The 55,128-nt window shown below is 30.6% G+C and overlaps 2 protein-coding genes and 2 long non-coding RNA genes across 5 annotated transcripts; 2 read left to right on the top strand and 2 right to left on the bottom strand.

Annotated features, from left to right (window-relative positions):
- Positions 1–10,581: 10,581 nt before the first annotated feature.
- On the bottom strand, positions 10,582–19,277 carry Ufl1 (UFM1 specific ligase 1). Its single transcript, XM_075290490.1, has 7 exons — positions 19,063–19,277; positions 18,784–18,982; positions 17,450–18,720; positions 17,226–17,379; positions 11,331–11,496; positions 10,896–11,243; positions 10,582–10,834 (listed from the first exon to the last, which is right to left on the bottom strand). Exons 1-7 carry the CDS (start codon positions 19,137–19,139, stop codon positions 10,695–10,697), a joined length of 2,355 nt encoding a protein of 784 aa, XP_075146605.1. The 5' UTR covers positions 19,140–19,277; the 3' UTR covers positions 10,582–10,694.
- Positions 19,278–19,624: 347 nt separating this feature from the next.
- Positions 19,625–20,512, top strand: LOC142238691 (uncharacterized). The gene is made up of 2 exons (XR_012722790.1): positions 19,625–19,807; positions 19,865–20,512. It is a non-coding gene; the product is annotated as an uncharacterized LOC142238691 (long non-coding RNA).
- A 2,342-nt stretch (positions 20,513–22,854) lies between these two features.
- Kpc1 (Kip1 ubiquitination-promoting complex subunit 1) lies at positions 22,855–49,937 on the top strand. 2 transcript variants are annotated; one of them, XM_075290489.1, is made up of 16 exons: positions 22,855–23,213; positions 23,322–23,568; positions 23,835–23,980; positions 34,621–35,103; positions 35,166–35,429; positions 35,616–35,898; positions 35,961–36,276; positions 41,338–41,383; positions 41,453–41,606; positions 41,669–41,857; positions 41,924–42,037; positions 42,100–42,389; positions 42,454–42,814; positions 42,870–43,235; positions 48,594–48,840; positions 48,910–49,937. In XM_075290489.1, the coding sequence occupies exons 1-16, from the start codon at positions 23,065–23,067 to the stop codon at positions 49,227–49,229; spliced, it is 3,975 nt and encodes a 1,324-aa protein (XP_075146604.1). In that variant the 5' UTR covers positions 22,855–23,064; the 3' UTR covers positions 49,230–49,937. The 2 variants fall into 2 exon arrangements, with proteins under 2 accessions (XP_075146604.1, XP_075146603.1); XM_075290488.1 differs by having other exon boundaries at positions 23,301–23,568.
- On the bottom strand, positions 45,820–46,774 carry LOC142221006 (uncharacterized). The gene is made up of 2 exons (XR_012717936.1): positions 46,191–46,774; positions 45,820–46,025 (listed from the first exon to the last, which is right to left on the bottom strand). It is a non-coding gene; the product is annotated as an uncharacterized LOC142221006 (long non-coding RNA).
- Positions 49,938–55,128: the final 5,191 nt, after the last annotated feature.

Below are 55,128 nucleotides of genomic sequence, written 5' to 3'. Positions count from 1 at the left end.
TCCTCCGCATCATGACAGCTCATACAATAGTCATTATACTTCGCGCCAATAGTTTTTGCAAAATCGCCTATCAGGCAGCGACCCGTTATAGCAGATATCAGGAGTGATATCTGACGTCTCGAGAACATTAGCATATCTAGTGTGCGGTTTAAGTTGAAATGGGGCCATATTTGCTTGGTGTCGTTACAACCCTTGCAATTCTCCCATCGAACATTTGCCATCATAACAGCCTTCTCACGCAGCATGAGCTTGCAGGTAGCTAGGGGCATACCAACAAATTCTAGTTCCCCTGGAATATGTAAGGTAGTCCCTAGCCTTGCCAACTCATCCGCTTCGCAGTTCCCCGGTATGTTCCTATGGCCAGGCACCCATATTAGGTGAATATTGTACTGCTCAGCCATCTCATTGAGAGATTTGCGGCAGTCGATGGCCGTTTTCGAGTTGAGGAACACAGAGTCCAAGGATTTTATTGCAGGTTGACTGTCTGAGTATATATTAATGCCCACATTTTTTGGAACATTACTTCTCAGCCAATTCGCCACCTCTCTTATTGCTAATATTTCAGCCTGAAAAACACTACAGTGATTAGGTAATCTTTTCGCTATTCGAAGTTCCAGATCATTAGAATATACTCCGAACCCCACTTGTCCATCCAATTTGGAGCCATCAGTGTAGAAATCTATATATTCTTTATTCCCCGGGGTCTGTGTGCACCACGCCTCACTTTTGGGGATTAGAGTCTCAAACTTTTTGTCGAAAAGTGGACTCGCCAAAGTGTAATCCACTACGTTAGGCACATCTGGCATTGTTTTGAGGACAGAACTGTGACCGTAACCTTTTTCCGACCACAGCGATAGTTCGCGCAACCGCATAGCCGTTGTTGCAGCTGACTGTTTGGCCAAAATGTCTAAAGGCAATAGATGCAGCACGACATTAAGGGAATTTGTTCCTGTCTTGCTGAATGCGCCTGAAAAACACAAACACGCCATACGCTGAACTTTATCTAAACAAGTCGGTTTCTGAAGTGTCGGCCACCAGACTACAACACCATATAGCATTATAGGTCTAACCACTGCCGTGTATAGCCAATGCACAATTTTTGGTTTCAGTCCCCACTTTTTTCCTATTGCCTTTTTGCACGAGTACAAAGCTACAGTTGCCTTTCTCGCCCTTTCTTCAATATTAAGCTTAAAGTTCAGCTTCCTGTCCAAAATAACGCCAAGGTATTTTGCACACTCACCAAAGGGAATTTCAATACCCCCTAAGGAAATAGGCCTAACCGTGGGAGTTTTGCGATCGTTGCAGTACATGACTAATTCTGTCTTTGCAGGATTTACCCCAAGACCATTGTCTTTCGCCCATTTCTCAGTCATCCGGAGGGCCCTCTGAATAATATCTCTGATTGTGGATGGGAATTTTCCCCTGACTGCCAGAGCCACATCATCTGCGTATGCCACCACTTTTATCCTTTCTTTTTCTAGAGTAACCAGAAGGCTATTTATAGCAACATTCCAAAGAAGAGGTGATAGAACTCCTCCTTGGGGAGTGCCTCTGTTCACATACCTTTGTATGTTTGCTTGACCTAGTGTGGCTGAAATACGTCTCTTCATTAGCAGTTCGTCTAACAGCCTGAGTATACATGGATCAACATTCAGAGTTGTCAGTCCATTTAATATCGAGCTCGGATGGACATTATTGAACGCCCCTTCGATGTCTAGAAACGCCACGATTGTGTATTCTTTGACAGATAGTGAGCTTTCAATAAAGCTGACTAGTTCATGTAGTGCGGTCTCAGTAGACCTGCCCTTCGAGTATGCATGCTGTCCTTTCGAGAACAACCTTGAATCGATGCTAGTTCTAAGATAAATATCTATCATCCTCTCCAGAGTCTTAAGTAGGAATGAGGATAAGCTGATTGGTCGGAAATCCTTCGCCCTCGAGTGAGAGGCTTTTCCCGCTTTAGGTATGAAAACGACTTTTGTTTCCCTCCACTTTCCTGGGATATATGATAAGTTAATACATCCTTTATATATCACTGACAACCAGGGGATAATTTTGTCAGTTACAGCTTGTAACTCCGCCGGAGTAATTCCATCAGGTCCGGGGGATTTGAATGGTCCAAAGCTATTTAGCGCCCATCTTATTCTAGTTTCCGATACAATTTCCTTGACAGGAAACGACCGCTGAGCAACTGTGGCACCGCCAGTACATGGTTCAACCGTCTGATTTCCAGGAAAATGTGTGTCCAATAGTACCTCCAGCGTCTCCTCACTGGACGTTGTCCAATTTCCCTCCGATGTTTTAATGAAACCTGGAGCGGAGTTGGTGGATGCTAGAACCTTCCGTAGTCTGGAAGCCTCGGACGTATTCTCAATACTGCTGCAGTAGTCATTCCAAGAGTTATGCTGAGCCTTTCTCAGTTCTCGCTTGTATCCTCTTAGATTCCTCTTGTAAGCGTCCCAGTCCTCAGGGGCTCTGGTGGACTTTGCCTTGTTAAAGAGCTTCCTGCAGGATTTCCTCATATTACTTAATTCCGTAGACCACCATGGTGGTCGATGTTTCCCCCTTGGCTTTCCTCTAGGGCATGCAGCTTTCAGTGAGATGTTGAAGGCCTTAGTAATCCGCTCCACTGCGTGCTCGATATCTTGCACATTTCTTATATTTGTCTCTGTTATTTCCGGTATCATCATATTGAACGATTCCCTATACCTTTTCCAGTCAGCTTTCCTAACATTTGGCGAAAATATGGTCTTGGTGATATGAACATCAAATTTGAAACTGATGTAGCGATGATCTGAGAAGCTGTGTTCACTTAAAACATGCCACTCAGATATCATTTCATTCAGTTCTTGCGAGGCCAAGGTGATGTCCAAAACCTCTTGCCTGTTTTTAGTGACAAAGGTTGGGGCATCTCCCTTGTTGCAAACTACCAGATTAGTACGCAAAATAAACTCTATTAGCGACTCTCCCCTTGCATTAGTATCACTACTTCCCCATATACTATGATGCGCATTCGCATCGCATCCCATAATGAGTTTCGTCTTTGTTTTCAGTGACTCCTCAACTAAGGTCTTAACGGCACATGGAGGCATCTCCCTGTCATGTCCCATATAGACCGAAGATACCCAATATTTGCATTTGGCTATTTCTAAATTGGCAACGACAGTGTCTGCATTGCACATTGAAGGAAGCAGAAACAAGTTAAGCTCGTTTTTAGCAATTATACAGGCTCGAATTACATCATTACCAGTATACTGCAATAGTTTGTACCCCGGAGTACTTAATTCACATATTTTGTTTCTATAAACATATGGTTCTTGAATAAGAACTATGTCTATGTCCCCTTTCATCAGGAGAACTTTTAAGGCAGCACATGCAGCCTTACAATGATGAAGATTTATCTGGAGGATCCGTAGGACCATCGAGATTTTCAACAACCGTCACATCAGCCGCTTCGATCGAGTCATCAAGAATGTCCTCTTCAGAGATATCGGTGACTCTCGCAATAACCATAGGTTCGACTTTGGTGAGTTCTGAGGCAATAGAAGCCTCCTCACGCATACGGTATCTATCCATGTCTTCAACTTTGGTATCTCCCTCGACTTCGCAAGAGGATCCGCTTACTTCTGATTCAGACAGAGGCTTGTCCATTTCTGAATCCTTTAGCTGATCGTTTTTATACACCTTCATTTGGATATAATGAAAGCCATAACATACACGGCCCTGGGACTTTGCCAGATGTGGCAAAGACTGAGTGTTCAATATAAACACTGCATGCCGTCTTGGTCCATCCACTTCATCCAAACGGCCAACCTTCCAATCAGCTGTTGGAAGATCTGGATTGCATCGTTTCAGTCTATTTAAAATAGATTCAGGGTCAGAAGGGTTTGCAGGTATCCAGGCATGTGCTCTAGGTCTAGCCGGTATGTCTTTCTTCTCGACTAACTCTAGAGCAGCTCCTTCCCAAACTTCACCAATTAGTATCAGAGCAGCTTTAAAACATTCTATAGACCTCTGGTCCTCAAATGCGACTAGCTTAAATCGTCCTTGATACCAACCAGCCTCTTGGTGTCGAGGATCTGGGCCGGGAAACTTTTCCAGTACCTGTGAGTAGACGACAGATAGAGCATTCTCAATTTCCCCCCATTTTTGCTTTGGAACCATACCGTCCAATGCTCCTTTATTAATGATAGCCATCACAAGGCTATCTTTAGCAACTGAGGCAAACGATCTTTGATCCCTTTTGGAGGATGGCAGCTCATCCGGCGATCGTTCCCTTTTTCCAGTCTCAAGAATTCCTTGAGCCCATTTTAAGGAATCGCTTTGTTTAGCCGACAGCGTGCTTGGGTCGACTGATCCTAACTTCTTTAGGATAAACAAAGCATTTCTGCGTTCCTTGAATCTCTTTCGTGAGGGATTACCTCCTTTTGATGTCGTTACCTTAGAAAAAGTTCGACTTGTCAGTGTGTCGCCACCTGTCGACCCGTCTACAGGTCGACTAATTGGGCCTAACTCTTGGTCATTGCCCAGATTTATAACTCCAGTCGATACCCGTCCACTGGGCCCTGAAGTTAGCAACCCAGTGGATGACTTGGAATTTCGCTGCATGGTGGCTTGATATCCCACCACACTTGAAATTCGTAGTAGGTACCTATTACTATGAGTTTATCCGCTATTGAAAAAAACACGTCCGTTCCGTTCGACGGTTGAATAGGGGGAAAAAAAAAATAAAAAAAAAATATGGTATAAAACAGCCCCTTTTCCATAATTTGACGCATCACAATGAATGAACAATCTTCTTGAAATCTTCGGCATGACGTAAAACTGGCGCTGTAGTCGATTTTTCGATTTCTTAAGGGTATCCTTGATGAAACGCCTATACTACCCAACGGTTCCCAATAATCTTCTACCCTCGTGTTCTTTGGCGGCCGAATATTCTTTATGGCCTGAAACTTTTCCAGATAAGTTATCAAATATCCTTCTCTATTATGAATTACAATTACAGCAAAATTGGGTTTAGTTTTAACCTATAGTCAGTCCGGCACTTTTCAAAAAGTCAGCTACAGTTCTTAAAGTTCGGATACGTTCATCCAAAGTACTGACTATAACTAAAAGATCATCCAGGTAAATAAAATTCTTTTCTTTCAAAGTATGTGGAACAACTTTGTACATAAGATGACAGAGACGCTGAGTCTTGTGCCAAGAGCATGACAATCACGATTACCAAAAATAATCTACCAAATTAAAAAAAAAAAATAAACTGTATTTTTGTTTCCCTAAAAAATTTTGGCAAAATTTTATTTCTATACAATTATTATTTTCTCCAATTAATAAGTTATTGATAAAAACGAGCTCGAGGTCTGTTTTTATTAATTATTTATTAATTGGAAAAAATAAAATTTTATTTCTATAGAAAATTTTGTCAAAAATTTGTTTCTATAGAAAGTTTGTCAAAAATTTGTTTCGATAGAAAATTTTGTCAAAATTTTATTTCTATAGAAAATTTTATCAAAATTTTATTACTATAGAATTTTTGTCAAAATTTTATTTCTATAATTTTTTTTCAAAATTTTATTTCTATAGAAAATTTTGTGAACATTTTATTTCTATAGAAAATTTTCTCAAAATTTTTTTTCTATACAAAATTTTCTCAAAATTTTATTTCTATACAAAATTTTTTCAAAATTTTATTTCTATAGAAAATTTTCTCAAAATTTTATTTTTATAGAAAATTTTCTCAAAATTTTATTTCTATAGAAAATTTTCTCAAATTTTATTTCTATAGAAAATTTTCTCAAATTTTTATATCTATAGAAAATTTCCTGAAAATTTTGTCAAAATTTTACTTCTATATAAAATGTTCGAAAAATTTTATTTCTATAGCACATTTTTCCAAAATTTTATTTCTATAGAACATTTTTTCAAATTTTTTTTTCTATAGACCATTTTTTCAAATTTTTATTTCTATAGAACATTTCTTCAAATTTAATTTCTATAGAAATTTTGCCAAAATTTAATTTCTATAGAAAATTTTCTCAAATTTTAATTTCTATAGAAAATTTTCTCAAATTTTAATTTCTATAGAAAATTTTCTCAAAATTTTATTTCTATAGAAAATTTTCTCAAAATTTTATTTCTATAGAAAATTTTCTCAAAATTTTATTTCTATAGAAAATTTTCTCAAAATTTTATTTCTATTGAAAATTTTGTCACAATTTTATTTCTATATAGTTTTGTCAAAATTGTATATACATAGAAAATTTTGTCAAAATGTTATTCTATAGAAAATTTGGTTAAAATTTTATTTCTATATAAACTTTTGCCAAAATTTTATTTCTATAGAAAATTTTGCCAAATTTTTATTTCTATAGAAAATTTTACCAAAATTTTATTTCGATAGAAAATTTTCCCAAATTTTTATTTCTATAGAAAATTTTCTCAAATTTTATTTCTATAGAAAATTTTCTCAAATTTTTATATCTATAGAAAATTTCCTGAAAATTTTGTCAAAATTTTACTTCTATATAAAATGTTCGAAAAATTTTATTTCTATAGCACATTTTTTCAAAATTTTATTTCTATAACATTTTTTCAAATTTTTTTTTTCTATAGACCATTTATTCAAATTTTTATTTCTATAGAACATTTCTTCAAATTTAATTTCTATAGAAATTTTGCCAAAATTTAATTTCTATAGAAAATTTTCTCAAATTTTAATTTCTATAGAAAATTTTCTCAAATTTTAATTTCTATAGAAAATTTTCTCAAAATTTTATTTCTATAGAAAATTTTCTCAAAATTTTATTTCTATAGAAAATTTTCTCAAAATTGTATTTCTATAGAACATTTTCTCAAATTTTTATTTCTATAGAAATCTATGCAGGTATCCAGGCATGTGCTCTAGGTCTAGCCGGTATGTCTTTCTTCTCGACTAACTCTAGAGCAGCTCCTTCCCAAACTTCACCAATTAGTATCAGAGCAGCTTTAAAACATTCTATAGACCTCTGGTCCTCAAATGCGACTAGCTTAAATCGTCCTTGATACCAACCAGCCTCTTGGTGTCGAGGATCTGGGCCGGGAAACTTTTCCAGTACCTGTGAGTAGACGACAGATAGAGCATTCTCAATTTCCCCCCATTTTTGCTTTGGAACCATACCGTCCAATGCTCCTTTATTAATGATAGCCATCACAAGGCTATCTTTAGCAACTGAGGCAAACGATCTTTGATCCCTTTTGGAGGATGGCAGCTCATCCGGCGATCGTTCCCTTTTTCCAGTCTCAAGAATTCCTTGAGCCCATTTTAAGGAATCGCTTTGTTTAGCCGACAGCGTGCTTGGGTCGACTGATCCTAACTTCTTTAGGATAAACAAAGCATTTCTGCGTTCCTTGAATCTCTTTCGTGAGGGATTACCTCCTTTTGATGTCGTTACCTTAGAAAAAGTTCGACTTGTCAGTGTGTCGCCACCTGTCGACCCGTCTACAGGTCGACTAATTGGGCCTAACTCTTGGTCATTGCCCAGATTTATAACTCCAGTCGATACCCGTCCACTGGGCCCTGAAGTTAGCAACCCAGTGGATGACTTGGAATTTCGCTGCATGGTGGCTTGATATCCCACCACACTTGAAATTCGTAGTAGGTACCTATTACTATGAGTTTATCCGCTATTGAAAAAAACACGTCCGTTCCGTTCGACGGTTGAATAGGGGAAAAAAAAAAAAAAAAAAAAAAAAATATGGTATAAAACAGCCCCTTTTCCATAATTTGACGCATCACAATGAATGAACAATCTTCTTGAAATCTTCGGCATGACGTAAAACTGGCGCTGTAGTCGATTTTTCGATTTCTTAAGGGTATCCTTGATGAAACGCCTATACTACCCAACGGTTCCCAATAATCTTCTACCCTCGTGTTCTTTGGCGGCCGAATATTCTTTATGGCCTGAAACTTTTCCAGATAAGTTATCAAATATCCTTCTCTATTATGAATTACAATTACAGCAAAATTGGGTTTAGTTTTAACCTATAGTCAGTCCGGCACTTTTCAAAAAGTCAGCTACAGTTCTTAAAGTTCGGATACGTTCATCCAAAGTACTGACTATAACTAAAAGATCATCCAGGTAAATAAAATTCTTTTCTTTCAAAGTATGTGGAACAACTTTGTACATAAGATGACAGAGACGCTGAGTCTTGTGCCAAGAGCATGACAATCACGATTACCAAAAATAATCTACCAAATTAAAAAAAAAAAATAAACTGTATTTTTGTTTCCCTAAAAAATTTTGGCAAAATTTTATTTCTATACAATTATTATTTTCTCCAATTAATAAGTTATTGATAAAAACGAGCTCGAGGTCTGTTTTTATTAATTATTTATTAATTGGAAAAAATAAAATTTTATTTCTATAGAAAATTTTGTCAAAAATTTGTTTCTATAGAAAGTTTGTCAAAAATTTGTTTCGATAGAAAATTTTGTCAAAATTTTATTTCTATAGAAAATTTTATCAAAATTTTATTACTATAGAATTTTTGTCAAAATTTTATTTCTATAATTTTTTTTCAAAATTTTATTTCTATAGAAAATTTTGTGAACATTTTATTTCTATAGAAAATTTTCTCAAAATTTTTTTTCTATACAAAATTTTCTCAAAATTTTATTTCTATACAAAATTTTTTCAAAATTTTATTTCTATAGAAAATTTTCTCAAAATTTTATTTTTATAGAAAATTTTCTCAAAATTTTATTTCTATAGAAAATTTTCTCAAATTTTATTTCTATAGAAAATTTTCTCAAATTTTTATATCTATAGAAAATTTCCTGAAAATTTTGTCAAAATTTTACTTCTATATAAAATGTTCGAAAAATTTTATTTCTATAGCACATTTTTCCAAAATTTTATTTCTATAGAACATTTTTTCAAATTTTTTTTTCTATAGACCATTTTTTCAAATTTTTATTTCTATAGAACATTTCTTCAAATTTAATTTCTATAGAAATTTTGCCAAAATTTAATTTCTATAGAAAATTTTCTCAAATTTTAATTTCTATAGAAAATTTTCTCAAATTTTAATTTCTATAGAAAATTTTCTCAAAATTTTATTTCTATAGAAAATTTTCTCAAAATTTTATTTCTATAGAAAATTTTCTCAAAATTTTATTTCTATAGAAAATTTTCTCAAAATTTTATTTCTATTGAAAATTTTGTCACAATTTTATTTCTATATAGTTTTGTCAAAATTGTATATTCATAGAAAATTTTGTCAAAATGTTATTCTATAGAAAATTTGGTTAAAATTTTATTTCTATATAAACTTTTGCCAAAATTTTATTTCTATAGAAAATTTTGCCAAATTTTTATTTCTATAGAAAATTTTACCAAAATTTTATTTCGATAGAAAATTTTCCCAAATTTTTATTTCTATAGAAAATTTTCTCAAATTTTGTTTCTATAGAAAATTTTCTCAAATTTTATTTCTATAGAAAATTTTCTCAAATTTTTATATCTATAGAAAATTTCCTGAAAATTTTGTCAAAATTTTACTTCTATATAAAATGTTCGAAAAATTTTATTTCTATAGCACATTTTTTCAAAATTTTATTTCTATAACATTTTTTCAAATTTTTTTTTTCTATAGACCATTTATTCAAATTTTTATTTCTATAGAACATTTCTTCAAATTTAATTTCTATAGAAATTTTGCCAAAATTTAATTTCTATAGAAAATTTTCTCAAATTTTAATTTCTATAGAAAATTTTCTCAAATTTTAATTTCTATAGAAAATTTTCTCAAAATTTTATTTCTATAGAAAATTTTCTCAAAATTTTATTTCTATAGAAAATTTTCTCAAAATTGTATTTCTATAGAACATTTTCTCAAATTTTTATTTCTATAGAAATTTTGTCAAAATTTAATTTCTATAGAAAATTTTCTCAAATTTTAATTTCTATAGAAAATTTTCTCAAATTTTAATTTCTATAGAAAATTTTCTCAACATTTTATTTCTATAGAAGATTTTCTCAAAGTTGTATTTCTATAGACATTTTTTATATTATTTCTATAGAAAAGAACTACCTCCGAGTTGGGGAGTAATATTTTGCAAAATCTACCAAAGCACCCAAGCCATAGACTAAAAATAGGTAAGATGCTACGTTTTACCCACACCAATAAGGAAACTTTATAAAAAACAAACCAGCAGCGCCTCTAGTGGAGAATAGTAGCGAAACTCAGCCAACACAAAACAGTTGTTAATATAATACGTAATGTAAACACTACCTGTCACGATAATCGGCTGCGTTGAAGCCTAAATCAACATTAACTCAAGTGTTATCAAGTCAAGTTTTCAAAACTGATACAACAAGAGAAAATAACAGACATTTTCGCATAGGATGACAGCTTTCCAGTTTTCAATAAAATGTTGGCTGTTTTAGCAGATATTTCTTGCTACTAACAAATTTATTTGAGTGTATAAAAATAACGAACGTTTAACAGGCTGCTCCGAAAGTCTACTTCTAGAGAAGGAATTCTTATCCAAAGTGACTAACAAATTTTTAACATAAGTTTTTTTTTACTGACGTGTGTACATTCTGTGTTATTTACTTCCCAAATATTGCAACTTTATTTAGTAAAAAATTATCATAAGTTTTCAACTTACAGACGTTAACAATTACAATAATATTATGTAGTTATAGAAAAAATTATTCTGATTTTGATACACCTGGTTTCTCAAAACTTGCTGCCAATTGCTTGATTTTTGGTTCTAATTCAACCAAATCTGTAGTGGCTGATGTATATTCCTCAGAATCATTTGATAATCGCAAAACACTTATAACCAGATCTGTAAAAGAAAACCAAAATATCCTAATATTATTCCGAGGGATGGAGAAAAAATAACTTACCATGATATTTCGTCAATAGATGATTTTGCTCATCACTCATTGAGGGATTAATGAATGATAGAATTTGTGATACAAATTTGCCACTAGCATGTAATATACAACCAGTTATGGTGGTAAACAAGATCAATGTGCTTAAATGCAATATTAAAGCAGGCTCAGAGCATTGTTGCAATTGCTCTAATAATTTTTCACGATGCTGTATAATCAATTGGCGATCCTTTTTCTTGTCGACTTTTTTAACAATCATACTGCATATTTTGAGGACAGTTTCAGTGGCTAAAACAAATTCATCGATTGTTTTGTTTATCGCCTTATTGAGTTCCAATAGAACGGGCTTATAATCACCACCTGGAGCAAAGAATTTAGATTTTTTTAATTATCCAAAATAGATATAGATGAACTGGTTACAGCGATTATAATTGATCACTAACTTACCGCATTCTTGAGCTAATTTATTGCGTTGGTCCACATTCAAATTGGGATTCTTTACTTCAATTTGGCATTCATTTGCCACATAGAGTATCAATTCATTGCTTATATCATTGCCCAAAGATTTGACAAGATATTTCATTAAATCTTGTTGGACATTGGCGGGGAAAAGCTGAAATGGAAAAAGTTCACGATTTGAAAAAATATATTTTTTGGGTTTACTGGCTTTAAGCCAAAATTTCTAGAAATGCGCACAGAAATAAAAATAAACATAGTTAATGTGAAGCTATTTCTTTAGTAAAGTCAACATCGATAAACGTAGAAATCAAAATTTCACATTTGTAATATTAATCATTAGAGATAATTTTTGTCCGAAGTTAAGTTCCAGTTCTTTCGAACACACACCGAATAAAAACCATCCAAATGGGGCAGTCCATCCTGGTACAGTAGGCATCAAAACACTGCAAAAACACCATGTCTTTTTGCAGTGTTTTGATGCGAAAAATGTTTCATATAAGAAAGACGTGTAATAGGTGCCTATTACGATAAGGAGCCAGTATTTTTAGTGTGGTGTTCGGGATAGAATTTTCCATTTGTAATCATTTTCGGTTTGGCAAAACCCAATGAAAATTGAGTCAAGTAGTTTTTTCTATTCGTTGGAACCTTTCCTATTCGTGTACAGATGGCGCTGATGGTATTCATAAGAGAGGTGTGCACGTGAGTAATATTTTACTCACACTCACGACGGGAAAATCTTACGCATGATAATGTTTGGTAGGACTCACGCTCACGCACAGTCACGAAAAGAAAACTTGTACTCATGCACGAAATGTCGTGACTTACGTAAAATATCGTGACTCACGAAAAATGTCGTGACCCACGAATAATTTTATGACTAATTTACCTCATAGACGTGTTTGAAAACATGAGCATGATTGAAATCGAGGGCCTTATTAAACTCTTAACATCCCAGGTGTCACTAGAATTGTAAATGAATTCATTTCGTACGCGTTTTATGTCCGTGGGCGGGATTTTTTCGTGTTTCGATTTTTCCGAAATTCGTTACTCACGCACACTCACGAAGAAATTATTTTCGTGACTCACGCTCACGCACGACTTTTGGTTTGTTAATCACGCTTATGCACACTTACGCCGTTGCCATCAGCGACTCACGCGTGAGTCACGAAATCTTTCGTGATTCACGATAATTTCGTGTCACGTGCACACTTCTAATTCATATAAGAATGTGTATTTAAATACCTAGCGGTTCTCGATTCCTAATATTTTTATGTTCAATTAAAATTTTAATTGGACAAATTTTGGTGATATTTTATTCTGTGCACTTATAGATTTTGGCGTCTAATCCGGCGATTGGGACATTTTGCCAGTTTCAAAAATTCATTTTTTCACATTTTAGGGAGTCTGCTTATACGACAATAAATCAATCAATGTATTCCTTAATTATATCTATTTTATTTAGTTGCATTAGAAAATCCTAACTTATCAGAAGTTAGTCTGATAGATACCTATTACGATGACAATATTATCGTAATAGGTATATATTTCAATGTTTCTATTTTTGATATAGTTGCCTTAGGAAAAACCAGATTTATGGGAAATAAGTCCACAGGCAGATCCTTATAGGCTAAACTCTTGATTGCCCAATTTATTTTGTCATGTCATCATATTAAAACTTGGTAATATGTACCTATTATAATCACAGAGGCATTATTCTCAGTGTTGTTTTCTGCTTAAAGTTTTTCATTTCGATTTATGTTCATTTTGGCCAACTTCAACGAAATTTTTGTGTATAGTGTACTGTTGTTTGTATTCGTCGAACACTTACTTTAATCACGTCACTTTCCTACGAACGAAGTGTCTCTCAAACCCCTTTCCCGAAGAATTATTTCTTTTTGATATAGTTGCCCCAGAATTTTCCTGACTTACCAGGAGTTAGTCTGAAGTTCGACTCTTGGAGGCCAAATTGTATTGTCGTTCCACCAAATTAAAACTTGGTAATATGTGCGTATTACGATCACAGAGCCAGTATTTGTTTTCTGGTTAGAATTTCCGATTCGATTCATTTTCTGTTTGGCCAATCTCAGCGGAATTTCAGTCGAGTAGTTTTTTATTCGTTGAACCCTTTCCTATTCGTGTAAAGATGGCGCTGATTGCATTCAAAATTTTATATCTATAGAAAATTTAGTCAAAATTTTATTTCTACAGAAAATGTTGTCAAAATTTTATCTATAGAAAATTTTGTCAAAAATTTTTTTCTATAGAAAATTTTGTCAAAATTTTATTTCTATATAAAATTTTGTCAAAATTTTGTTTCCATAGAAAATTTTGTCAAAATTTTATTTCTATAGAAAATTTTGTCAAAATTTTATTTCTATAAAAAATTTTGTCAAGATTTTATGTCAATAGAATATTTTTTCAAAATTTTATATCTACCTCGTAATAGAATAAATACCTGTTATATTATCGTAATAGGTATATATTTCAATGTTTCTATTTTTGATTTAGTTGCCTTAGGAAAAAACCAGACCTATGGGATATAAGTCCACAGGCAGATCCTTATAGCCTAAACTCTTCATTGCCCAATTTATTTTGTCATGTCATCATTAATATGTACCTATTACGATCACAGAGCCAGTATTTTCAGTGTTGTTTTCTTTCTGTGACTTATCAGGAGTTAGTCTGAAGTTCGATTCTTGGAGGCCAAATTGTTTTGTCGTTCCACCAAATTAAAACTTGGTAATATGTACCTATTACGATCACAGAGCCAATATTTGTTTTCTGGTTAGAATTTACAATTTCGAATCATTTTCTGTTTGGCCAATCTCAGCGGAATTTCAGTCGAGTAGTTTTTTATTCGTTGAACCCTTTCCTATTCGTGTAAAGATAGCGCTGATGGCATTCATATAAGAATATATATTTAAAAATGGTTTCCAAAAAAAAATATGCTAATTCGAGGGGTGTCGAGCTTAGGTTGCTATCCGAGGTATTTCAAGGTATTTCTTATATTTGAATCCAAATGACCTGCCAAACTATCTGTGAAACTGCTTGAAATTCTTAGAAATATCACCAGTTTCCAGAGGACAGCTGAAAACCTACGTATAATAAATATCCCTTGGATTGTAAATGTATCCAATTTTAAATGTTTTAACGAGATTAGCTTGCGCCATAAAGTGGAAATTAACACTTCTATAAAAAGGATAACTTACTCCCCATGGAACTTTGATACTATGACCTAACAATAAAATTAAAATATTGAATTTAAAGAAAATTTTGTAAAAATTTTATTTCTATGGAAAAGTTTATTACAATTTTATTTCTATAGAAAATTTTGTCAAAATTTTATTTCTATAGACAATTTTGTGAAAGTTTTATTTCTATACACAATTTTATTTTTATATAAAATTTTATCAAAATTTTAGTTCTATAGGAAATTTTGTCAAAATTTTATTTCTATAGAAAACTAGCGTAACCCGGCCCGCTTCGCTGCGCCTTCCGAAGCGTATTTGGAAGAACATTTTGCGTTAACTTAGTCAACTATATCCTTCGTGCTGAAAACAAATTCGAAAAGATTTGAATTCTTTTAAACAAATCGGACTACTTGATTTTTCGTTTATAGGTACAAATACGGCGGGAGAGGGTGTACCCTTTCCTCCAAATTTTTTTAATAATGTTCTGTATTCAAGTAGTTGGACAATCTTCTATATTTCTTGTGAATTTTAAGTGTGGTTTGTCAAGGAAAGGTATCCTTTTCCTCAACAAATCTGAAAATTAAGCACTATATTATCCAATAAATCGGAAAAAGCAAACGTAGTAAAAAATTTTACCACATTAACATTTGCTAAAATGTTGGAAAATGATGTACCCTCTACGTTGGCTACCAATTTCATGTAAATTTAAGTTCTTTACTAAAAAGAAGTCTGGCAGAAGCCTGTGCAAAAATCATAAAATTATGTACCGAGTTCCCATTTATGGACAACCCTCTACTTTCAATTTAAGAAAAAAAAAAACGGACAAAAGGGCACCCTCTCCCCACCTTCGCACCACTCCGACCTGATATCGGACTATCACGTACCCTATATTAATTTCGCAACTACTCAATGGTCCCTATTAATTCTATCAAAGTAAATCGACAAAGTTTATTTCAATTTTCCCTTCCCCAACCAGATATCGAAAAATCATATACCAATTTAAAAATCATGTATACATTTAATCACCTCCTCCCACGTTCCCTGTAAATTTCAAGTAGATCGGCGATGTTTAAATTTTGCTCTATTGTTTTAAAGGGACGTCACTTTCCCCGATACAATATCGACAAACACCGTAGTGAATGGCACCCCTAACCTTCCCAGAAAATTCTTAAAACTTTCCTTCAAGTGTGGGGCAAGGAAGGTTGCCTCTTCGTTCATAACGTTCCCCCACTGCTTTTGTAAATTTCAAGAAAACTTAATTTTTTTTTGCAGTTTTAGAGGAGGACCTCCTCCCCGACCAAATATCGAAAAGAGATGTAGCGTATCTTTTGTAAACGTCCCAGAAAATGTCAAACAAATTATAAGCCTAAAGGGGCGGCCTCTCTTCCGTCCTCACAAAATCAGGTATCAACTATTAATATCGTAACCTCTCCCCAGTCCTCAAGTAACTCGGTAAAGTTTAATTGTTTCTCTGTATGTACTAAAGAGAAGCGGATGTCTCCCTATGCCCTTTTATTTTTATTAAAAAATCAGGAACCTGGTATAAATTTCATAACCCGTTTTTTCCGTAAAGTCGGGGGAGTTTAGTTTTGTTTGTACTTTCAAAAAAAAAAAAAAAAAAATCGGCAAAGGGGAGGTACTCCTCCCCGAACAAATACCGAAAAATAATGTAGCGGATTTTTGTCTAGATTCCAACCCCAACATTCAATGAAAATTTCAAGCAAATCGCATAATTTTGTTCCAAGTTTCAAAAAGTAGGGCAAGGGGGAGGTCCCCCTCCCAATCCACATATGAAATCATTAGGTACCCCATATTAATTCCATAACCTCACCACATGTTTTCTGTAAATCTCAGATAATTTAGAGAATTTTAGTTTTTTCACAGTACTTTAAAAAATTCGAACAAAGGGGAAGCCCCCCTCCGCCACCAAATATCGAAATAAAAAGTAGCGGATCTTTGTCTAGATGCCAACCCCAATGTTCAATGAAAATTTCAAGCAAATCGGTCAACTTTGGTCTAATTTTCAAAAAGTCGGACAAAGGGGAGGTTCCTCACCGCGACCATATGTCAAAAAATGAGGTACCCTATTTTCAGCACATGAGTGCCCCCCACGATCTCTGAAAGTTTCAAGTAAATCGGTTCAGCCGTTTTCGCGCCAACCCGGAACATACAAATAAACAAACAAACAAACAAATAAACAAACATAATTTGAATTTTATATATATATATATATAGATGTTGTCAAAATATTATTTCAATAGAATATTTTCTCAAAATTTTATATCTATAGAACATTTCGTCAAAATTTTATTTCAATAGAAAATTTTGTTAAAATTTTATTTCTATAGACAATTTTTTGAAAATTTTATTTCTATACACAATTTTATTTCTATAGAAAATTTTGTCAAAATTTTATTTCTATAGAAAATTTTGTCCAAATTTTATTTCTATAGAAAATTTTGTCAACATTTTATTTCTATAGAAAATGTTGTCAAAATTTTATTTCATCAAGAATTGCACCAATCTACCGTTGTGGTAACTTTTATGAAAATGTAAAAAATTGCCATTAAAGTGATTATTACTCTTGGACTGTTCTAAAATGTCAATTCATATATCTATGCTATTTGGAAAAAATGGATGTTGTCCTAACTAAACAATAAGCTGCAATTCTAAATTATAATTTCATAAATACCTTAAGTCCTTTTTCATATAATCTCAAATCAACCAAGAGAGTATTGATTTTCTCTTGCACTGCAGCATGTGATTGCCCACTAACGGCAGCACTTTTCTGCAAAGTTAATTCATACAATTCTTGGGCCTTGGTCAAAGCAAGTTGATTTAGTTGCCTGCAATAATAGAAAGTCATATTAGTTTCCGGTTTCTCCCCAACTATGAGCATTTCATTTTACAACTCACTCATGATACATAGCAGCAATATCTTCATTTAGTTCATCTATACCCAATGCTGAAGTTTCCTTATTCAAAGCTTTAACTATGTCTGCTATGGTTATTAGCTCATATTGTTTCTTTGCTCCGCTAGTATTTGCACTTGATCCCATATCATCATCGTCACTATCAAAGTCATTTTTACCACCCTTTTTGCCACCGCGAGGATGTTTTTTGGTTGATTTGGTCTTTGTTTCACGCCCTTGAGCACCACCGCCAGCTTTTCCCGAAGCAGCCTTCTTACGACGTTCATCTCGTTTGTCCATCTTGTCATCGTCATCATCATCGCCTCTTCTTTGACCAGATTTAGCAGATATTTGCTTAGTAGCAATATGTTGCTGATAACTTCCACTGTCTACCGAGATCTTTGCTTTGGTACAAGCCAATTCTCGACAAGGCTGGGTAAGTTCTTCCAAATATTTAGGAGTAAATACCACTGATGATCCAGAATTAGCACCAATTAAAACAAAATTAGACAAAACCGAACTATGCTGCGCCATTATGGCTTCAAATAGTTCTTCCCTATCCGAGGAGGACATATTCGACGGTAGAAGTGAGGACAAATCTATAAATTGTTTAGCAGCGGACAAAGCGGGTAGCACCGTTAGTTCAACTAATTTTGAACTTACAGCACAACGCTTTAGGAATAGCAGTTCCTCATCGGGAAATTGTTTTGTGATATACTGTTTGGCATTTGTAATGCCCAACTTATTGACAGCGTCATATTCCAAGAAGCCATTTTGACGATAGAAATTATTAACCCAATCCGATTGCATTTTTGCATAAATATGAGGAATGTATTGGGCATTGGCCAATTTCGAAGTCACTTGACCAGCTGGATTTATTTCGTCCACCAGAGTATGGAATATCTTTTGTTGGATATTGGTTTGCTGCAGTATAACCGAAACATTTGTAGGCCTAGTGAGGGCAGCCAAAGCACCACGTATTTTTGCCTTACATCTTTGCAAGTAGGCCTGGGTAAAGAATACCCTGGGATTTGAGGGATCTTGACGACCTTTAATGATTTTGCCCAAATGTTTTTCCAAAACATCTTTTTGCAAGAAATCCGAAGGAAGATCAAATTGTTCAGTCAAATCATTGACAGAAATTTCACCTTTTTGTATTAATTTTTCATTGATTTCTTGGGCTATGTAGGTAATGTAGTCTTCATCGATTAGTTGGCCCAAAATAAAATGTATACTAGGATTTTCCAAGGCAATCTTTTTGCCCACTTCCTCAATCTAAAAACCAAGAAACAAAATGTTAATATTAAGCCACTTAAAAGCCCACTAACTACAACATACCCTGGTTAAATCGACATTCAATGTCTTGCTAACTTCCACCAAATTAACTCTGCCACCATGGACATACAACTCATCTTGGACTTCCCTTTCCAAGTGGTCTGGAGTTATGTACTCTTTTCCATCATTTGTAAATACCACTTCCAGTAACTTTTTCTCCAGTAAAAGTGTCACAATTTCCACACAATTGTGTTCCGATAGTCTAAAAATGGAATTCAATATCCAGATACATAGTAAGGATGTATAAATTATCCAGTATGGAATTTCTTTGATCGTACTCACTTTTGTAGGGTTGATGTTAGCTGAGCTTTTTGGAAGTCAGCAGCCAAACGTTTAACTTCATCCCAATCTGATGTCATTGTAATATTTGGGATAGCTTAATATTGTATTTTAAGGAAAAACTGGAAGTCCTATCTAATGGATGAAAATCAAAAATATCCCACTTGCACTACACAGTACAATAATAACAACAACATTAACTACGAAACTGTAACGTCAACAGGCAAAATTTCAAGTGCGATGTCGAAAAATCGATAACGATAAACAGAAGAAAATATATGGGTACTTCCATGATGATGTAATATTTTTACCAGCTGTTTCATATTAGATCTGTAGGGGTACTTTGGCAGTAAAAATTATGCAGTAAAAAAAGAGAGTAAAAAAATAAAAGTTGAATTTTATCACCACTAGACACTACAACAAACGTGAACTCCACGCCAACTTTTTAATTTGCTCCGCAAAAATTACGTCACCATGGACGTTTTTCTTCGCCTTTCTTTGTATATTTATACCCTGCCAGCATTTCAAAGTTCCATTTCAACCTCATCGTTACCACAGACTCGTAAATGTCACTTCAACCATCATGAAAAGGTACATCAAAAAGTACATGCAAGTAATTTGCCATCCCTACTGCTAAAAAAGCCATTTTTTGTGAAACGCCAAGCGCAACCAGCTTGTTATATTTTAATTAAATAAAAACGAAAATAAAGTTCTGAAAACATAGATTATACGCTTAAAATTGTGAAAGGTATATTGGTGAACAATTTGGTGATTTTCCAAATGGAATAAAGTGTTTGTTTTTCAGATATTTTACAGACACGCTACCTCCATGGAATAAAAACACTGGTTGATAGACGCAGCAACATGTAACTCGCTACTTGTAACTCAACATCATCATTAATGCCAAAAATTATGTTAAATGTAAAGGCCGGTACTCTGTTCGGTTTTCGCGTTGAAACTCCATACAAAACCAAAAAATGCGAAAAATTTGCGAATTTTTTTCCATTTGTGATACTTTGTTTTTTCGTGTTGAAAAACTGACGTTCATAGCACGGCGCCATTTGCAATGTGAATTAAGAAATAATTTATTTATTAAAAACTATTTGTGCGGGTTTATAAATCAAACACGGACCATATTTTTGTTCCGAAACTATACAAAGGATCAAAGGAATAGCAGATCAATTGCCCAAGGAAAAATAACATGTTATTTTGTAAAAACAAGCAACACCACCAACTTAATCCAATATCGCTCCATATAAAATAGCGCTCCAAGCTACCTAAAAAAACGCCGCTTTCTATGTGCGAAATAATGGTTTCCATAAAATTTTTTCGCAAGAATGAACATAGTACCGGCCTTAATGTGATAGTGGTATAAATGTTATATTTTTAAGAATTTGTAAATGTTTAATCAAATTAATAAATATCTAAACAAACGTGTTTTACTCGACCACAATGATTCTTTTACAACTATCTTAAAATGCACTTTTTCTGATTGTTTGGAGGGTCCCTTATTGGCGTCGTTCTAAATTGATCTATAAAGGCACCTAATAATTGCACTCATGCGAAACATTTTTGTAATAACTTGGCGTGGTACAACTTCTCAATAGTGACGGCGCTTTTCCGACGAGTTTTTGATGTCGTATATGATTGTTTTCGACGTAGTGGGGATTCTCAAAAGAGTCCCCAAATTCAAAAAATGTTGGCAGGGTATAATCAGTGGAAAATATGATGACTTATGGAAGAGAACTTGGGTTTCTTCTGCAGGATGCGAGCAAACAAAAATGATATTGGACGAAAACTAACTCTGGAATGCTAATGGCGATGAACAGAGAGGAGGTGAGGCCGTAATAGGTATCAGGAAGAAGACCTAGGAAAACCAGAGGGTCATTAGACGAATATGATGGGATTAACCTGTACGGAGTGGAAGAGCCACGAAGAAAAAGGAGTTTGAAGAACCGTACTTGATCAATATGGTCTAATCCCTTTCCACTGATTGCTGTCATCCTCCATAACCTAACCTAACTGCAGTCTCTTTCGGAAACAGCAACCAATACAGTTAAGTTCACACTTCATAGATGGAAATCGGATATTTTCACCATAATTTTTCTGTACAATGTTATTTTAAAGGAAGAAAACTATTAAGTTAATGTTTTCAATTATTTCATCCATATTATGTAAGTTTCTGCATAGGAAATTCATATCTGTATTACGTTTTTCCACTGGAACTCTTAGTAACGTTCAAAAATGTCGTACCGAAAGCCATACCATACCATTAAATCGTGAAAAAATTATATTTTCACGATTTAACAAAAACTTAGAACCAGGGCATGCAAAATACCATTTGCCGATATAATGAAGTCATGGCATCTGGATCTGATGCAATGGTTAGCATGCCCGCCTTGCATACACAGGTTCGTGGGTTCAAACCCAGTTTCGACCAAACACCAAAAAGTTTTTCACCGGCGGATTATCCCACCTCAGTAATGCTGGTGACATTTCTGAGTGTTTCAAAGCTTATCTAAGTGGTTTCACTGCAATGTGGAACGCCGTTCGGACTCAGCTATAAAATGGAGGTTCCTTGTCTAAGGGAGAAGTTCACCACTATGGTATCACAATGGAATGAATAGTCTAAGTGAGCCTGAAATATCGGGCTGCCACTATAACTCAACCTAACCTATGGCTTCTCGATTTTCCTCCAGGCTTACAAAAAAATTACACACAACATGCTGAGGCCCCTGAGAAAGATACTAAAAGTTTCTCAATGCGTGATGTTATCTCCGCCATCCTCAAGATCTTCAGAATAGTTATGTTACATTTGTGACAACCATAATTCTCGGGAAAATTTTTGAACGGTCTTTAAACCCACTACTCAGACACCGTTTTTGTAACAAATTTCGAGGAAGTCAAAAATCCGTAAATTAAAGGAAATTCTGGTAACAATTGGAATGTATAGCATCCTTGCTGACTACTCATGAGTGGAGCAGCCATTCGGGATCGATTTTTAAAAATCTCGGGAATCGGGATTTAAAAATATTGAATCCCGGGATTTCAGTATTTTTCGGGATTCTTTTTTGGCGCTCTTTAAATATTTTTAGTAATGACAATCTACAGGCATCAAAAACTTGTAATTCATGAAGCAAATTTGGTTTAATTTAATTAAAGAACACAAGAGTAAATAAAAAAGCAATTTCAAATTGCTACTTAACAAAAAATATGAACACAAAAATAAAGTGAAAAGCTATTTCTTATTGCTTTCGTAATTAACAAACGATTTTAAGGATTTTGTTTTATACTTCATCATTTTATGTAGCTTCTTAAATACCAAGGCATCCAAAGTTTCACCAGATATATGCTACCTTATTTTATTGAAGATGAAAAACATCGCTCACAGTCTACACTGGTCTAAGGGTCGTTTATATGGAATCAAGACACCAATTTATGAATAAAAAAATCTTTAAAAACCATAACAAATTTGGATTATTTATTAGGGATTCCGAAAATCCTGTGATTCAAGATAAAAATACCGGGATTCGGGATAAATCCCGTCCCGAAAATTCCGGGATAACCCCCGAATGACAGCCCCTCTGATGAGGCAGCATGTTCATATGTGCTGTCATAATTAAAAAATATTAGCCGTTTTCAAATTTATTTAATCAAATTTATTCTAACCACTTTAATGTAGTTTGTGTTTACGTTACGTTTTTCGAACTAATTATGCGCAATCGATAACGATAATATCACAAGTATAAAAAATTATCGATAATATGAGAGACTTCTCTTGACATTTCATTTTTCTCTGGCTATTACAACAATAAATTCTAGTGGATAGCGAATTTTTCATTTTCGGTTAAAAATTTAAAGTTTTTACGTGCCTGAGAAGACATACAGCCGGAAAATGTTTTAATCAAGTGAACAAATTTTCAGTCAGTCATAATTTTAAACAAAATTAATGCATGCAATATCTGCATCATTGTGTATTCGGAAGAAAATAAATCTACAAAGAAAATGTCTATTAAAAAATTGTTTATAAAAGTTTTCGGCGAGGATATATTCAAAGTTCTAGGACACGAAGATGATGAGGATGATGCTGCTGCATTGGATGAAGCAACAAAACGGACTACAAGTGGAGGATGCGAAGGTCTCACATTGCCGGAGTATGTATTAGAATTCTAATTATCCTTTGAAGATGACATGGACAACTACATGCACACACATTGAGGGAGGCATTATACTAAAATTAGTTATTTATATTGCTATTGCAGACAGATGATATTGGTCAAGTCATGGCTTAAGGGTAAACTGGACGAGATTGAGACAGGATGTCATGATGCGGTAGTCCAGCAACAGCTGGAAAATCGGTCAAGGTTGGGACAGGAATATGTGGTATTCGATATTGATTTTTCATCGACAGCGCGAGTAGGTAATGATAGGCTTTCAGTGAGATCTCAAGGTAGTTTTAACACCATCAAAGCGAATGTTTGCGTATTCGGCGGCCGCTGGATGTATGAGGTAATTTAAACGTGTGCGTTTGTATGTACGAATATGGAACATTGTGTTCTCTACTATCTTTGTTCTGTCTGCCTGTCCCACTACCTTAATTCTTGCCTTTGATGACCCAAACACTCATCGTGTCACAATACACGAATCAATGAACTTTTTTCGGCTTGAACTCACCATCATAACAATCGGCAAATTTTCTTGGCAGTGGAATGGGATGTAAACAATAACCACTCTTACTTTCATTTCGTTTTGTTTTTTGTTGTCTCGGTTTCTAGGTTCAACTACACACAAAGGGCGTCATGCAAGTGGGTTGGTGCTCCAAAAAATGTGCGTTCAATGAAAATAGCGGTGTAGGCGATTCAAAGCTGAGTTATGGCTACGATGGCAGCAAGCAACAAAGTTGGCACATATCAACGGCAAAGTATGTTATCATAATATTAAGGAAATTAATTAATGACCAAAAAACAGGACACGAAATAGATAAATGATCGCCTTGACTAGGTATGAGGAAAATAATGGAAATGTCTTGATGATGACTAAACATCCTGAGAGGAATGCATTTATCATATCCTCCAAATTTATAGGAAAAACTTATTTAGCAAAGTGTCATAATGTATATAGAAGTTCCATTTTGAGGCTAAAAGCCAAAAATAGGAAATGTTCTACAAAGTTCTAAATGTTGTGGCCAACATTTGTATAAGGGTTTGAGTTTATTCGCATTTGGTCTATGAAAAATTATTTAAAAGGTAAAAAAAAAAAAAATATGAGGCATTTAAAAGTCTAGTGGGTGGTTAAGGTCAGTAACTCTATTTGAAACAGGTTCTTTGTTCCGGTTAATCCGAAATTTATAATTGTCTAATTTGCACTTGGTAAAATGTGATGCATGAAAATTGAAAAAAAAAAAAAACAAAAAATATTTTTGTATTGGGAGGCTTTGCGGCGGGTTATGTGTTTTTTACGGGTTTTGCAAATGTAGCCGAGAATCTCTCGCACATTTAAACCAAAAGAGCACATCGATGCGATTCAGCAACACAATTTTTTAAATCAATGGAGAAATTCAAAATGCAAATGCTGTATTGTGGACACGAAACTTGACATATTGAGAGCCAACAAAACTAAACTTATAATCCGGGCAAATGTCACATACTGAAATTGAAAGCTATGGAATATAGTATCCGTATTGTCTGAACCGTATATCCCAAACTATGCATTCTGTTGTCAATCCCGCATTACTAATTTGCGCACCCCAGTAAAAAAGCGTCGCCAAAAAAGTAGTGAAAATGTTCTTTTTGGAACCGGAAGTGGTGCCAAATTGACGCAGAAGCGATGATATTAACATGGGCTTGTCATAGGACAGAAGTCCTCCATTTCAACAGCCGGTGCACTGAATTTGCATCACTTCTTTAGGTGTGATCCGAATTCAATGTTTTGGATGTAAATTAAAAAATTCTGTGATAGTTTGGCAAATAAATAATTTTTATAATTTTTAATGGATTCTAACTCTTCTCTTAAACGTTTGACCTCAAATATTTTCAAAAATTCACAATTTTTTCAGATTGGATTTAGCATTTTTTCGACAAAATTTAAATAATTTGTACCATTTTATTAATCCTTGCTCTGTTTTTAACCAATTTGAAACAAAAAGGTTAAAATTGCCAATCAAAAATATGAAAAAGCATGTTATAAAAAATTGAATGAAAAGAACTTCCTGTGTAGTTAAAATAAAGGACATCATTGGGATTACATCTTCTGGAAGTGCTTTTAAAGTTGTGCCTTTGGAAGAACTTCCAAATTTTTTGCTGGGACCCAATATTTGATGGTTCTTCTGGTTCTCTTCTTTTGTGACAAGAACTGGCCATACTACCTGTTCCTGCAAATTGTGGGAAACGCAAATCGAATGAGACGCAATCACTGCTAAAAATTTGAAGAAAATTTTACCAAAACTCTACCAAATTTTAAAAATTTTATTTTGAAGTCTTTGATCAAAATTTTCCCAAAACTTTATTTTTAAAATTTGGTAGAGTTCTTTATTTCTAAAATTTTCGAAAATATTTTATATCTATGATATATTTTTCTATAGAAAATTTTACAAAAATTTTATTTCTATAGACAATTTTATTTCTATAGAGAATTTTGTCAAAATTTTATTTCTAAAAAATGTCAAAATTTTATATCTATAGAAAATGTTGTCAAAAATTTTCTATAGAAATAAAATTTTTCAAAAATTTTCTATAGAAAAATATTTCATAGATATAAATTATATTCGAAAATTTTAGAAATAATAGAAATAAAGAACTCTACCAAATTTTAAAAATTTTATTTTGAAGTTTTTGATCAAAATTCTCCCAAGACTTTATTTTTTTAGAAAATTTTTGCAAAATATTATTTCTATAGAAAATTTTTGCAAAATTTTATTTCTATAGAAAATTTTGTCAAAATTTTATTTCTATAGAAAATTTTGTCAAAATGTTATTTCTTTAGAAAATTTTTCAAAATTTTATTTCTATAGAAAATTTTTGCAAAATTTTATTTTTATAGAAAATTTTGTCAAAATTTTATTTCTATAGAAAATTTTCTCAAAATTTTATCTCTATAGAAAATTTTCTCAAAATTTTATTTCTATAGAAAATTTTGTCAAAATTTTATTTCTATAGAAAATTTCGTCAAAACTTAATTTCTATTGAAAATTTTGTCAAAATTTTATTTCTATAGAAAATTTTTGCAAAATTTTATTTCTATAGAAAATTTTGTCAAAATTTTATTTCTATAGAAAATTTTTGCAAAATTTTATTCTATAGAAAATTTTTGCAAAATTTTATTTCTATAGAAAATTTTTGTCAAAATTTTATTTCTATAGAAAATTTTGTCAAAATTTTATTTCTATAGAAAATTTTGTAAAAATTTTATTTCTATAGAAAATTTTGTAAAAATTTTATTTCTATAGAAAATTTTGTCAAAATTTTATTTCTATAGAAAATTTTGTCAAAATTTTATTTCTATAGAAAATTTTGTCAAAATTGTATTTCTATAGAAAATTTTGTCAAAATTGTATTTCTATAGAAAATTTTGTCAAAATTTTATTTCTATAGAAAATTTTGTCAAAATTGTATTTCTATAGAAAATTGTTGCAAAATTTTATTTCTATAGAAAATTTTGTCAAAATTTTATTTCTATAGAAAATTATGTCAACATTTTATTTCTTTAAAAAAATTTGTCAAAATTTTATTTCTATAGAAAATTTTGTTAAAATTTTATTTCTATAGAAAATTTTGTCAGAATTTGATATCTATAGGAAATTTTGTCAAAATTCTATTTCTATAGAAAATTTTGTCAAAATTTTATTTCTATAGAAAATTTTTGCAAAATTTTATTTCTATAGAAAATTTTGTCAAAATTTTATTTCTATAGAAAATTTTGTCAAAATTTTATTTCTATAGAAAATTTTGTCAAAATTTTATTTCTATAGAAAATTTTTTCAAAATTTTATTTCTATAGAAAATTTTGTCAAAATTTTATATCTATAGAAAATTTGTCAAAATTTTATTTCTATAGAAAATTTTGTCAAAACTTTATTTCTATAGAAAATTTTGTCAAAATTTTATTTCTATAGAAAATTTTGTCAAAATTTTATTTCTATATAAAAGTTTTGCAAAATTTGATTTCTATGGAAAATTTTGTCAATTTTTTTTTTTTGAAAATGGAAATGGAAAATTTTGTCAAAAATTTTATTTCTATAGAAAATTTTGTCAAAATTTTATTTCTTTAGAAAATTTTTGCAAAATTTATTTTTATAGAAATGTTTGCAAAATTTTATTTCTATAGAAAATTTTGTCAAAATTTTATTTCTTTAGAAAATTTTTCCAAGTTTTATTTCTATAGACAATTTTTGCAAAATTTTATTTCTATAGAAAATTTTTGCAAAATTTTATTTCTATAGAAAATGTTGTCAAAATTTTATTTCTATAGAAAATTTTGTCAAAATTTTATTTCTCTCAAAAATTTTGTCAAAATGTTATTTCTATAGAAAATTTTGTCAAAATTTTATTTCTATGGAAAATTTTGTCAAAATTTTATTTCTATTGCAAAATTTTGTCAAAATGTTATTTCTATAGAAAATGTTGTTAAAATTTTAGTTCTTTAGAAAATTTTGTCAAAATGTTATTTCTATAGAAAATTTTGTCAACATTTTGTTTCTATAGAAACTTTTGTCAACATTTTATTTCTATTCATTTCAGCTTATTCGGTAATGCTTTTTTTTGAGATGTGCTCCGTTCACCTATTTTAGCTTCTAATACCGCTCGTTTATTATATCATATTTCATGGTATTTTATTGACAACACTGTTTTAGATAACGGATATAGGGATTTACCAAAAGCAATCATTGCCCAGCTTGTAATAGTCACGAACAGTGTCATTTATGTTCTTGGAGTTGCTATACATTGTATCGCTAAGCTTGAAATTGGATATATAATAGAAATGCCGCCATTGGAGAATATGACGCTTTCAACAAAAACGATTCTTTCTTGTCCAATTTGTAAGGGAAATGTCCCTAGAACTACTGAAAATATGCGCTGCTCCAGTTGTTTTGATTGTTTCCACTACAACTGTGTTAAGTTTTCCGGAAAAAGGGAATTAAATGGAAATATTTGGAAATATACCTGTGATAAATGTCGTCAAGGAATATCGGATGGCAAAGAAAATGGTGGGACTAAGATCTCGGCTGTTATCAAAACTGCGCATCAAGAGCCAACGTTAGCTACAAGGAGTTCTGGAACTAATGGTTCTTCTACCACCGTTGTGCTTTTTCCCCAATATGATGACTTTCAACGCAATATGAATAAACATTTTAAGGAAATAGAAACTGCCCTGAAGAACATGCAAACTTCATTTGAGAACTTCTGCAATGAACTCACAGCATCACTCTCGGAATTAAGTGCTAAAATAGAAAAACATATAGAAGAAGAAGAGAGAATTAAAGCTGCTTCCGCCATAAGCAATTCACCTTTCTCAGATGAAGTAAATGATGAAACTATCTCGGATAAAATATCCAATTTGCAAAGGGAAAATAAACTCCTACAACGACGATTAAATCGAGCAAACATTGTAGTCAATGGTTTGCCAAAAACTCTTCCCGATTTGATGCAAACCATAATCAAGATTTGTAAACTTTGTAATGTTGATGTGACTGAGCGTGAAATTAATCATTGCTGTTATATATCGAAGCGTAAATCCGTTATGGTCAAGTTCAATTCTGTATTGACCAGGGATGCTGTAATGAGAAATTTTCGTCGTGGCAAACCTCTTCAATTGAAAACCATAATAGGAGGTATGGACACATCACAAGTTTATCTAAATGATCATTTGTTGCCTGATGCGTATACATTACTTCGTGATTGTCGAAGATTAAAGGAGCAACGTAAAATCACCAGATATGTTTTTATTAATGGCGATTTTCCCAAAGTTAGAGTAACTCTCATTGGTGGAGAAGAAAAGCTCTTGAATTCAGATGAATGTAACACACTTTTGAATGAATCTACATCCTAATGAGTTCATGGGTTATTGTATATAATTCTTGTATGAGATCGATATGAAATTATCCTAAGGGCGATGTTATATTTGATGTTAACCTCACCTCTGGGATCATCTTGGCAGGCCCTTTTATATATTAATTTAATTTTACTTAGCCTTATTTTTTAGTGTTAATTTTAATGGTTATTGGAAGAATTTATGTTAGGCCTTTGAGAGGATTGTTTTAATAAAAGAAGAAATAATGAATAAAAATCAAAAGCATAAAAATTTTATCCCCCATGTGTACAATCGAAAAGTTCAAAATGACCAAAACGTCTCTTAATAACAACTTTTATATGAAAAATTTTGTGTAGAAATAAAATAATTTTCACATCATTTTCTATAGAAATAAACAAGCAAAAAAATTTTCCATAGAAATAAATAAAAAATCCGAGATTTTGAAATTTTTCTATAATAATAAAAATTTCCGAAAATTTTCTAAAGAACCCTTCTATAGAAATAACTTATTTTCCGAAAATTTGTTATAGAATAAATAATTTTCTGAACATTTTCTATAGAAATAAAATTTTCCAAATTTTTTCTATAGAAATAAAAATTTCCAAAAATTTTCTATAGAAAAAATTTCCGAAAAGTTTCCAAAGAAATAAAAAATTTTCAGAAATTTTTCTATAGAAAAAAACTTCCGGAAATTTCCTATAGAAATAAAAAAATCCGAAAATTTCCAAAAATGTTCTATAGAATTCCGAAAATATTTCATAGAAATAAAAAACTTTTCGAAAATTTTGTATAGAAATAAAAAATCCGAAAATATTCTATAGAAATAAAAAAAAATCCGAAAGTTTCCTATAGAAATAAAAATTTGTCCGAAAATTTTCTATAGAAATAAATAATTTTCCAAAAATTTTCTATAGAAAAAAGATTTCCGAAAAGTTGATTTAAGTAACTGTATAAGGCCTTTGTAAGGCTTAGTTACATATGAAAATAAATTAAATTAAAAAAAAATTTGTAAAATTTCCATAGAAATAATTTTTTTTCGAAAATTAAAAAAATCCGAAAATATTCTATAGAAATAAAAAACTTTCCGAAAAGTTTCCATAGAAATAAAATGTTTTCCGAACATTTTCTATAGAAATAAAAAAACCGAACATATTCTATAGAAATAAACAATTTTCACCAAAATTTACTATAGAAAAAAAATTACCGAAAATTTTATACAGAAATTTTTTTTTGAAAATTTCCTATTGAGAAAAAATTTCCGAAAATTATCTATAGAAATAAAATTTTCCCAAAAACATACAAAATTTCCAAAAATTTTTTAAAAATATAAAAAAAAAATTGATAATTTTTATAATAATATAAAATATTTCAAAAATTTTCTTTAGAAATTACTTTTTCCAAAATTTTTCTTTAGAAATAAAATTTTCTATACACACAAAAAATTTTGTAATTGTATCAATTAAAAATTTAATTGATGTTGATTGCAAAACTCAATTATTTTTTCATTAACAACTTAACTATTTTCAATTACTTTTTTGACTGACTTACCCCCATTTTCACAAAGCTCCGTTAGTATTCCGTTAACTAAACAACTTTTAAACCGTATTATGGACAAAGATGTCATCTTGCATATATATTCTATATGCTAGTTAGGAACTTAACTGACCAAAAATTTTCAGTTAAAGTTAACTGGAGAGAAGATATTTGCAATTTACTTTTTGTTAACTGGCAGTTAAAGCCTAACGGAACTACATGAAAATGGCCGTTAGTGTTTTTAGTTTGATTCAAAAAGCGATTATTTGAAATGCATTTTTAGTTAAAAATTAAAAAATGTTCAATCATAGACTTAATTAACTTTATGTTTCCATGATTAACAATTTAATTGTATCAATTAAATTATTACTTGAACAATTTGTCAACTTCAATCAACTTTTTAATTGCAATTATTTTTGTGATATTTTTGTCTGTGTAGAAATAAAAAAAAATCCGAAACTTTTCTATACAAAAACATTTTCTGAAGTTTTACTACTGAAATAAAATTTTTTAAAAATTTGTTATTGAATTAAAATTTTCTATAGAACTGAAAACTTCCGAAAATTTTTGGAAATTTTTATTTTATTTCTATAGAAAATTTTGCAAAATTTGTATAAATAAATTTTTTTATAGAAAATTATTTGAAAATAAAATTAAAATAAATTTTTTTTATAGAACTGAAATTTTTTGAAAATTTTCTATAGAAGTGGAATTTTTGAAAATTTTATTTCTATAGAAAAATTTTGGAAAATTTGATTTTTTCTATAGAAATTTAATTTTCCGAAAATATTCTCTAGAATTAAATATTCCAAAATTTTCAGAAATTTTTTATAAAAATAAAATTTTCCGAAAATTTTCTATAGATGTAAAATTTTCGAAAATTTTTTATAAAAACAAAATTTTCTGAAAATTTTCTATAGATATAAAATTTTCTATAGAAATAAAATGTTCCAAAATTTCTCTAAAAAAATAACATTTTCCGAAAATTTTAGATAGAAAAAAATTTTTCGAATTTTTTTTATAGAAATAAAATGTTCCGTAAATTTATACAGAAATAAAATATTTCCAATATTTTCAAAATTTCTATAGAAATACAATTTTCCAAAAATTTTCTGTATTCTATGAAAAAAAAAAAATTTCCGAAAGATTTTTATAGAAATAAAATTTTCCGAAAAATTTTTATAGAAATAAAAAATTTTATAGAATATAAAATTTTCCGAAAAATTTTTATAGCAATAAAATTCCGTAAAGAAATAAAATTTTCCGAAATTTTTCGATAGAAATAAAAATTTTCGATTTTTTTTATAGAAATAAAATTTTCCGTAAATTTATACAGAAATAAAAAATTTCCAATATTTTCAAAATTTCTACACACAAAAAAATATTTTTCTGATTCAATCACGAAATTAATTGATCCAATTAATTTTTTAATTGAAATGTCTTCAATCACGAAAATGATAGTATCAATCACAGTTTTAATTGGGCATAGAAAAAATCCTTGATTAAAAAATTAATTGATGTCATTAGCAATTTTCAATTAATTTTTTAATTGATTCAATTAAAAATTTAATTGATGTTGAATGCAAACCCCAATTAATTTTTTATTTAAAAAGGTAACTATTTTCAACTACTTTCTGAATTGGCTTAGAGTTTTTATTTTGATTAAGAAATGTTCATCATTTTTTTAACTGACTTAGTCTTCTGAATTTGATTAAAAAGTTAATTCTATCAATTAATTTTTTAATTAAAAATTTTAAAATTTTCAATCATTGACTTAATTAACCTAATGTTTCTAACTTGATTAAAAAGTTAATTGTATCAATTAATTTATTAATTGAAAAAACATTCAACTTCAATTAACTTTTTAATTGGAAATATTCTGGTGATATTTTTTTCTGTGTATTGAAATAACATTTTCCGAAAATTTCTATTGAAATAAAATTTTCCGAAAAAATTTATAGAAATACATTTTCTATAGAAATAATTTTTTTTATTTATTTATTTACGACAATACAATAAGCCAGAAAGGCCAATAATAGCGCAATGCCTCCATAACTAAATAATTATATAAAATCTAAAATAAATTTACTATTTAATTAAAGAACAATATGAATGAATTTTTAGTGTTCGAACATTTTCTATGGAAATAAAATTTTCCAAAAATTTTCTATGGAAATAAAATATTCCGAAAATTTTTTATAGAAATAAAATGTTCCGAAAATTTTCTATAGAAATACAATTTTCCGAAAAATTTCTATAGAAATAAAAATTTCCGAAAATTTTCTATAAAAATTAAATTTTCCGAAAATGCATTTATTATAGTGATGCGCATTCGAGACTTGGTTTGTAGTACGAAGTAAAAATAACGTACGTAAAAAACAACAGAAACAATAAAATCTTCCGAAAATTTTCTATAGAAATAAAATTTTCCGAAAATTTGTTATAGAAATAAAATTTTCCGAAAATTTTTATAGAAATAACATATTCTGAAATTTCTATAGAAACAAAATTTTTCGAAAATTTTTTATAAATATAAAATTTTCCGAAAATTTTCTATAGAAATTTAATATTCCGTAAATTTTCTAGAGTTGAATATTCCAAAACTTTTCTATAGAAATAAAATATTCCGAAAATTTTCTCTAGAAATAAAATTTTCCAAAATCTTTCTATAGAAATAAAATTTTCAGAAATTTTTTTATAAAAATAAAATTGTCCGAATATTTTCTATAGATGTAACATTTTCCGACAATTTTTTATAAAAACAAAATTTTCTGAAAATTTTCTATAGATATAAAATTTTCCGAAAATTTTTTATACAAATAAAATGTTCCAAAAATTCTCTAAAGAAATAAAATTTTCCGAAATTTTCAATAAAAATAAAATTTTTCAAATTTTTTTATATATACAAAAATAAAAAATTTCCAATATTTTTAAAATTCCTATAGAAATACAATTTTGCGAAAATTTTCTGTATTCTATTGAAATGAAATAAATAAAATTTTCCGAAAAATTTCTATAGAAATAAAATTTTCCGAAAAATGTTTATAGAAATAAAATTTTTCAAACACTTTCTATGGAAATAAAATTTTCCGAAAATTTTCTATGGAAATAAAATTTTCCGAAAAATTTTTATAGAAATAAAATGTTCCGAAAATTACCATAGAAATACAATTTACCGAAAAATTTCTATAGAAATAAAAATTTCCGAAAAATTTTTATAAAAATAAAATTTTCCGAAAATGTATCATAATGATGCGCATTCGAGACTTGGTTTTAGTACGAAGTAAACATAACGTACATAAAAAAACAGAAACAATAAAATTTTCCGAAAATTTTCTATAGAAATAAAATTTTCTAAAATTTTTATAGAAACAAAATTTTCAGAAAAATTTTTATAAAAATAAAATTTTCCGAAAAATTTCTATAGAAATTTAATTTTCTGAAAATTTTCTCTAGAATTAAATATTCCAAAAATTTTCTATAGAAATAAAATTTTCCAAACATTTTCTCTAGAAAAAAAATCCGAAAATTTTCTCTAGAAAAAAATCCGAAAATTTTCTCTAGAAATAAAATTTTCCAAAAACTTTCTATAGAAACAAAATTTTCAGAAATTTTTTTATAAAAATAAAATTTTCCAAAATTTTTTTATTGATGTAAAATTTTCCGAAAATTTTTTATAAAAACAAAATTTTCTGAAAATTTTCTATAGATATAACATTTTCCGAAAATTTTTTTATAGAAATAAAATGTTCCGAAAATTCTCTAAAGATATAATAAAATTTTCCGAAAATTTTCGATTGCAATAAAATTTTTCGATTTTTTTATAGAAATAAATGTTCCGTAAATTTATACAGAAATAAAAAAATTCCAATGTTTTCAAAATTTCTATAGAAATACAATTTTCCGAAAATTTTCTGTATTGAGATTTATTGCTACTTTTTCAAACTCAAAAAATTTCCTGTAACATTTAAATAAAATTTGTTTTTTTGTCCTTTTCCGCAGGTATGGAGACAAATGGCAAATTGGGGACATCATCGGTGTAACTTTGGATATTGAAAAAGAAGAGATCACATATTATCGTAATGGTGTTTCAATGGGTGTTGCATTTTCTAAACTCGAAAAAGGACCTGGTATAACCTTCTTTCCTGCCATATCATTGGGCTACAATCAAAGTATACAGGCGAATTTTGGTAATAGTCCTTTTAAATATCCCGTTGCCAATTATATGCCTTTGATGGCTGTGCCTATTGTTAATGTGCAAAAAGCTGAACTTTTACTGGGATTTTTAATGAATATTTCGACAATAGTGGCACGCTATAATTGTGAGAAAAGTAAAAGACCAAAGGAAGATAAACTGTCGACTAAGAAAACTGTGTATGTGGTATTTTGTACCTTAATTATAGAGCATCTATCGCCTTTACTTTTCAATACGTACGTAATTGAGAGTAGATTATTGGATGTGATTAGACACGCTTGTAATTTAAGGTAAGAGAACAAGATAAAAAAAGATTTTTATGGATATTAAATAATTTGTATTTCATTTTCAGATCTGAATCGGATGTCATACAGCCAGGACATTCGGAAAGTGTTTTGGGGGCTATTTTGGATATATTATGGAATTATATGGAAGTGGAAGAGATGAAATATATTTTGAAAAAAATTGCCAATGCTTTGCTAAGTGATTTCACACAAACCAACAAAGCTTTGGACTATGGCCAACAGCGAGAAGCTTTACAAACGCTAATAGGCCTATGCAATCATGCGCGTACACGCAAAACTTATTTGGAATTTAAGTTCTTTAAAAAACATTTGTAAGTATTTTTCTATGGTCATTTAAACAAAAAAAACGTCCATATTTATGAAGAGAGATATATTTTTTTGCACCCTCAATTGTACTTTGGATTAGTAAAAAATTCTCCAAAAATACAATCTTTGTTTAATAGCTCGACTGAATTTATGATCGCTTTTATTTTTGTACGTCCTGTTTTCACTTACAGTTTGGCTTTGTTGATGTATATAAGACCTCCAGAATTTTCCTATATGCAAACTCTTATACCCGATCATTTGGCATGGACCGAAGGTATAGGTGGACCTAAAAGTAAATATCTTGCAGCCGTAGACAAAATTTCCCATTCAACTGAATATGTATATGCTTTGCAAAAGACACTTTTGATGAGTTTGTTAATTAATGATGATGGTGATTTGGTAACTTCATCCAGTCGTAAAATATTTTTAGCTAAATTACGCAGATATGTTATGGATCTGAGTATGGAGCAGAGGGTGAGAAAAAAAGACTTGTGAGTGAAATGCCTATGTCTATGTTAATTCCTATTTCTTTGCAGCCTTTTCACTCCTTATTTTTCATGCAATCGAGTATTTTACATCCTATAGAAAATACTGTAGCTTTGGCATTTATTTGCATTTTGATTGATGTGACCAAGACTGTTTTTGAAAAAGAAATGAATGGCCGTGAAATTGCTGTTACACCAAAATACTTCTATGATGGCAGTTTTGAATATCAACATTTTGATCGTGTTGGTGGAGTTTTGTCACATTTACGCAAGGTTCATCGTAATGATATTCAACAGCATTTAGGCGTTGAAAGAACACAAGAACTTTTGGAGGATGATCGTGTTATAGTGAGGGTACCAGATTTGAGTAAGTATCTAAGGGGATATAACAGTAGTTGCTTATTAATTTCATGATTAAAACACTCATCATGCTAAGCACACCAGAAGTACTTAAACTACATTTCGATTGGGGAAAACAGTGCAACATTCTCGAAATTGATTTCAAAATATGAAGGACACTCTCATAGTTTTTGCGTCCTATATCCCTCACAATATTACAAATTAAATCTGAACGGATTTCAACCAAATTTAGAACACTTACGACACTATCCATTGTACTCCTTGTGCAAAATATAAAGCAAATCAGGGTAACATTTTTGCTACTGGGGCCATATAACTGAATATCGGGTGAAAGATATATATGGGAGCTATATCTAAATTTGATCTTTGTTCCAAAATCAATAGGGCTATATTCTGAGGCAAAATATATATTTCTGCTAAATTTGAAATCGATAGGAATAAAACTGCGAACTAGACTTTGATCACAAAAATGTGTTCACAGACAGGCGGACAGACATTGTTGCCAATCATTAAACCCAAAGACACCACGAGTCTATCTCGTCTCCCTCTAGGTAATGCAAACAGAGCTATGAAAATTAGCACCTAAAACTAAATGAAGTACGACCCACCCAAAAATTATTCAGAAAACAACAACACCAAATATTTATGTTTTTAGGGGTCCGTTATTTTAGGGGTCCGTTTGCATTATGAAAATAAACCCCAATATTTCCCAATTTCCTTTTTGGGGTTGTGTTCACGGTTGCCACTCGAGCCAAAAATAATATACCAAAATTTGGAAAAAGTTTTACCTAAAATCTACCAAACAAAACAAATCTTATTTTTCCAAAATTTTATTTTTATAAAAAAATTTTCTTGACATTTTATTAGAAAATTTTTTCAAAATGTTATTTCTATAGAAAATTTTCTTAAAATTTTATTTCTAAATATTATCAAACTTTTATTTTATAGAAAATTTTTTCAAAATTTTATTTCAATAGAAAATTTTGTCAAAATTTTACTTCTATACAAAATTTTGTCAAAATTTTATTTCTATAGAAAATTTTGTTAAAATTTTATTTCTACAGAAAATTTTGTCAAAATTTTATTTCTATAGAAAATTTTGTCAAAATTTTATTTCTATAGAAAATTTTGTCAAAATTGTTTTTCTAGTCAAAATCTTATTTCTTTAGAAAATTTTGTAAAAATTTTATTTCAATAGAAAATTTTGTCAAAATTTTATTTCTATAGAAAATTTTATCAAAAATTTATTTTTATAGAAAATTTTGTCAAAAGAGATATGTTTGTTTCGAATTTATTTCGGCATAAGTCGGCTATCATAAACCTTTTTTCGGAAGGTTCAAGTGTGGTTCAATGGGTTTAGTAAACTGCCTGAATTTATTCTGATAATTGGTTGAAATTTTTGCTGCAAGTAGAGGATGCTGATGAGGAATGTGGTAATTCCGAAACGTGCGTCCATCCAACCATCTTGCAGTCTGTAGGGCTTTGCCCAAATAAATTTAACAAACATTATTTTCCTCTGTTGGTTAAGCTACTCTTGTAGTTTAGTCAACACAATGGTTTTATGGAAAATTTTGTCAAAATTTTATTTCTATAGAAAATTTAGTCAAAATTGTCTTTCTAGTCAAAATTTTATTTCTTTAGAAAATTTTGTCGAACATTTTATATCAATAGAAAATTTTGTCAAAATTTTATTTCTATAGAAATTTTTTTCAAAATTTTATTTCTATAGAAAATTTTGTCAAAATTTTATTTCTACAGAAAATTTTGTCAAAATTTTATTTTTCTAGAAAATTTTGTCAAAATTTTATTTCTATAGAAAATTTTGTTAAAATTTTATTTCAATAGAAAATTTTGTCAAAATTTTATTTCTATAGAAAATTTTGTCAAAATTTTATTTTTATTGAAAATTTTGTCAAAATTTTATTTCTGTAGAAAATTTTGTCAAAATTTTATTTTTATAGAAAATTTTGTCAAAATTTTGTTTTTATAGAAAATTTTGTCAAAATTGTATTTTTATAGAAAATTTTGTCAAAATTTTATTTCTATAGAAAGTTTTTATAAAATTTTATTTCTATAGAAAAGTTTGACATGTTATTTCTATTGAGATTTTTCACAAAATTTTATTTCTATTTAAAATTCTCTCAGACTTTTATTTCTATAGAAAATTTTCTAAAAATTTTATTTCTTTGAAAAATTTTGTCAACATTTTATTTCTGCAGAAAATTTTATTTCTATAGAAAAAATTTTCAAAATTTTATTTCTTATGTCAAAACTTTATTTCTATAGAAAATGTTATCAAAACTTTATTTCTATAGAAAATGTTATCAAAATTTTATTTCTATAGAAAATGTTGTCAAAAATTTTATTTTTATAGAAAATTTTGACAAAATTTGATTTCAATAGATTTTTTTTTTTCAAAATTTTATTTCTAGAGAAAATTTTCTCAAAATTTTATTTCTATAAAAAATTTTATTTCTATAAATAAATAGAAAATTTTGACATGACAATTTTATTTCTGTAGAAAATTTTGTCAAAATTTTATTTCTATAGAAAATTTTGTCAAAATTTTATTTACAAAGAAAATTTTGTCAAAATTTTATTTCTAAAGAAAATTTTGTCAAAATTTTATTTCTATAGAAAATTTTATCAAAATTTTATTTCTATCGAAAATTTTGTCAAAATTTTATTTTTATAGAAAATTTTGTCAACATTTTATTTCAATAGAAAATTTTGTCAAAATTTTATTTCTATAGAAAATTTTGTCAAAATTTTATTTCTATAGAAAATTTTGTCAACATTGTTTTTCTAGTCAAAATATTATTTCTATAGAAAATTTTCTCAAACTTTAATTTCTATAGAAAATTTCCTCAAAATTTTATTTCTTTGGAAAATTTTTATTTGTATAAAAAAATTTTCTCAAATTTCATTTCTATAAAAATTTGTAAAGTACCTCTTATTGGAATAGTTTGCAAAATCTACCAAAACATCAAAAATTATACCAATCAACCAAACAATAAAATCTACCATTTTTGGTAGAATCCTACCAGTTGTGGTAGGACTGAATAGTCTAAGTGAGCCTGAGTCTTAATCGGGCTGCCACTTTAACCTTAACCTACCAGTTGTTGAAACCGTGATTGTGCTTCCTGTTCAAGAGGAGACTATTTTCGTATTTCTTTCTCCTATGGAGAAAAACATTTTTGTTCTTCAAGGTCTAGCGATCAACAAATTGTAAAATGTTTAGTTTTTAAAATTGTACCCTTTAAAAATAGCAGATAATCTTTGCTATTTTAGCAAACAGTGACTGCTTTCCCTTTTTCAGCAGACTTTATGATGTTTCAGGAGACTTTTCTGTTGTGTCTATTAACAAGTTTCTTTGGGTGTATAATGTAATAGGTATTAATTAATTAAAAAGGTGGCACAAAAATGTAAAAGTAGTCATTTATTGGCACAACAAAATAGTGGCACATTGGCCACTAAACACCGATATCAGAAGAATATTGAACTTTTCTGCCATCTCGAGAGAGATTTATGTTATTTTGGAGTTGAATGACCGTAGGTCTACTTCAACCATTTCATTCAACTGGAACTGGAGTTTAAATAACTCGAACAAATTTGAAAATTAGCGTATGTCATAAGTCGACTTTGCCAAAATTTAAAATAGTCCAATAGTGAATTTTTCCAATTTTTTTTTTAACAATTGTGTAGCCATCGGTAGATAGAGAATTTTAGACTTACCCATCATGTAAGCGTTATGTCATTTAGCAGTTCTTGCAAATTCTAGTTCTAAGATTGATATCTATCAGCCTTTCCAGAACCGTAAGGAGATATGACAATTATTTTATTGTAAAGAAATCCTTTGCATCGGTGGCTCTCGGACACATGTCCCTAAACATGTGACCGAGATATGGCCAAAATAAGTGTTTCATATAAAAATTTGGATTTTTTGAGGAATTTCATTGAAATTGTCATTTTTTGGTGTGGTCACGAATTAACCTCCGCATATTTGGAGATATGGCCAAAATAAATTTTTCATATAGAATTCGATTTTTTTTCGAAATTTTCATATAGAAAATTTTGATTTTTTGGGGGGCTGTCACACCTTTTGGCTCTAGGGCTTACATTTAAGGAGATATGGCCAATTTAAGATTTTCATATAAAAAAATTTGATTTTTTTGGGATTTTTCATCAAAATTAAAGGAGATATGTCCAATTTAAGTTTTTCATATAAAACTTTTTATTTTTTGTGGCTTATGGGCACATGTTTAGGAAGATATGGCCAAAATAAGTCTGTATCATGTAACCATTATGTCATTTAGCAGTTCTTGTCAATTCAAGTTCTAAAATTGATATCTATCAGCCTTTCCAGAACCGTAAGGAGATATGACAATAACTTTATTGTAAAGAAATCCCCTGCAGCGGTGGTCTTTCGTATACAAATTTTGATTTTTTGAGGAATTTCATTGAAATTTTCATTTTTGGTGGTGGTCACGAATTAACCTCCTTTTGGCTCTACAACGCATATTTAGGAGATCTGGCCAAAATACATTTTACATATAAAAAAACAAAAATAATTTTTTGAGGATTTTCCTCAAATTTTTGATTTTTTGGGGGGTGGTCACTCCTTTTAACTCTAGGGCGCATATTTAAGGAGATATGTCGAATTTTAGTTCTTCTTATAAAAATTTTGAGTTCTTGAGGATTTTCATGAAAATTTCGATTTTTTTGGGGAATAATCCCCCTTTCGCTCTATGCCGCATATTTAAGGAGATATGGCCAATTTAAGTTTTTGACATAAGAAGTTGATTTTTTGGGGCGTGGTCACGAATTGACCTATGCGCTCTCGGACGCATATTTAAGGAGATATGGCCAATTTAAGTTTGTCATATAAAAATTTAGATTTTTTGATGATTTTCATCAAAATTTTGATTTTTTGGGGCTGGCCACGAATTTACCTCCTTTTCCCACCTTAGAGATTAGTTGATATCGCTCGCCGATAATTAGGGCCTATCTGTCGTCGAAAACTTGCTTATGAAAATAAAATGTCCTTTATTTTCTCTTATATTTTTAGCAGTCGAATCGGTGGGAAATGTTTCTATTGTTGGCCGACCTGTTGGGTATGTAGTGCAATTTCTATGGAATTTCCTAAAGCAATTTACTATATGGCAAATATTTTTTCAAAACAGCAATTCGAATGCGTTCACATCACTCCTAAATCCACGAATAAATCAAGTTTTCGAAATAAAACCAGGCAATAGTAAAACTGAAGCTTCACTCTTCGATTTATTGGATTTGTGTGTCTTATATTACTATTGTGTAGGTCATAAATATATAGTAAAGGTGAGTATGTAAAACTATATCACATAGTTTCGATTTTAAATGTGTAAATTTCTTTCGCTTAGATCGCTTCTGTTCGTGATGAAATAGCCGCCTTAAATGACGTTCTTCTTGAAACCAAATTCTATCGTGAAGATGTTGAAAAGAAATTACAAGTATTGGAAGATCATGCCAGTGTATGTATGGATGAACAACATTCCCATGTGGTATCGGAGTTAAGGACAAAATTTAGTCAAAGGGAAAATGTTTTTGCGGTAGGTTAATAACTTGGGACGTCGGGTAATCCAAAATTTGGGGTTTATTTTTCAATGTTCTTTCAGAAACGTTCTATTGAATTAGCTCGCAAGCAGGCATGGTATAGAGCTGTAGCCTTGGGACCAAAAAGGCGATCACTATTAACTTGGCTATTGGATAAGGCTTTGAGGACATTAAATGTAATTATTTGACTATCTTTTGTTTTGGCTTAATGTTTGAGGTGTATTTTCTTATGTTCTAGGCTTCCTCCAAAGAAGGTCCACTTTTTTCATTTGTTCCTGAAGTTTATATTAATATATTACCCATCCTTTTGGATACCGTTATGGATTTTAGTAATCATGATCTACTAGTTCAATTTGAAGTACAAGACTCCGAGGCCGTTATAAATGCGGTTGCAAACTTTTTAAGTATACACTCAGCTGATCCACGTATTGTATTGGCCTCCTGTAAAGATTCTCTGCTGCAAGCTCTGGGTACCTTAACCTGTCATAAAGCGGGCATACAGGCATTGGAAAAAGCACCAAGGAAAAGGTGAGATTTATTTTTTATTGTTCTCAACATTTAAGAGTTATATTCTTTGTTTTTTTTTTTTAAGCCAAATTGCCTTGGCCAAAGCTTTACTTAGACCCTATGAAAATCGTGCCTGGGGCCAAAGTAATTGGTTGATCTTACGTTTCTGGCTTGGTCAAGGTTTTGCTTATCGTGACGCTAGAATGCCTTGTGTTTGGCAAGGAGGCAATACACCTTTACATTTCGGCTTATGTCGATCTCGTTCCAAAAATGAAACCCACACCGGCCTGTTGCATAATATAGCACCTGCCAATCCGTCCAAACATTTTCAAGAACTGATTGGTTTAAAGTTAACTGAAGATGAACCATTTGCCACGGCCTTTTTGAATTCAGTATTAAGTCAATTAAATTGGGCCTTTTCCGAGTTCATTTTATTATTACAAGAGGTAACATTTTTAATATTAAATTACGTAGTAATCCCTACAATAGTTTCTCTTACAGATCCAAAATACAGCTCATCGTCAAGAGAATACCGTTTTTGAGCCAAAACAATTGAAAATTTGCTCCATGTGCTTTGAATTAACTGTATCCCTAATGCGTTGTTTGGAAATGATAATTACAGTAGCGCCGGATATTTTCCATGATCCCTGTAGGGCTAATAGTGATTTGGTCTTGAATCGTGTGTGCCAATTGATAAGTCAGGTCTTATCAAGGGTTACAGTTCCACCAGGGTGTTTTCAATTTGTTGTCGATATGTGTTCAGCAGATTTGAATGCAGTTACGCATTTTCCTATAATTACTGCCGCATTGGGAATTCTCTTGGCCTTATTTAAAGATGAAATGGAAAGTGATAAAAATCCAGCAAAGGTAAGTTTGAGATGAAAATTCTCGTATATATAATGAATGAGGGGGTGATACGTGGACCACGTAGAGTGATCAAAACCGGTGGACCGGTTTATCTTCTTCAAAATTTTGTGGTCCTATCCTATTTTCGGTGGACGGAAAAATTAAAATTTTGACAACATTTTCAATCGAAATAAAATTTTAAGAACATTTTCTATAGAAATAAAATTTTGAGAAAATTTTCTGCAGAAGTAAAAGTTTGACAAAATTTTCTATAGAAATAAAATTTTGAGAAAATTTTCTATAGAAATAAAATTTTGCCAAAATTTTCTATAGAAATAAAATTTTGCCAAAATTTTCTATAGAAATAAAATTTTGACATAATTTTCTATAGAAATAAAATTTTGACACAATTTTCTATAGAAATAAAATTTTGACAAAATGTTGACAAATTTTCCTTAGAAATAAAATTTTGACAAAATTTTCTATAGAAATAAAATTTTGAGAAAATTTTCTATAGAAATGAAATTCTGGGAAATTTTTCTATAGAAATGAAATTTTGCAAAAATTTTCTATAGAAATAAAATTTTGAGAAAATTTTCCTTAGAGTTAAATATTGACAAAATTTTCTATAGAAATAAAATTTTTACAAAATTTTCTATAGAAATAAAATTTTGAGAAAATGTCTATAGAAATGAAATTCTGGGAAATTTTTCTATAGAAATGAAATTCTGGGAAATTTTTCTATAGAAATAAAATTTTGACAAAATTTTCTATAGAAATAAAATTTTGACAAAATTTTCTATAGAAATAAAATTTTGACAAAATTTTCTATAGAAATAAAATTTTGAAAAAATTTCTATAGAAATGAAATTCTGGGAAATTTTTCTATAGAAATGAAATTTTGCAAATATTTTCTATAGAAATAAAATTTTGACAAAATGTTCTATTGAAATAAAATTTTGACAAAATGTTCTATAGAAATAAAATTTTGACAAAATTTTCTATAGAAATAAAATTTTGACAAAATTTTCTATAGAAATAAAATGTTGACAAAATTTTCTGTAGGAATAAAATTTTAACAAAATTTTCTATAGAAATAAAATTTTGCAAAAATTTTCTATAGACATAAAATTTGCAAAAAAATTCTATAAAAATACAATTTTGAGAAAATTTTCCTTAGAAATAAAATTTTGACAAAATTTTCTATAGAAATAAAATTTTGACAAAATTTTCTATAGAAATAAAATTTTGACAAAATTTTCTTTAGGAATAAAATTTTTGGCAAAATTTTGTATAGAAATAAAATTTTGGCAAAATTTTGTATAGAAATAAAATTTTGACAAAATTTTCTATAGAATAAAATTTTGACAAAATTTTCTATAAAAATAAAATTTTGACAAATGTTTCTATAGAAATAAAAGGTTGGCAAAATTTTCTATAGAAATAAAATTTTGACAAAATTTTCTATAAAAATAAAATTTTGAAAAATGTTTCTATAGAAATAAAATTTTGACAAAATTTTCTATAGAAATAAAATTTTGACAAAATTTTTTGTAGAAATAAAATTTTGACAAAATTTCTATAGGAATAAAATTTTGCAAAAATTTTCTATAGAAATAAAATTTTGAAAAAGATTGCTATAGAAATAAAATTCGGCAAAAGTTTTCTATAGAAACGAATTTTTTTTTACAAAATTTTCAATAGAAATCAAACTTTTTAGAAAATTTTCTATAAAAATAAAATTTTGGCAAAAATTTCTATAAAAATAAAATTTTGGCAAAAATTTCTATAGAAATAAAATTTTGACAAAATTTTCTATAGAAATAAAATTTTGACAAAATTTTGTATAAAAATAAAACTTTGACAAAATTTTCTATTGAAATAAAACTTTGACAAAATTTTCTATAGAAATAAAATATTGGAAAAATTTTCCTTCGAAATAAAATTTTGACAAAATTTTCTAAAGAAATAAAATTTTTGGCAAAATTTTCTATAGAAATAAAATTTTTACAAAATTTTCCTTAGGAATAAAGTTTTGACAAAATTTTCCTTAGAAATAAAATTTTGACAAAATTTTCTATAGAAATAAAATTTTGAGAAAATTTTCTATAGAAATGAAATTCTGGGAAATTTTTCTACAGAAATGAAATGCTGCAAAAATTTTCTATAAAAATAAAATTTTGCCAAAATTTTCTATAGAAATAAAATTTTGACAAAAATTGCTTTAGAAATAAAATTTTTGGCAAAATTTTCTATAGAAATAAAATTTTGGCAACATTGTCTATAGAAATGAAATTCTGGGAAATTTTTCTATAGAAATGAAATTTTGACAACATTTTCTATAGAAATAAAATTTTGCCAAATTTTCTATACCCGTGTAAAAATTGGGGGATCTGATTTGATATGGTTAGATCTGAGCCAAGATATGGTCAGATCTGAGCAGATCCGAAAAATGGTTATATCTGGTCAGATCTAAATACTATGAAATTGGATCTGATCAGATCTCAAAAATGAGACACATCTAATCAGATCTAATTTGATATAATTGTATATTATTTGATACAATCGTATCTTTCGAGATCTTTCAACACATAAAAGCCCATAATTTGTATATAAAATGAGATCAATTGTTTTATTTAATAATACAGACAAAAAGTATGTGCATAATAAATATGTTTAATTTAAATTGATCCATCAAAGCTATTTAAGAGTATTGACAGTTGAGTTAGAGTGTTGTCCAAGGGTTTTTTCGTTTGTTTCTTCTGCTTTGGACTTAGACACGCGACTAAAGTATTACAGCGTTAAGGCAATCTGCAATGAAATTAAGTAAAAAAACAATTATTAAACAAATATAGAAATAAACAAATATGGGAATATATTGAACTATGTAAGCAAGTATTAGTATTGTTTTGGATCATTCTTCTTTGAGTTGCAATAAAAATTGCCATATAATTTTATGTTGCTTTTAATACTCACATTTAAAGTGTATTCGGGATTAGGTTAGGTATAGCGATAGGCTGTCATTTTAGGTTCATACATACTATTCAGACCATCATGACATCACAGTGATCAACATCTCACTTATCACTGACTGCTGCTCGATTCAATAATTAGCTCCATAACATGGGACCTCCTTGCTATAATCGAGTCCTATCGGCATTTCACGTTGCGCTGAAACAACTTAGAGAATCTTTGAAGCAGAAATGTCACCAACATTACTGCGAGGAGATAATCCACCGCCGAAATAATTTTTGGTGTTGGTCGGAACTGGGATTGAACCCGTGACCTTTTGAATGCAAGGCGGGAATGTTAACCAGTAAACCACTGAGGTTTCCTTTTTTTCCAAATCTAGAAAATAGTAAAACAATATGAAAATGACTACTAAGGAAATAACAAATACAATCTACTTACCTACATAATCTCCGCAATAAAGGAAACGATATACACTTTATCAAAGGAACACATTTAAAACAATTATATTAAATTTCTTAATTTTCTCAGCTAGTCTGGCGTTAAATTTGTTTAGAAGTGATGCCCCTGACGGCGTTGACATTTGACATAATGACATGAGGTTTAGACGTGTATTTCAAAAATCTTTTTAACTTGTTCATGATTTTTTTTTATTATATTTTGGACCGTATTTAACTCCATATATAGTCAGATATGATGTTATACCTACCATATCTTATTAGATATAGTGCTATATATGGTCCTATCCAAGCATATATTATTAGATATGCCAGATATAATTAGATATTATACTATATATGATGAGATCTGCAATTATATCTAACCAGATCTAGCACCATATATAGCATATCTGTGCATATCTAATTATGTCTGAACCAATATCTGAACAGATCCAATTAGATCCAATTTGATATTATTAGATAGGATTGGATCCTCCAATTTTTACACGGGTAGAAATAAAATTTTGACAAAGTTTTCTGTAGAAATAAAATTTTGCAAAAATTTTCTATAGAAATAAACTTTTAATCGGAGATGTTTTAACATTTATAATCCTGCACTGTAATTATAAGATTTTAATCTTGTTTGTAGGTACTCAATGAAATTAAATGAAATAAACTTTTGAAAAAAATTTCTATAGAAATAAAATTTGGCAAAATTTTTCTATAGAAACAAAATTTTTTACAAAATTTTTTTCAATATAATAAAATTTTGCAAAAATTTTCTATAAAAATAAAAGTTTCAACAAATTAGTATAGAAATATAATTTTCCAAATGTTTTCTATAGAAATAAAATTTGACAAAATTTTCTATAGAAATAAAATTGTTCTTAAATATGAAGACTCACGTCGCTATTTGTTATACCCTGCGCCAAACTGTGGAAGAGGGTATTATAAGTTAGTGTATATGTTTGCAACACCCAGAAGGAGACGAGATAGACATATGGTGTCTTTGGCAATATTGTTCAGGGTCGGCCCCTGAGTCGATCTAGCCATGTCCGTCCGTCTGTCTGTGAACACATTTCTGTAATCAAAGTCTAGGTCGCAATTTTAGTCCCATCGCCTTCAAATTTGGCACAAGTATGTATTTTGGGTCAGAATAGAACCCTATTGATTTTGGAAGAAATCGGTTAAGTTGTAGATATAGCTCCCATAAATATCTTTCGCCCGATATGGCCCCAGAAGCCAGAGTTTTGCTCTTATTTGCTTTAAATTTTGCACAGGGAGTAGAATTAATATTGTAGCTATGAAATCGGTTCAGATTAAGATATAGCTCCCATATATATCTTTCGCCCGATATGAACTCCTATGACCCGAGAAGCCAGAATTTTGCCCTAATTTGCTTTAAATTTTACACAGGGAGTAGATATACGTGAAATTTTGCACAGATAGTAAAATAACATTGTAGATATGTGTACCAAATTTGGTTGAAATCGGTTCAGATTTAGATATAGCTCCCATATATATGCGTTTCTTATTTCGGCAAAAATGGCCAAAATATCCAAATTTTCCTTGTAAAATGCTGCTGCTAAGTCGCAAACGTGTAAAAATAACTTTAATTTTCTTATACTTCTTATACATAGCATTTGACCTATAAATCATAAATACACTGCAAAGTTGCCTGAAAATTGCTTCAGATATAAATGTTTTCCATATTTTTTACTAACATTGTGTTCAACCCAAGGGGATTAGACTGAAATTTTAAGTCTACAGTTTTTTGGAAGTCCCAACAAATTTTGTCCAGGTCGAGTCAGATTTAAATGCAAGTATAGGGGAACAGAAACCTTTATATATAGCATCCAACACAATTGACGGATTTGATATGGCCTCGCCCGACTTTAGACTTTCCTTACTTGTTTTTATTAAATATAGTGGTCTCCATTCCTTTATCCAACATCACTTTTATTTTTAGGTAACGCGTATCTCTCGAGCCCTTCTTACGGATCCCAGTTTTCAATTTGCCAATCTGGAATTTGCAATGGGCGAAATAAAGACACCAATATTACAACAAAATGAAATTCCTCGAGGTAATTTTGATCCATCGACACGAGCACATATTGATCCATTAACCAATGATGTGCGAATACCACAACCAACTACCTCGAATACTAAAAAAATAAGAGCAGATCCGCCTATATTGAAATTTAGTTTAGCCGATTGTAAGTTCGATTAAACGAAAATATTTTCTGAAAATGTAAATTAATTTTGAATACGCTCCTCATTTACAGTTCCTACTCATGTTACACAGGAAGAAATTGATAAGGTTAAATGTCTCATCGATATGCTAAAAACAAAACAATCATTACTATCCGATATCACATTGCCATCGGAGGATTCTTTGTGTCCAATTTGCTGTGCCAAACCCATAGCTGTGGTCTTTACACCCTGCAAACATCAATCCTGCAGCAATTGTATCATGCAACATCTAATGAACTCCAAAGTTTGTTTCTATTGTAAGACTCTAATAAAGACTATTGAAGCATCGGATGGTACAGTTATCTATCACAATGCTGAATATTTGAAAACTCCTACATTATTCGAAGTATAATGCCATCCGATCCCATCCAAAATGTCGTTGTATTTTAAGGAGCATGTCCTTAAACGAGAAGAAAAAAGACAGACGAAAATAACTCGCAATCAACCCACCCTTCTTGACATTACATACAATCTCTCATTACATAAATCTAGTCATTTATACTATTGATATATTTATATATATATGGATATTTTTATTCTCGATAAACAAAATCTTATTTTTTATTGCTCGAACTGCATACAAATCAACAACAAACATACCTTTTACACTGCCTAAATTTTGTTATCAAATTGAGACTAAAACATGTTTATGTTTAGACTCAGTATCTCCAATATTTATATTAAAAATTTATTGTTAAAATATTTAGTTGAAAAAAGCTTTAAATGTTCTCTATATTTAATATACTCTCTTTCTAGTTATTGTGATAGCTATAAAATATGTTAAATTTTTCAATATTTCCAATTATTTTATTTTGGAATTTGCTTTTGACGGAGAAGATCCAAACCCAAGCAAAAAACAAATTATTAATGCATTTATTATTATGACTGTAAATATCATCTATTTATACAAAAAACAAAAAATGATAAAAAGATCTCTTACACAAATTTTAAGGATATTGAATGAAAAAACTAAAAAACAACCGCCACATTATTATACACTACAACTTATACAATATTTTGCTTGCAAAGCTTTTTAAAATAAATCTAAATTGAAAGAAAATCTACACAATATATCACTGCCATTGGAAAATGAGAGCAGTTTATTTTCTGCAAGGTGTATGAAGAAGATCATGTAGGTATTTTAATGTATTGTAATGTTTAACAAAATTTTGTAGCTGATAATTTATCAATAATCGATAATGTATACAATTTTTGATTAATCTATAGATTCTTTCTACTTCTTTCTATATCTTCTACAGGTTTGCATGTCTATTTGCTAGAAGTGGTCCTTAAATGTTCTAGCTAGCTAGCTTACTTTGTTTGTGTCAGCGGGTCAAAGGATATATCTGCATTTAAAGTTATATGTTTGCTGAGAACTGAATTTGAATGAGAACTGGAGATGGATATTGTAGAGTAAGTCATAGAAAATGAGAAGCTATTTAATTGTATACATTACACTCGCGGTAGCGTGAACTAATTAAAACCAAGAGAGTTCACGTTAGCGAATTTCAGAACAAAACATATCCATATTCATGAGTTTAAACCTTCTCGCGTGATAGTCTTTTATTTTTGTTATTAGTAATATTAACAAGTATATACGGCCGTAAGTTCGGCCAGGCCGAATCTTATGTATCCTCCACCATGGATTGCCTAGAAACTTCTACGAAAGACTGTCATCCACAATCGAATTAATTGGGTTGTGGTATCCTAAAACTTCTTAACATCGTTTTCTAAATTGTGAGTTAGTCCATACGTGGTATATATTAGACAAAAACGTTATGTATAGGTAAGTCTACAAATAATTACGAATCGACATGGACTTTTGCACGGTACGTACACTGAAAAAAATATTGTCGTGAGGTCAAAGATTTTATATCCTTGAACTACAAACGCAAATTTTGCTTAGCATAGAAGACGCATTTCTCTAATATAAAGATTTTTTCCTTGTCCAAAAGTCGATAAACTTTTTAATGAAGTCGTATTGTCCTTATAATTAAGTGATTTGACTTAAAAATGGGTATCATAAACAAGAAAGAAAACATTTTTGGGCTAAGGTCAACTTGAATTTAATAATTCAGAAAAATTCTTTAAAATTAATGAAATTGTCTTTAAATTTGTTGTCTCTTTGCATCTTGACTACAAAGCAAAAAATCGTTCAAATATAGGACATGTTTTTCAAAACTTTATTTTAAAGACGTTTTTTATTTGAAACATAGCATATTTTCTACTAAAAGTCGAGTCTGAATTTGGAAAATAAAGTTGTCGTTAATTCGTTTTTAAAGGACTTTGATAGCATATCAAGAAAAAAAAAACTGAAAAAACGAAAAATTAAAATTTTGCTTCCTAGAAGCAAGTACACAAACCCCAAATTTAAAAGAGAATTGTGTCTTAAAAGTATCCTTACTTGTATTCTCCGCTTCTTTGGCTCGGAATCAATACCAAAATTAAAAGATAAAATCTTTGGAAACGGACATGTTTTTTTCAGTGTAGAGAGCCAGAATTGAAATTGAGATTGATTTTTGTGTAATTGGGGATCGATTTATCTGAGGGCTATATATAACTATAGACCGATACGGACCTAGTTAGGCATGTACCAAATTTAAACTGACTCGGATGAAATTTGCTCCTCCAAGAGGTTCCAAAACCAAATCTCGGGATCGGTTTATATGGGGGCTCTATACGATTATGGACGGATATGGACCACTTTTGGCATGGTTGTTAAATATCATATACTACGTACCAAATTTCAACCAAATCGGATGAATTTTGCTTCTCCAAAAGGCACCAGAGGTCAAATCTAGGGATCGGTTGATATGGGGGCTATATATAATTATGGACACCACGTACCAAATTTCAACTGAATCAGATTAATTTTGGTCTTTTTTTTTTGGTCTTCCAAGAGACTCCGGAGGTCAAATCTGGGGATCGATTTAAAGGGTGATTCTTTTGAGGTTAGGATTTTCATGCATTAGTATTTGACAGATCACGTGGGATTTCAGACATGGTGTCAAAGAGAAAGATGCTCAGTATGCTTTGACATTTCATCATGAATAGACTTACTAACGAGCCACAACGTCGAATTTTCAGTGAATGGGCCCTAGAAAAGTTGGCAGAAAATCCGCTTTTTTATCGACAAATTTTGTTCAGCGATGAGGCTCATTTCTGGTTGAATGGCTACGTAAATAAGCAAAATTGCCGCATTTGGAGTGAAGAGCAACCAGAAGCCGTTCAAGAACTGCCCATGCATCCCGAAAAATGCACTGTTTGGTGTGGTTTGTACGCTGGTGGAATCATTGGACCGTATTTTTTCAAAGATGCTGTTGGACGCAACGTTACGGTGAATGGCGATCGCTATCGTTCGATGCTAACAAACTTTTTGTTGCCAAAAATGGAAGAACTGAACTTGGTTGACATGTGGTTTCAAAAAGATGGCGCTACATGCCACACAGCTCGCGATTCTATGGCCATTTTGAGGGAAAACTTCGGAAAACAATTCATCTCAAGAAATGGACCGGTAAGTTGGCCACCAAGATCATGCGATTTGACGCCTTTAGACTATTTTTTGTGGGGCTACGTCAAGTCTAAAGTCTACAGAAATAAGCCAGCAACTATTCCAGCTTTGGAAGACAACATTTCCGAAGAAATTCGGGCTATTCCGGCCGAAATGCTCGAAAAAGTTGCCCAAAATTGGACTTTCCGAATGGACCACCTAAGACGCAGCCGCGGTCAACATTTAAATGAAATTATCTTCAAAAAGTAAATGTCATGGACCAATCTAACGTTTCAAATAAAGAACCGATGAGATTTTGCAAATTTTATGCGTTTTTTGTTAAAAAAAAGTTATCAAGCTCTTAACAAATCACCCTTTATATGGGGGCTATATATAATTATGGACTGATATGAACCAATTCCTGCATGGTTGTTGGATACCATATACCAACATCACGTAGCAAATTTCAACCGAATCGGATGAATTTTGCTCTTCCAAGGGGCTCCGGAGGTCAAATCTGGGGATCGGTTTATATGGGGCCTATATATAATTATTGACCGATTTCGACCAATTTTTACATGGGTGTTTGAGGCCATATATTAACACCACGTACCAAATTTCAACTGAATCAGATGAATTTTGGTCTTCCAAGAGACTCCGGAGGTCAAATCCGGAGATCGGTTTATATGGGGGCTATATATAATTATGGACCGATATGGACCAATTTTTGCATGGTTGTTAGAGACCATATACCAACACCATGTACCAAATTTCAGCCGGATCGAATGAAAAATGCTTCTCTTAGAGACTCCGCAAGCCGAATCTGGGAGTTCGTTGATATGGGGGCTATACGTAAAAGTGTACCGATATGGCCCATTTGCAATACCATCAGACTTACATCAATAACAACTATTTGTGCCAAGTTTCAAGTCAATAGCTTGTTTCGTATGGAAGTTAACGTGATTTCAACAGACGGAAGGACGGACATGCTTAGATCGACTCAGAATTTCACCACGACCCAGAATATATATACTTTATGGGGCCTTAGAGCAATATTTCGATGTGTTATGTTCATATACCCCCTATCCTATGATGGAGGGTATAAAAATTTCAAATAAAACTAATTTCTTAATGACAACAAAAATATAGCACTTACATTAATTAATTTTTAATTGGATTAATTAATTTTCTAATTGATGTGGTTGTAAAATTTTCAATTAAAAATTAATTGGATCAACAAATTTCGTGGTTAAAGAAAATAAAAAAAAAAACAAGTATATACGGCCGTAAGTTTGGCCAGGCCGAAGCTTATGTACCCTCCACAATGGATTGCGTAGAAACTTCTACTGAAGCCGATGGCAAGGTATCTTAAAACTTCCTAACACCGTAATATATACCACATAGTCCATACGTGGTATATATTAAACTAAAAAAGGCCGATTAAATACGTATATAATTAAGTTTAAAGTTTCTATAGAAATAAAATTTTGACAAAATAAAATTTTGACAACATTTTCTATAGAAGTAAAATTTTGACAAAATTTTCTAAAATAGAATTTGGAAAAAAATTTCTATAGATTATGGAAAAAAATATATATAATTATGGACTGATATGAACCAATTCCTGCATGGTTTTTGGATACCATATACCAACATCACGTACCAAATTTCAACCGGATCGGATGAATTTTGCTCCTCCAAGAGGCTCCGAAGATCAAATCTGGGGAACGGTTTATATGGGGGCTATATATAATTATGGACCGATAGGGACCAATTCTTGCGTGTTTGTTAGAGACCATATACTAACACCACGTACCAAATTTCAACCGGATCGGATGAATTTTGCTCCTCTAAGAGGCTCCGGAGGTCAAATCTGGGGATCGGCTTATATGGGTGCTATATATAATTATGGACCGATATGGACCAATTCTGGCATGGTTGTTAGAGACCATATACTAACACCATGTTCCAAATTTCAACCGGATCGGATGAATTTTGCTCCTCCAAGAGGCTCCGGAGATCAAATCTAGGGATCGATTTATATGGGGGCTATATATAATTATGGACCGATATGGACCAATTCTGGCATGGTTGTTAGAGACCATATACTAACACCACGTACCAAATTTCAACCGGATCGGATGAATTTTTCTCCTCTAAGAGGCTCCGGAGGTCAAATTTGGGGATCGGCTTATATGGGTGCTATATATAATTATGGGTCGATGTGGACCAATTTTTGCATGGTCATTAGAGAACATATACCAACACCATGTACCAAATTTCAGCCGGATCGGATGAAATTTGCTTCTCTTAGAGGCTCCGCAAGCCAAATCGGGGGATAGGTTTATATGGGGGCTATATATAATTATGGACCGATGTGGACCAATTTTTGCATGGTTGTTAGAGACCATATACTAACACCATGTACCAAATTTCAGCCGGATCGGATGAAATTTGCTTCTCTTAGAGCAATCGCAAGCCAAATTTGGGGGTCCGTTTATATGGGGGCTATAGGTAAAAGTGGACCGATATGGCCCATTTGCAATACCATCCGACCTACATCAATAACAACTACTTGTGCGAAGTTTCAAGTCGATAGCTTGTTTCGTTCGGAAGTTAGCGTGATTTCAACAGACGGACGGACGGACATGCTCAGATCGACTCAGAATTTCACCACGAACCAGAATATATATACTTTATGGGGTCTTAGAGCAATATTTCGATGTGTTACAAACGGAATGACAAAGTTAATATACCCCCA

The sequence above is a fragment of the Haematobia irritans genome, chromosome 1 (assembly GCF_050003625.1).
Source record: "Haematobia irritans isolate KBUSLIRL chromosome 1, ASM5000362v1, whole genome shotgun sequence".
Lineage (NCBI taxonomy): Eukaryota > Metazoa > Arthropoda > Insecta > Diptera > Muscidae > Haematobia > Haematobia irritans.
The sequence above is the reverse complement of the archived record's forward strand: the minus strand, read 5'-3'. Positions and strand labels throughout refer to the sequence as shown.

What these genes read in the sequence shown, in the direction of transcription:
- Ufl1 (XM_075290490.1), bottom strand. Translation starts at nt 19,139, where the DNA reads ATGACATCAGATTGGGATGAAGTTAAACGTTTGGCTGCTGACTTCCAA. An exon ending in TGAATGTCGATTTAACCAGG is followed by an intron (nt 18,721 to 18,783) that starts GTATGTTGTAGT and finishes CTTGGTTTTTAG; the next exon opens with ATTGAGGAAGTGGGCAAAAA. An exon ending in TATATGAAAAAGGACTTAAG is followed by an intron (nt 11,497 to 17,225) that starts GTATTTATGAAA and finishes TTTCCATTTCAG; the next exon opens with CTTTTCCCCGCCAATGTCCA.
- Kpc1 (XM_075290488.1), top strand. Translation starts at nt 23,065, where the DNA reads ATGTCTATTAAAAAATTGTTTATAAAAGTTTTCGGCGAGGATATATTC. An exon ending in GTCATAAATATATAGTAAAG is followed by an intron (nt 41,607 to 41,668) that starts GTGAGTATGTAA and finishes TCTTTCGCTTAG; the next exon opens with ATCGCTTCTGTTCGTGATGA. An exon ending in AGGCTTTGAGGACATTAAAT is followed by an intron (nt 42,038 to 42,099) that starts GTAATTATTTGA and finishes CTTATGTTCTAG; the next exon opens with GCTTCCTCCAAAGAAGGTCC.